The sequence below is a fragment of the Leiobunum rupestre genome, chromosome 1, assembly GCF_980474605.1.
Source record: "Leiobunum rupestre chromosome 1, qqLeiRupe1.1.hap1, whole genome shotgun sequence".
NCBI classification, from domain to species: Eukaryota; Metazoa; Arthropoda; class Arachnida; order Opiliones; family Sclerosomatidae; genus Leiobunum; species Leiobunum rupestre.
The window spans coordinates 44783167-44855255 of NC_143384.1; the positions used below are offsets into that span (position 1 = coordinate 44783167).

Genomic DNA, 72089 nt, shown 5'->3' on the forward strand with positions numbered 1-72089 from the left:
TTTGATTCCTTTTGCCGATGCTTTTTTTACTTCATCTTTCAAAGAGGTTATTAGCGGAATAATTAAACTGACCGTGACCGATGAGTCGGCGCTGAAAATTGTAGTCGCTTCTGCCCTTATCTTTAGAATTAGCAAGGCTGATTCCAAAGTGTTTCAATTGTTGAGTTAAGACCAATGGTGGACTCTTTGCGCAGTTTTTCTTTTCCGTACATTCCACAAGCGCTAGAGATACTGCAACTTCATTTTTCTTCAGCCAAAGTAGTAGATTGTACGTACTGTTGAATCTCGTTACCCCGTCTAGTGGGGGCGAAGATTCTTCCATTTCGATGTCAACTTGATGCTTGTTTAGTGATCTTGCGCCGACTGTAGATGAGTGAAAGAAAGCACCAATTCGATGAGCGTTCTTAATTAAATGTTTTATCGTTATTTGAACAGCCAACGCCCCGTTTATCGAAAGTTGTAGTTTGTGAGCGGCACAACCTAGCCAGTGTACTCCCAAAAGTCTAGCAGTGCAAGGCATGGAGTTAGTCGTGTCTGTTGTAGCGTAAAAAACTTGAGATACGTGTATATTGTAGAAGTCAAGTTGTTTCCTTATAATATTTTCCGTTGCCGCCGAAGTATGGTCTGCGTCGCGAATTTCTAAGTTTGACACCGATAGGCACTTGGAATATAATAACCAATCCTGCTCGCGTATGTAATGACCAGTAATTATCAAATAGTTACTGCCGTTGTTGCTTTTCCAGTGATCGAACGTTATTGACATACGTGAAGTATCAACGTGACTCTTTACCGTTAACTGCAGTTTCTTTTCTAAGTCCATTCTCATGTCATCTAGTCTTCGAGACAGCGTTGCAGGATGTGGGGGAATGTATTGGCTGTTAGTTAGTTCGGCACACAATTGTCTAAAACCGGAACCAGCGACAGCTTCAAAGGGTCTACCGTCAGCAACGACGTAGGTCAGAACGGCTTTATCATATTTTTCCTTGTGTTCAAGTGGCAATGTCTTGGTTTTCTTTCTCCGTATTTCACTTGAAGTTGAAGGTAGATACAGTGACCGTTTTTCCGGACATTTTGCCAATGACGAAACGTCTTTTTTAGCCGATTCTTCTTTCGCTTTCCTGTACTGTTCTGTGTGTTTTCTTTGCAAATGGCTCCATAAATGAGATGTTGTCCCACTTGATTGAGACGATAACACCTGTTGACAAGACTTACAATGATGCTCATTACCACTTTGAACGAAATATATCTTCACTGTCGACATAATTACGAGCCATGGAGTTATAACCTTACAATTTCATTACGCGATTCACAATCTTTTTTTTGAGAGTCACATGGTATGGTGTTGGCTAGAGCCTTAGACACCAACCGATTCACAATCTCAATAGTAGCTTGCTAGAACGCTTTTACCTCAAATATGCAGCATTGAAAAAATAAGTTTAATTTTTAGCTGAGGTGTTTTTCATAAACCGGTAGGTTGCGACCTAAAAAAAATAAATTTTTATTTTGTGGGGTGCTAAAGACGCAGTTAAAAAGGAGACGTTGAAACAGTAAAAATTATACCATATGTAACATAATTTCTAATTAGTAACCCGGACACCTGAGTTAAAGGCTTTAAAAGTCGCTCGATGACTTAGGCCTAAGGTGGTGCCTTGGGTATTAGCCTAGCTGATTATTATTATTAATATTAAGTATGCCACTGTACCTTTATTCCATTTTAAAATCTTCACTAACGGTTTGTTTCACCACGAACCAGTAAAAAGGCGGAACTTCGTTAGATTTTAACCTTTTTATTCATCCTAGTAATTTTGGGAGTCACACTATTGGCTACTAACATATGTATTTAAGCCAATGGAAAACCTCTAATGCGAGAAGGAATTTTTGGTGTCGGAATTTTAGTCAGCCCAATGTCGCTTTATTGAAATTTATAAAATCGCTCGGTTTGTTCCGATGAAGTTAAATAATGAGTATAGTTTAGAAAAATAAAAGGTTGGGGAATTTGACCAATAAGTGATCGCTTTCCGAAAATGGAACAAGTCGTCGAAGTGGGATATTCCACCAGCGTTATTAAAACCCATATCAAGCCTAGAGGAGTTAGGCCTAGGCTCAAAAGAATCTGCAAAGACTCCATCCTTGTAAATGCGCCAGAAAAGCTCAACCTAAATTTCATCTATTTTTTCCAATAAATCTGCTTCTTTTATTTGACAATGCAAATTTATTTTAGAACGTGAGTCTCCGAGAACTTCATTAATTAGCAATTTAATTACATTAACAGAACTTAACACTATATTGTAGTTCATTTTAGCTCCTTGGTTGTTCAAACCGGTTTGTTTACTAAAACAATGGCTGTCGGTTTATCAGACGTAGAGCTAATTGGGCGACGGCATTATCGGCATTTAGAAATTCGATGAAGTCAAATATGACGTCAAATATGACATCAAATATGACGTCAAATATGACATCAAATATGACGTCAAATATGACATCAAATATGACGTCAAATATGACATCAAATATGACGTCAAATATGACATCAAATATGACGTCAAATATGACATCAAATATGACGTCAAATATGACATCAAATATGACGTCAAATATGACATCAAATATGACGTCAAATATGACATCAAATATGACGTCAAATATTACGTAGGGTATGGATGACACAATATCTGTGAAACAAACCGTTAGTGAAGAAATAGAGCTATAGTAAGTTGCAGACTAAGAAAGACAAAATATATAGTACAGTCGACGCAAGGATATCTCAGACCATTTCCGACCAGTCGACACCGCGCGAAATTTGAATTTGACCACTTTACGGTCAATTTCAAATTTCGTGATTTTCATCGTATTTTCGCGCCATCTAGGAACCGAAATTAGAATCTATTTTTTAATTTCATGTTGTCATGAGTTTAATTACTGAATACAGCCTAATTATTTTGCTAAAGAAGGTTCGATAATGGAAGCTCCAAATATTTTAAATAGCCCAAGAGGTTACTATAAAAAGCATGATAAAGGTTTAGTGTTAACAAATAAAGATAAAAACATAATTTTAAACATCTATAGCTCATTAAGACAACGTTACCCCCAAGAAAGCGTGGTAACTATTTTAAAAGAAACTGCCGATTTCACTGGTAAGACGCAGAAATAAATTTACAAAATTAAATAATTATACATACTATTTCAAATATAAGAATGATAGGAATGCCTTATCTTCTAAATTTGCTCCCCTACATTATGAAATTAAAAAATAAAGATTCCAATTTTGGTCGCTAGATGGCGCTAAATGACGACGAAAAAAGCAAAATTCGAATTGGACCGTAAAATGGCCAAATTCAAATTTCGCGCGGTGGAATGACCGGAAACGATCTGAGGTATCCTTGCGCCGATTGTACTATACATTTTGTCTTTCTTAGCCTGCAACCTAGGAGCAACAAACACAACACCCCACACAAGGAGAACGCAACTCGTCAAAAGTCGTGGATTTTCTTGTGTACAATTATTTTTGGTTAGACGCTTTAGCGCCTGCTGCCGTCGGAAGGGAAAAATTCGGAAATTGTCTTCCCCCCGCCCGTAAAACGTTCAGTGTAAACGCTCGTCCAATGAAATTTGTACACAAAACTGCCTTAGCGTGTTTAAGGCTAGCTGCGTTCTCCTTGTGTTTGTTGCTCCTAGCTGCAACTGACTATAGTAGCATACTTATGAGTAATTATGTTACACATGATTATACACTAGTATATTTTGTAAATCAAAAAATGACGAAACCACGTGTACAGGGTTGATTCCATTCAATTCGTCACTGATTTACTGGATGATTCGATTCGCGCTTCGACAGAGGTGCGCATTTTCCGAAATGCTTCGTTTTGAAAAAATTGCGCTCGCTGAATCTGAAGCGCATTATAACGTTTCATGGCAGTCGTTCGAGAGCGAGAACTGATTTACAACGGGGATTTCCGAACAAGAGCGACCGTCTCTATAGAACGAGCTTTGGAATAAAGGTTCGTTAAGCGAACGACTCAGGAAGGAGTTCTGGAATTATAGTTTGGGAAGCAAACTGGTCTCTAGAAGGAGTTTTGAGTAATAGTTCGTTAAGCGAACGTCTCTAGAACGAATTTTGGAAAAATAGTTCGATAAGCGAACCAATCTTTTGGCCGTGGGATCTCATTCAGTTCTAACCTAGACTTTTCATACGATTAGAGCGACCACCTTCTAAAACGTTCGAGAGCCGCTTTTTCAGGAGTTGTTCGGAATCCGCTTTTCTGCAGAATTGTTCGCTCTCATTTCTCGTCAGACAACGAAATTTTGAGCTAGTTTAAATTTCTTTAAATAAAATGCTATTCTCCAGACTTACTGTGGTGGGTATTTTCCGAAATATTTCGTTTTAAAAATCTCGCTCACTGAATCTGAAGCGCCTTCTAACGTTTTACGGCAGAGATAAGTGAGTGCGTCTACCGATAAGGGCCCCTGCGGGCGGGGAAAACGGGGGTAAGCATTCCCCCCATTTTGCGTACATTTTCGGTAGGTCAAAAGGTTAGCTGATTTACGATGTTATAACCCCTCATAAAACCTAGTTGGTAACCCCCCATTGTAGGTTAGATGATCTCCCTATTCCGCAGGTGGTGTGGACTGACACGATGTTATGCAAACAGCTATAAACCGTTAAATAAGCCCGTCAAAACCGGTGAATGTCAGGCCCCTGTCTTTCGAGTTGGTAATAAATAGTGCAATGGTTTTCCGCCGACAAACACTTTCAAACACTTTCGGGCCCCTAAGGGGTGTAAAAGGGTAAAATAGCGGGTGGTCATCGGTTAAAGTGTTTTGGAAAAAAAGAGCAGAGTGTCCCACTTTCAAACACTTTCGGGCCCCTAAGGGGTGTAAAAGGGTAAAATACCGGGTGGTCATCGGTAAAAGTGTTTTGAAAAAAAAAGAGCAGAGTGTATACAAATTATAAGGTTTTATTTATACATTCAACGTTACAGTACATTAAGCGGATGGAAAAAAACGCTTAAAGGTAAAATAATTATTTTTAATATATTTATGGTTTATAGATACCATAGTGAACAAATTGTAAAAGTTAAATACGCAAAACATATCTCGGTTGGCAACTGTTTTAAATGCTGTTACGTAATAGGGACGCGTAGCGTACAACGGTATCATACCTTTCATGTTTAACCGATAGAAATAAATTGTTGGGTGCACATGGTTCTTTATACAATATTTCGTAAATTTTACGATAATTATCGGTTATAACGTAACCCATTAATTCAAAGAGTTTTTGGTTCATTTTAAGGAGTTGAATGTGCGAATTAATGAAATATTTGAGTCTGTCCAATTCTCGAGTTTCAGGCGCTTTGATTACGACCGACGCTTCGGATATCGTACTTTGCAAGGTTAATTCTTTGTGGTCAGACATGGCGGCGGTCACTAGCGCATCAGATAGCGGGAACGGTGATCGAAAGGGCAGCCGTTGGGGATCATTTATTTGTTCCCAGTGGCCGTATAAATCATCCCAGGCGCGCGAAGACATCTCAAAGACCTGGTGTGAGACTTTATTGCATAGAGCTACAGATATATCGAGTTCAGACGTGAACCCCGTAGTAACGAAAAGCTTTGATAAAAAGAATACCGAGGGTTAACTTTCCGCTGAGTTGGGTCAAATTTAGACATTTTAGTAGGCCCTGGAACGTTATCTACACAGCTTCGTTTAGACATGATGCTCGAGAAACGGTTTGTAGTGTACTGCCGATGCATGACGGGGGTGAATGTGTTATATATAGCGATAATAATTTGATGACGTAATCAGGATGATGTAATGGGTTGACTCAATGACTCACGCGATTAGTCAAATTTTGCGGTGTTTTGTGTATAGCGACGGCCATATTGGTAAACCAAAGAGATAGAAATTCTACAAGTCCCATTAAAAGTAAAATCAACGCGATTAGTAATGCGTTTTTAGGATTGTTAGCAGGGGCGGCTCAAGGGCCGGGCAACCCGGGCAACTGCCCGGGGCACCGGTTTGAGAGGGGCGCCGAAATTGAGTTGTGCGCCTTTTTGGTTTATCAAGAATTGGATTTGTTTATAAAACTTTTAATGAAAGCATAAAATAATTTAAAAAATCTTTAGCTAATTATAAATACAAACAGTTTTCCCAACCAAAATGTCCAACGTCGTCGATGAACGTTTTTTTGCGACTATTTATTTTACAATAGCAAATAAACAATAAAATTACGGTGCATAGTTCTGACGGATAAAGCATTTTCCTGGTATTTTCATTATAAACCAGGGTATATAATATGAAGAAGAAAAAGTGGTTGGGTGATACTACAAGCATAGAAGGGTGTCAGAATTTTTAGCCCGGGGTACCTAGCAACAGGGGCCATACCACCGGAGGCCTATTATCATAGTGTCCTACGCCAGCGTCCCCCTAGCCCGGACAGGTGACAAATCCAGCATGGGTAGTAGCGAGGGGCTAGCCAGTAAGAATTTGCCTGTACACCAATTACGTAATCATTAATGAGTCAGAACGATTACCCAAATCATTAAAATTGTTACAGATGAGTAATTGAGTACGGGATAATTCCAATGAATACGCGTGATTACAGATGATTTCACGCTATTACAAATGATTACACGTGATTTCATAATGATTTCGGGTGATTACAGATAAGTGCGAAGATTACAAATGATTACGGGATTACAAATGAGTACAAAATATTACAGAATATGACGTAATCCAATTCTCACTTCGCACACAGCAGTGGGATTAAGAGTGGATGCTATAGCAATTCCAGCCGACACCCTACCTACGTAGGTAAAGAGTCCTACCCTTTGGAGAGAGCTTCTAAAGGGGAACGACTGGAATACAGCGGTCCACATAACCCGGCACAGCTGGCACCGGAGATCCCGGTGTGACTCCAAAAGGCCGGGAAACAGGACCACCGTGCCCTCATACGAAGGCCCACCGCCCCACAGCAGACTTCCCAATCCGCCGAGGTGGCCAGGTTGCACGGACCCTCTCCGTTAGCCTGAGCCGAAGCTCAGTATCCAGCACAAACCTGACCGAAGTCGGAGGTGGAGATAGGATCATTTGATCAGAGCTAACATTTCCCAGTGCGCCACCGCCCTTATGGGTTACAAGAGCCGGACCCTGACTCCCCGGTAAAGCCACCAGTTATTGCACACTCTAAACTATTTAGGGCCACAAAAATAGAAGGAAGCCCAAAAAAATACAGTACTTCAATGTACTTGCTTGCAATTTCGTTACGTTTATCCAGCTTGATGATAAATAAACTAGCAGGCCATCTCCAAGAATTCTATTTGTTTCTTAGGCTATTATGAACTTGCATTTAACATTCTAAAATGCATTTAAATCGTTTTCGATGGCTAGTTCCAAAGCAGTCTAGCGGTAGGATTTAAGGGGGAAGACTACAGTGGCCATTGTCTACTTCCGCGCTATTTCAAGCTGAACTCTTTCCATTTGGTAATCTAACTTATAAAATTAATATTTCAGTGTAGAACAGCCTCTTGTTTAGTGACTGAAATTATTTTGACCATTTTAAATAAAAAGTAATTAAGTTATTACGTTTTAATTCGGACCCCGGAACTAAACAAGTTGGGCAAGCGCCCAAACTACCCTTTAGTTAGGACCTTATATCTCGTTAACTATTAATATTAGAATTATCAAAATTATTTTAAGAACTAGAGGAAGGTTCAGCCTAATAAGAAAATGTAATTCAATTATGTAATTGTTAAAACAGAAACGTTCAGTTTGAACGAAAAAGAGGCTTTTACTGCATTCTTCGCCCTTAATCTGTCGTGTGTCCGTGGTTACAGTTAGTCACTTTTATTTTACACACACGCGCAGAAAGCCTTTTATTAGTTTCAGTTAGATAGATATTAATTATAGTCACGTTGAATTGAATTAAGATTATAAACAAGTTGACAAACCAAAATATACCTCTCCTCGGAAGAATTGTCCCTAGTGGTATTAATTTATCGAGATAACCCTTAAAGATATATCTCCGCAATTTAGAGTTATTTGTTAAAAATATTAACCCATTTCTATCCCGCCCGGTATAAAATTTTAATTATAATTAAAATAATTGAGACGAAACGACCAATTTTAATTTATTCAGAATATCATAAGTTAAGTAGTTACAACAGTAAGTTAGACGTACTATAACAATGCACAATTGAATTAAACCCTTTTACAGAACAAGTTTATCAGTTAAATATAATACGAAGCAAATTTTAATGAAAGAAATATCTACAGAGGCTTTTTGGAATTACTCGCTTACGAAATACCTGCCGCATCTTTAACGCTCATTTTATTTCAACACTCGCCCTTGATGAAGATACCGTAGATATCTGGTAGTGGACGACTCGTTCACTTCCTGTTGACGTTGTGACGCATACCACATGAAAAAGACCAATGCCGTCCAATTTCCAATATCATATAATGACTCGCACACCCAAGAAATCATTGACTGCGTTAGAAATCGTAGATATCCAAATATCCACACCAAATGTATTTACAAGAAGCAAAAACCTTACCATCAACAGCTCTTAAAGCAATTAACGTTAAATTATCTCCTTTGAATTAACAGAACTATATATAGGTCGTTAAGAAAGTGGACCACCCACAGGGTCTACCCTTTAACCCTCTAATCTCGGCTGACTGCGCTAAAACAAGATTTAACCTTTAAAAAATACCAGATTAGGCCTTCATAAATTAATTAATAAAAAAAGATTTTATTACCTATTATGCTTACGATGCCTGTCTTAATTTCAGTGAATCTAAGCAGCTATCGGTGGTTCTGTGGTAGAGCGCTCGACTGCCAAGCCGAATGGTCTGGGTTCGAAACCTGGGTGGCGCATTTGTTTTTAATCAATAGAGAAACGCTAAATTAGAATTTCTTCGATGCAATAATTTCAATTTCAATTCTATTTCAATTAAACCAAAATTTCGTACTCTATTAAATACGCTTCCGATAAAGCTGAAGGTCTAATTTTCAATAAGGCGTAACAAGTGTCGGTGGTTCTGTGGTAGAACGTCCGCCTGTCAATCAGGAGGTCTCGGGTTCAAATCCCGCCCGATGCGATCGCAAATTGATACTAAGACGAATACCGTGTACAACTGGTGGAAACCCTGCCATTGGACGTTGAGAGGTAGAATTACACTCAGCACTCGGTCCGTCCCAAAGTCATTAAGAAAAAGTTGGAGAGAAAACGCCCATATAAACACAACAGACTCAACATGCACAACCATCAGAACACAAACAAAACATATTCAACACTCACAACCTACGCATAAACATTACAAAAACGTAATACACCAAACCGTCACGACGATGACCGAAAAAACACCATCCAAACCAAACCGCAAATGCATCCGTTAACGCTCACCGTCACACGGTGGTTTTGCCAACCCTTTGAGAAACTGCGTAAGCAGTGATTACAATTTGCACCGAAAATGCGAACGCGTTCGCAGTCCTGACAGACCCACAGACAGACACGGTCGTTGTATAACCCCTCCTAGGGGACTTTGTCCCCTCGGAGAGGTAAAAAAGGAAATTAAGAGAAGCCGTTGAAGCAGAAAAGAAAGCGACAGCTTTAAAAAAGTTCATAAGTGTAGGCCTTAAAAAATCCCGCCAAATACTGTTTTAATTAAGTTGTTAAATCAATTAATGTAAGGAATAAAAGAATTAAGATTACTATGAGGAACCCATGAGTTTAAAATAGAAATATCCATTATTTATATCTTTAACTCACTGGTTCTTCGTAAACCTTATTCTTTTATTTCACATATATGAACCGTAATACTATTCACTGTATTCAGTATGGATTTTATAATTAATGTACTTTAGGTATACTAGTCTGGCCACCTTACCTACTGTTTCAAGCTCCATGTAAAATGACCATGTACCATAAAGAAGGTATTAAATATGTTTACACAAAGTATTTACAAAGTGATTTAAGGGATTATTTATTGTTATGGAAACGGTAAATTTATAACATGGACATGGTAATGTTTTTAGGGGGGGGGTAGTTTAATTTGGTCTCGAAATAAGAGGGGCGCCAAAACTCCCCCTTGCCCGGGTGTATAAAATTTCTTGAGCCGGCCCTGATTGTTAGCGATAAGCCGACTAACGGGAGAGGCGGGAATAGAACCTTCCATACCGGAAGTTATCTTTAAACTAAATTTATCAATAAACCAAAAAACGGATTTAAACGTTATATATTTTATAAAAATATAAATGACATACAAAGTATTAAAATAAACAAATAACTAAAATAAACAAATGACTAAAATATACAAAAAGAAATATTGACAAATAACTAATATATACAAAGGAATTATTTACAAATGAAAAATACAAACGAGAAATGAAAAAAATATATACAATAATTATATGTTGTCGACGAGTAGTTGTTGGAGCATGTCGTGGAACAGCCCCTCTGTGTTGTATACAGATTGGGACTGCTCCTCGCTGTCGGCGTACGCGAGACACGCTCCAACCTTCATCCGACACAACTCGCTTATCTCGAGAGAGAGTCTAAAAAAGGTGTGGAGGGTTGTATGACGTAAATTTAAATCGTATGAAATAAATTAAAATTACCTGTGGGCGAATGCCACGACTTCGAGACTGGGTTGGTGGTGTCGGGGGGCTGCTCCCATGAGGTTCCTTTTTAGCAACACGGCGTTTTTTGTAGAAAAAAATATATGCGTACGTTATAAGCGAGTCGCTAGGCGGGAATAACCGGAGCCTAGGGTCAATTTGGTCTAAGTCGACCGGCTCTAAAGGTATCACAGCCCGATATGGGATGTCTAATAATAGAATTATATAAAAAAGAGACAAGGTATAAGATAAAGCATTTTATTTTTATAACACCCTGTTACGAAAAATGTGGTCTAATAAAACCCGCAGGGTTTGGAGGTCGCTGTCGAGCTGAACCACCGACATCGCCAATGACGGGGAGGTCGTCACAGTCAGGAACGCCCGGGCCTCAAAGAGGGCCGAAACGTCTCTGATAAGACTAAACAAATATATAATTTAAAATACGGAATATATTTTTATCAATATTTAGGTATAAATTCAAGCTTACCCATCCCCGTCAATGACGAAACCGGGTCCGGCGGTGGGGATTACGTCGGCGGGTGGCTGGAATTGTTGTTCCGGATAACTTCCTCCTCCTTCACCTTCCGAAGAAGAGCGACTCCAGCTACCCGCTTCAGCAGCAGCCTCCAAACCCTGCGGGTTGAACAGGTATTCACCCTCTTGTATTAAGGCGAAGCTGAAAATATATATATTATTATTAAAAACCCCAGCCAAAATCGAAAAAAGGGTTTATTTGGGAAATATCAAAATAACATTTAGAGATCACCGAGCTAAAAAACTCACATGTCGACGTCCTCATCCGAGAACAGAGGCGATGGACTTCTGGATGTCATGATAGCAGAGTTGTGATGTCTTAGGGACCCGGTTCCAGGGTTTTTATACCAAAAGGACCCCCATTCACACTTTGAGGGGCACCCCCATACGTAGGGGCCATTTGGGATGTAAAAACAAAAATCTATGAGAATCCCTCGTAGTTTAAACTGAAATAGTTAAGAGGATCTATTCCACATAGTTTATGGGGGTCCATAAAATTCTACGCGCAACAACATTCCTTTATAACCATTTTTCGACAAAACGTTTGTCCCCAAAAATATCTAACACTTTGAAACGTCTTTTTTAAAAAGTTTTTGAGTATATAACTGTCACCTCTTTTACCATGACCATCCTTCTACGCTTAAAAACAGCTGTGAAAACAATCACTTTTTATAAACATTTCGGTGCGCAAAAAAGCACACTATTTTAACAATACCCGATTTGACGCGTCATGTTAAATTCAGGAGTCGCGCGTGGATCAAAGACAAACTTAATTTGCATCGTAAAAAAGGTTAGGGTTTACACAAAAAAAGAGCCCTAAACCATTTTCCCTTCAAAGAAAAAGACCGGTGGGGGCCTACATTGTTCAATTAAGACTCGAGCGGCGTGGGCCCAAAGGATTCCACCCTAAGGGCTTGGTGTCTAATAAAACAGCGGCTCGTAAAAAAATTGGGCCGCTCGGAGAACAAGAAGGGCACCGTCAAAAAGTTTTTTTCGTATATTCACTCAGCTTTGTCAAAATAGTCAAAAGATTTTTCGGCGGCTCTTTTGAAAAACAACTTTTGTCAGCGATAAAAGGATGAACCGCCACCATATTTATGGGGGGATGGGGCTATCATTAAAGTAGCCATTGATCACTATCCATCCTTAAATTTATAGGCTTTAAAAACATTGGGCCCATCTTTTAGAAAACAATCGAGTTTTATATAATAGAGTTTCGAATTAACGACGTGATATTATTTTTATACAGCCTCAAAAGATACGTATAAATAGAGTCCGATCGGTCAAAGAAACTTCCATAATCAGCGGAATTCTCAAGTTGGAAATCGTTTTCTTAGCGGCTAGAAAAAACGGATAGCGAGAGCTTATGTTGGTATCTAGACGATTTGGCGGTAAATAGACCCTGGTCCGTACCCCAACTGCTGCAATTGTATTACGGAATATGTTTATTTTTAAATTTAGAGCCGGGGTTTGCACCAAATAAGTTACCCGCAATCTTTAGCCGTCTGAGTTTTAAATTAATTTTGACGGTTATTGAAATTTTTGAAACTGTTCAAACTATATCCCACGTTCCAGAAGCGTGCCAAACGGTAGCCGAACTCCGATTATTTAATCAAGCATTACCGCCTCGGTTAGGCGAAATTATTGAAGCGAGATATAATAAGCGGGAAAAAGAATTACTCGAACTCGAGTGGGATGCTATGTTGGGTGCTGAATATGACGAACCTGTGTTGGACTACCTGAAGAGTAAGTTTTTTTCGCTCATACCGCGTATCAAAAATATATAAGAAATTAAAAATATATATTTATTTTTTATAGACACCCCTGAAATTGTCACGGTCGATGATGCTGGAGACCCCGAACCGCGTGAATCCGCCGAAATGGTGGACGACTATTTCAACGAACTACTTAACCAAAGCGGTTACGGGGAGGAGGAGGAGGGAAATTTCCCAATTGTAGGGTATATCTGATAATATAGCGGAAGGGCTTGCCAGGGTCACTGAAAGGGTATTACGTGATGCAAACCCCGCTGACATGGTACAACTGGTAATCCGTAGCTCGGCGCTGGGGGCAGCTCATCCCGATATTACCATTTCATTTAGGAGACGTGACCAATTGATATTGAGGCCCTTCTCGACGAGGTATCCGAAGCTATATACTCAGATGAGGAAGAAGCGTTTTTCCTGGCCCCCGTTAATTTAATTTTTTCCATTGTCCGGCTACCCCAAAGCGGGGGCCGTGCAAAACGGAAACGACTAGAGACATTTGCCATGTTTTCTAGAAATAGACAATCAATTGTCCGTATTGCGAACAGCGACTCAATCTGTCTCGCTAGAGCTCTTTGCGTCGGTGTGGCGCTGTGTAAATACCAGAACGAGCCCGAAAACAAAAGACTAAAAACGGTCTATGAAACTTTGTCGCATACCAAAGAAAACAATCTGGCTCAGCGAGCCGAGGCGCTCCTCCTATGCTCCAAATCGGGTGTCCGACCTAATAAAGAATGCGCGTCGCCAGAGTCAATTAGAAAATTTAGAACGTACCTCAAAGAATACGATATTTTAATCTATCAAATTAAAAACAGCTGGCCGACCTTGGTGTACGATTCTAGAGTACGAACCAGTACAGACAGAAAACGTATTGTTCTTTTGAACGAGGGGGCGCATTTCAATCTAGTTAAAAAGCTGGCTCCCTTATTCGGGAAAGAAAAGTTTTGTTCAAAGTGTCTCGAGGGGTACAGACAAGATAGATCCAACGCTTTTTCAGACTACTGTTTCGCGTGTTGCAGGGGCATAAAATGTACCGGAGATATAATAAAATGTACCGACTGTTAACGTAAGTTTACGGGGGCCGAGTGCTACGCGCATCATAAAATAAAATTAACCGGCGATAAATTATCATTGTGCCAAAATTTATTTCATTGCTCGGAATGTTCGATTCTAATCGATTGGACTAAACGCGACGGGCAGCTGCATTCTTGTAACGAACAGTATTGTACCGTTTGTCGTAAGTTTTCCCCCTCGGGACATCAATGTTACATCCAAGTAATAACAGACCCGCGACGCCCCTCACCACGTTTCGATTCCAACGGTCAGCCCACGCAAATGTGGATATTCTACGATTTTGAAACGGTCCAAACCAAACGGCACCCTGATAAGAAAAACTGTTATATTCAACAACCCATTTTGTGCGTGTCGGAAACTTATTGTAACGCGTGCGTGGATACCCCCTACGTAGCCTGTAGATTTTGCGGCGTTCGCCAAAGACAATTTCTGGGTTCAGATTCCGCGCGAAACTTTTTCGAATATTTAAGAACACTGGCTCGGATAAGAAGAGTGACCGCGCTGGGACATAATGCGAGTAACTACGACACGCAACTCCTATTGCAAGTTATAATGGAGAGTTCCGACTCGTTTGAGCCCGATCCGATAATAAATGGAACTCGTATCTTGCAACTGAAACTACACAATTTAACTCTATCGGATTCGTATAATTATATACCCATTCCTCTGTCGAAATTCGCGGATACGTTCGATCTGGGCCGCGAATAAACGAAAGATTTTTTCCCTGATTTTCTATTCAACGTAGTTGATAATAATTTTGACATTTACAAACCCGAGCAAACAAACTACGTCTCGGAGAACTCGCTGCCCCCCTTGGAAGCTTACGGTGCCCAATATTTCAGGGTGAAAGACCGCGAAAGTTTTAACAAATGGTACGCTCTCGAAAACGAAAAGAGTTCGGGATTTAACTACCTCGAAACGTTAAAACTCTATTGTTCTAGAGATACCCACATATTAGCTAAGGGCTGTTTAAAGTTTATGAAACTATTTCAAGACTTGTGCGAAGTTAATCCGTTTAGCGTGGGTGTGACTATCGCGTCAGTAGTTACGTGCTAAGGAAAAAATTTCTGGAGCCAGAAACGATTGGCCTAATACCGGCTAATTTGTATCGTTTATCCGAGCCTCAATCCACCGAGGCTTTAGAATGGCTGGTTTGGGAAGCGCATGTCCGGAATGTTACCATCGTATCAACGCTGAATGGGCGAGAACCGCGTGCTGGAAAAATTAAAATTGATGGTCTAATCGGTGAGAAAAACGCTCTACAATATCAAGGCTGTTGGTAAGTATTATTTTAAAAAGTTCGAAGAGACAAAATATAAACAGGTTTTTTTCACTAAAGGTTTCACGGATGTAGGACTTGCTTCGGTGACTCGGTAAATAGGAACCAGCCTTTTTACGCTAACGCGAGCGATACCCTTAATACACGATTTTCCAACACGATGAGGACAACCAATAAACTTAAAGAAATGGGTTATACCGTCATTCAACAATGGGGGTGCGAATGGGTGCTTGAAAAACAACAAAATCCTGCCATAAATGAATTTTTAAAAAATTAGAATTTTTCGGAAACTTTAACTGAGCGTTTAGATCCCCGAGCCGCTTTTTTCGGGGGCAGAGTATCAGCCCTACGAACGTACTGTAACGTTGAAGGGATCGACGATAAAATTTTCTACGTGGATATTTGCAGCCTGTACCCTTTTATAAACAAACGGTATTATATCGGAAAATATATATGACGAAAACAAATATTGTTTTTTTCCTTTTTATAGCGGCAAAGTCCCCGTTGGCCATCCGACAATTCTGCTCGGTACCGATATTCCAGCCATTGACGATTTTGAGGGATTATTGTTATGTAACGTGCTCCCGCCAACCAATTTATTCCATCCTATCCTTCCGTATCGGACCGTTAACAAGAAGTTAACATTTACTCTATGACGGACGTGCGCCGATTTACGGTACCAGGGTGACTGCGAGCATTCTGACGACGAAAGAATGCTTAAAGGCGTTTGGGTAATCGACGAATTAAGATGGGCAGTAAATCGCGGATACAAAATTAAAAAAAAATGAGGCCTGGTCGTACAAGGTGACGCAGTACGATCCTGCAACGGACAGCGGTGGCATTTTTCGAGACTACGTCGACTGTTTCCTAAAAACCAAGGTGGAGGCGAGCGGATGGCCGTCAGAATGTCAGACACCCGAAGCCCGGGCCGAATACATTGCGGCTTTCGAGCGTCATGAAGGGGTCAAATTGGACCCCACCAAAGTATCGAAAAACGAAGGACTTCGCGCCATCTCTAAACTAATGCTGAATTCCATGTGGGGGTCTGTATGGATTTTATTAGCCCCGTGGTGGCTTATAAGTAGGGATGCACCGATATGGGTACAGCCGATATATCGGCCGATTTTATCGGCCTAGGATAGCCGATATATCGGCCGATATTAACAAAGTTACCTATCACAATATTATGCTTTTTTGTTTACTCTCGTAACCACCTGTTAAAAAATGATATGATCTATGGCTTTTGGAGTCGAAAAACCACCTATGATTCCTGACCGTTTTGGACGCGAATAATTATTTCCTACAACAGCGATCAACTGGCCTTTTTAAAAGGAAATGTAAGGTTGTGGCAATAAATGTTTTCCATTAATTAGTTAGTTGAGTATCGCCTTTTTTTAAAGTTTTTCCTGAAAATATTTTTCTAATACCAGAAGTATCGGCTAATATCGGCCTCGCTTAAGCCGATATTGGCCGATACCGATATTTGTAAAATTACCCGATATATCGGCCGATATATCGGTTACCGATATATCGGTGCATCCCTACTTATAAGTCATATTAGGTAGCGTGATAGATATTAAAACGAGCTTTTTTTTCGAAAACTCGGTCAGCGATCCATTGTGACCAAAACTGAAATCGTTCGCGAACCCAAAGTGTTCTTTGAACTGCTATCAAATCCGGAAATCAACGTAAAATCAGTTTTGACAGTCAACGATACGACTCTTCTAGTGAAATCAGCCCCCATCAAGGAAGCGGAAATCCCTCTAAAACATACAAATTGCGTGATTGCCGCTTATACAACCTGTCAAGCGAGATTAGTCTTATTAAAATATCTAGAAATAGTCGGAGAGAACGCGTTATATTTGGACACTGACGCCATCCAGTACGTCTCGAAGCACCCCCTTATAGCTACGGGACATTATTTGGGCGATATGGTGAGCGAGTTATCAGTTTATGGGAAAAATTCGTTTATTTACGAAGCCGCGTATGGCGGGCCGAAATATTACTCGTTTTGGGTGAAAAATCCGGATACGGGCGAAAAATTTAACGTTACTAAAGTGAAAGGATTTCGAATTAATGTCGGTAATCAGCATATCATTAACGGCGAAATTTTAAAAACTATGCTAGGGGTGACTGAAGCAGAAACTGAAATACCGGAGGCGTTTGCCGTGCCTCTGCCCAAACAAATACGTCGACTTCCGGATCATACACTCGTTAGCGTCGACTTGAAAAAAGCGTATCGACCCGTAATGGACAAAGTTCGTTTTTTATCAAACTACCTAACAGTTCCATTCGGATATAAAATACGCGCTTAAAAAACCTTCGCTCTTATATAACGTTATATTTCATAAGGGTTTACCAGATCCTGACTTATTTGACGGCTCGAAACGTATACTGGCCGTTTTAGACGATTTAATGGGAGCGGGCCAAAAGGGAGAAGTTGCCCAATTGTTCACCAAAGTCTCGCATCATTGTTATGTTAGCTTTATCTTAGGGATGCACCGATATGGGTACAGCCGATATATCGGCCGGCCAAAAGCCATAGATCATATCATTTTTTAACAGGTGGTTACGAGAGTAAACAAAAAAGCATAATATTGTGATAGGTAACTTTGTTAATATCGGCCGATATTAACAAAGTTACCTATCACAATATTATGCTTTTTTGTTTACTCTCGTAACCACCTGTTAAAAAATGATATGATCTATGGCTTTTGGAGTCGAAAAACAACTTATGATTCCTGACCGTTTTGGACGCGAATAATTATTTCCTACAACAGCGATCAACTGGCCTTTTTAAAAGGAAATGTAAGGTTGTGGCAATAAATGTTTTCCATTAATTAGTTAGTTGAGTATCGCCTTTTTTTAAAGTTTTTCCTGAAAATATTTTTCTAATACCAGAAGTATCGGCTAATATCGGCCTCGCTTAAGCCGATATTGGCCGATACCGATATTTGTAAAATTACCCGATATATCGGTGCATCCCTACTTTTTCTACATAAGTCAAAATTTATTTCCTCAGGGTCGCGGGTGTCGCGAAATTTCCCTCAATGCGCACTACATACTTTTAACGAAAAATGTACGGGACAAAACACAGATTAATTGCTTAGCGCGTCAAATGGCCCCTGATAATTCCAACTTTGTTATCGAAGCGATTTCTGACGCGACTAAGGAACAAAACTCTTACGTATTGATCGATCTTCAGAAAGATTGCCCCGACCCACATCGGATCAGAACTAATATTTTCCCCGGCGAACAAGTCTCAGTATACATCCCGAAATAATAATAATTTTCCGAGGGTGGTTAGTTAATTACCACACCCACAGCGAGTCGAATTCATTCGATGTACAATGTCTCGACGAGTCAGGTCGCTAAAACAACTGCTCGAATCGATCGGCAAATTAAAGGGCGTTAAGAGACGTAATATTTTAATTAACGCCAATAAAGAGTTGATCGAAGCGATATCCGATTGCGTGTAAAATACGCTTGTAGGGAATATACGTCTAACCACGAGGCAAAAACTACGATTAAAAATACACCGTAAAACGTTACGCAAAATTGCCCAGAAAAAATTGCGCTGGCAAACTAAAAAACGAATATTATTAAATCAAAAAGGTGCCGGATTTTTCTGGTTTCTACTTCCCATTGTTTCGTCGCTTGTGGGAGCCCTAACAGGTTGAAAATAAAAAATGTTAAGATACTCGAAAAAGATGACTTTAGCGCCGATTACGGCTCCCCATCAACTCAAACCGGATATTGACACGGAAATGGCGGATATTTTAAAAAGCGAAGCGCTCGATGACATAACCAAGTGGAAGATATACGAAGAGATGCTACTGAAAAAGCACGCTCGAAATAAACCGATTGAAAATAACGATACGCCCAGTTTCGAAACATTAGTCAATCTGTTCCCGCTAGGATACAGAGCGAGCGCCCGAGCTATATTTAATCATTTGATTTCGGACAGCGGTCGACTGAGGTGGGACAGCCAGGGGCAGATTTTATTAGACCGTGAAATACAAACTGATTCTGATATTTTTGATTTAGTGTATTATCTAATAAGTCCCCACGCGCCGAGACCCCAGAGTTGGTCAAAATTTAATAACCTGGTGGCAAACTACGAAAAATCACCCCTCAAGCCTTCCCCACCACCACCACCCCATTACCGTCTACTTCGTTCGTAACAGCTTCCGCCCCCCCCCCAGGCCCCCATCTTTCGCTCGCATCCACCCAACGAAAGAAAACTTTGTCGTCAGCGGTCGGGCCTAATTCTTTCGCGACCCCTCGACAGTCACCGAAACTTTGGTCGCCTACTATTAAGAACCGTTTACGTAAAAAAAACGCCTAGTGCCAAAATTTTGAAATGGGAGAGTTACCGATAAACGTAACGACTAGACTCGAAAAAATATATTTCGATTCTCGTAATCCAGCTAGCTACGGGGGTGTTGAAAAATTATACGACGCTGTCAAAGAGCTCGGAATATCTAGGGAGAATGTTGAAACGTGTTTGCAAACTCACGACGCCTATACGTTACATAGACCAGTCATTCGAAAATTCCAAAGACGAAAGATTCGTGTAGGAAACGGACTAGACCTCTATCAGACTGATTTAGCGGATATGCGCTCTTAAGCGAGCGACAATTCCTTATACCCATTTATTCTTACTTGTATAGATTGCTTTTCGAGAGTGGCATTTGCCGTCCTCCTAAAACGTAAGACCGGCGCGGAGGTTGCCCGCGCCCTGAAAATAATTTTTAAAGAGCGGGGCAAGCCCCGCGCTATACAGTTCGACCGTGGGTTGGAGTACGTTAATTCGACTGTTTTAAAACTCCTAAAAGAGGAGGGCGTTAGACATTACCATTCCGAGAATAGCGATGTTAAAGCAGCGATGGTAGAGCGTTTTAATAGGACCCTGCAACAGCGCATGTATCGTTTTTTTACTCATAAAAACACGCGACGCTATCTCGACGAGCTGCCCAATTTAATTCATTCGTATAACGCCAGTTATCATACGGCAATTAATATGGCTCCCTTCGATGTAAACGACAAAAATATTCTTCAAGTTTATAGAAATATTTACAAACCAGGGCAGTCTCAGCCAGCCGCCCTCAAGCCCCGAAAATGCCGTATCAAAGTCGGCGATTACGTAAGGATTACCCGAACTGCCAGACCGTTTTTAAAAGGATACAGCGATCAAAATTGGAGCGCCGAAATATTTAAAGTTGTTTTCAAGAATACTAAAAGACCTCTTCAATTTAAGCTCGTTGATTTGGCTGACGAACCCATCACGGGGTATTTTTATTTCAAAGAAATTCAACGAGTTATAAAACCTGAAGAATATACAATTGACAAAGTATTAAAGAAGCGACGCTCAAAGGGTAAAGTCGAATATTTCGTTTCCTGGTTAGGGTATCCGGCTACATTCAATTCTTGGGTTTCTGCTAAATATGTCCGAAGCCTTTTACCTAACGATACCCAGTAATTCAAATCTCGAGATATTTCCGAATAATACGGTAGCCTGTTTCACGATAAAATTACCCGAACCTATCGAATTAAAGGGGGGGGGTGGGAAGTTGCGTTGGTGGAAATATTTTATCCCTTTTCCTTTTACAACGTGTTGCCCTATGATAATTACGTGTATTTCCGCGTTAATCCCGCCCAACATGGGGGACAGGCTGACCTTAAAATGGTCAATGTTGTAAATCTCGACCCCCACGATGAACCGGGCAGCCATTGGGTCGCGATTTACCTTGATAAATTAAAACGGGCTTGGTATTTTGACTCGTTGGCGCTACGGCCCATTTTGCCAGCCATTAAACTTTTTTTAAAACAAAATTCGAGAAAAATCACGCCCAACAAGCGGCGACTTAAATCGACAACGAGCGTCATTTGCGGACATTATTGCGTGATTTATATACGTCACCGATCAAAACGTAGAAGTCACCAAAGCTTCTTTAAGGGTTTTTCACGAAGAGACGTCAAAAATGATATAATGGCCACGAGAAAATTTAACAACCTGTTACGTCATCATAAACGGAGTATAAATTCCCGCCGCGCGACTATACTCCGTTTTATTCCTAACTAAACCCTCAGTATCGTGTCGGTGGCATGGCGTGAATGGCCGTTGTCGAATTTGACTTTCTACTAGGAAATTCCGCCTCGCGCTCGTGCGGAGAGGCCCCCCCCCCGACATTGTCGTGAAGGAGCTAGCTATATCAACAGTATCGACCCCCTCCCGCCGTTCAACCTTGGACTTTCGAACAACCCTATCCAGTGCAACAACTTCCGAACGCCATTAAAAGACAAAACGGCTGGGTGTCTAGGAACCTTCACGGTATTTGCTGGACCGCGGGGTATCTCCCCTATTATAAACTACCTGCCTTAGATAAGCTGTATCGAGTGCGGATATGATTTTTACAAAAGGAGACGGAAAGTGTAAATTTTTAGCCGATTATACTGAGACCACCATATACGATTTGGAAACTTTTTACTGTCCCCGAGCTGCGACTTTTGATACGCCCCCGCTAGTGAAATGTCTATTCCGACATCAAACTCTAAACACCCGACAACCGTGTTCTTTGGAACGAAGTCTACTTTTCGCCGACTGGATTACCCAGAACCGCGCTGAAATAGACAGTCAAATACGATGTCCATTTTAATTTTTTTTTGTATCACCATATAATATTTTTTTTGACTCGTAAAAGAAAAATTATTTTGTAATATATCATCTTATAAATTTTTTTTTGTAAAAATAAATATTTTTTATTATCTTATAAATCAGACTCGTTATTTCTCATTGCTCGCGTCATTTTTTTTAGATTACGTAATTAATAGTTCATTGTGTCCATTCATTGGAAAAATATTATAAACATATTTTAGAATTTTAAATATATTAAGTGTCAATTTACCAATGTAAAAATTACTTTATACGGTCACCTTTAAAAATAACAATGTATTCAATATAAAAGCGTTTATTCACATTTTCTTTACAACGGTTTTAATATTATGAATTTGATTAGTTTTACAATATTCTTGAAAATAAATCAGAGCAGCCATTTCCTTTTCAGTCGGCATTTTTAATTCGGCTGGTAGGTTAGATGTAGTTGGTTCGATTGATACCATTGTGGCACCGCGCTTTTTACATGCCCCAATAAGTTCGTTAAGATAATCGATAATTTTATCATCTGACATTTCCTCGTCCTCCGTGTAATGGAGAGATTCACTCGCATCACAATCACACGCCAGATCCGAATAAATGAGTCATTAAATGTTGTTTGAAACCTCTCACGGACCGGTATATTTCCGAGCATATCCAGCATTTCTTTGGTACCCTAAGCGGAGACATCTTCATCTTTCCCATAGCGGCTGGCTTATGAAAACCGCAACGCATCTACGTAATCTTTACGTTTCATGGTGTAGATTACGTCATCTTTAGTGAGTAATTTTTAAATTACGTCATTTTTATAGATTACGTCATTTTGGGGTTTAGACCCAGAAATGTTATTTCATAGCTCAAAGAGAATCGGGATGGCTAGTCACGAGGATCTCAACACCGTAACCGGTCGGCTAGAAACGTTCAAGCAATCGGACAACGTACACGTGAACAAGGAAGACTTGGCCCACGCCGGACTTTTCGCATAGTCGAATGCTACCTCTGCCACGGACAGTTAGGCAGTTGGGAAACCGGCGACGTACCCCAAGCGGAACACGACAAATTTTATCCCAACTGTCCGTCACCCGCCGCTTTGGAGGGCCAAGATATCCCGCCATCCGAAAAATAGATCTCCGGCGGACCCACAACCACCCCCGAGGGACACGGCGACGATATCGTAACTCTTACCGTCAAACGCCTCGAGGTAGAACATTTATTGAAAATGCTCGTAAAAACGCTAATTTCAGATGGTTCGTTTGAACCCTTTGAGTGAACTTCGGTATATACCCTACGAAGATCGACGTTATTATCATGATATAAATAAAATACATTTCCAAAGACGTATTTTCAATGTAAATCGTATTATACAGCCTGTACTCGAAAAATATATAAATAAAACCATTTAATTTGTATACACTCTGCTCTTTTTTTTCAAAACACTGTTACCGATGACTGCCCGCTATTTTACGCTACCCTTTACAACCCTTAGGGGCCCACATATATAAGATGGAAAATAATGGGCGGAAAAGTGTTTGTCGGCGGAAACCCTTTGAACTATTTATTACCAAATCGAAAGACAGGGGCCTGACATTCACCGGTTTTGAGGGGCTTATTTAACGGTTTATAGCTGTTTGCATAACATCGTGTCAGTCCACACCACCTGCGGAATAGGGAGATCGTCTAACCTATTGACCCAGGTTTTATGAGGGGTTATAACATCGTAAATCATCTAACCTCGTAAATCAGCTAACCTTTTGACATACCGTAAATGTACGCCAAATGGGGGGAATGCTTACCCCCACAGGGGCCTATTTCACCCCCGTTTCCCCCGCCCACAGGGGCCCCTATCGGTAGACGCAATCACTTATCTCTTACGGCAGCCGTTCGCGAGTGAGAGCGGAGTTACAACGGGGATTTCGAACATGAGCGAAAGTCTCTATTGAACGAGCTTTGGAATTTCAGTTTTTATTCGAACGTCTCTAGAAGGAGTTTTGGAATAATAGTTCGGGAAACAAACGTCTCTAGAATTTTCGTACGTATAGAGCGACTGATCACCTAGAATTTTCGAGAGCCGCTCGTTCACGAGTTGTTCGCAATCCGCTTTTCCGCATAATCGTTAGCTCTCATTTCTCGTCAGACAACCAAAATTTGAGCTAGTTTCAATTTGTTAAATAAAATAATTATCGCCAAGGTCAGTTATTAATAATTCTGTAAACCATTCGCTAAATGAAAGACGCTAAAATATAATTTATATCAGAGGTAGAAAAGATTTTTATATAAAAAAGAGAGGTCGCGTGATTACGTTAGATTCATCGTACTGTCAGTGCCGTAACTAGAACGGTGCCTGCGCGCGCGCTCTAAGATAAAACGCTTTTATACATGTATTTGTTCGTGTTAAATTATAACACGTTGGCAAGCCAAAATATACCTCTCCTCGGAAGAATTGTCGCTTGCGGTTTTAATTTCTCGAGATGATTCTTAAAGATAGATCTCCGCAATTCAGAGTTATTTACTAAAAACGTAATTCAGGTTCAATCCACCCGGTATAAACTTTTAATTATAATTAAAATAATTGAGACGAAATAACCGAGTATAATTTATTCAGAATATCATAAATTAAGTAGTTACAACAGTGAGTTAGATAGACGTACTAAAACAATGCACAATTGAATTTAACCCTATTTACGGTACAAGTTTATCAGTTAAATATAATACGAAGCCAATTTTAATGATAAAATATCTACAGAGGGTATTTGTATTTTTCTCGCTTACGAAATACTTGCCGTACACATCGAACTTCCGATACTCGTCATCAGTATTCGGTTCACCGCAATGCTCTCGTCTCCCATATTTGAAAAGCCAAATATAGTTATGAATTCCGCCTCGTCAAACAGGTAGGTTCGAACTCCAAGGCGTTAGACGGACTACAAAGCACAGGGCTCCTCCTGTGGTCCTGGAACTTCCTGATGGCCAGGAGTCAGGTAATCCTACTACCATCACTGGTCTCATGATCGAGCGACTTCTTCCTATCGGTCTTTCGCCCTGAGCTTCACCATGAAGCGGCCTTTCTCGGCGATTTCGCTCCGCCCAAAGCCTCCACCGAACCCCATCCGGTTGGGTCGACATACAGCTTAGTCTAGCTATCTTTGTCGCATGCACATTAAAATCGATAAATCTCCCGGTCCGGATGGAGTCCATCCTCGTCTCCTAAAAGAAGGTGCCTCAATTTTGGCTGGCCCTCTGCTCGTTATCTACGAGCAATAGTTGTCTATGGGTATTCTACCGTCTTTTTGGAAAAACGCTGACGTCATTCCTCTGAAAAAGTAGCCTAACAGTCGCAAAGTGGAAGACCTCCGCCCAAAAAGTCTCACGTGCATTCGCAAGAATCTGGAAACCTCTGTGAGAGACTCGGTTGTCGCTCACCTGGATAGCCGCGGTTTCTTCTCTGCCGCACAACATGGTTTTCTTCTCCGGCGGTCGTGTTTCACAAATCTCTTGGCAAGGTTCGACGAGGTCTATGACGCGTTGGATGACGGCCACGACTACAATTTAATTTACTTAGATTTTCAAACGTCTGCTTGGCAACCGGTCAACAGCGGGGTCCCCCAGGACTCAGTCTTGGGCCCTGTGCTATTTGTTATTTTCATCAATGTTCTGCCCATGGCTGTGAAACATTCGTCTCTTCAGTTGTTTGCCGAAGACAACAAAGTAGGAAGCCACATTCGTACTCAAGTGGATTGCCGCACACTTCAGGAGGATCTCACTGCCGTGGAGGCTTGGGCCAGCACCAATTCCTTGAGCTTCAGAGCTACTAAATCTACGGTCTTGCACCTCGGTAAAACTAATCCACGCTTTACCTACCACTCGGCCGGCCGGTGAAAAGTCGTGAAATCGTTGTTAAAGGTTGGCAAAACCACCGGCTGACGGTGAGCGTTAACGGGTAAAGTTGCGGTTGCGTAGGGTGCGGTTTGGTCGTTTTTTTCGTTAACGCTCGCTGTCGTTTCGGTTTCGGCTCAGTTGTAATGGGAATTTATTGCAATGTTTATGTGTAGTGTAGGAATGTTGAGTTTGTTTGTTATGGCGGTTGTGAGTGTTGAGTTTGTGTAATGGCGGTTGTGAGTGTTAAGTTTGTGTAATGGCGGTTGTGAGTGTTCAATTTGCATATGCGTCTTTGCTCTCCAACTTCTTCTTATTGATTTTTTGGGACGGACCGAGTGCTGAGGGTTACGTTAAATTTTGATTGTTGCGAGGTCGGATTAAAGTTTCGAAGAGTGAAAGCTATTGACAAGGGTTGAAGAAAATCATACCCGATGAGTGAATTCCAGATTTTAGGGAAAACCATTGGAAAAATGAAATTTCCTATACGAAAAACCTAGCGATACGTCTTTGCTTAAGAATCCTTTCGCCTTATCAATATTTATATGCTTGTCAATAAAATTATTATGACAAGATTCCTTTACTAAACTTGATTGGTGAAACTTGCCACAAATAAAGCTTTTTCCCAAATTCGGATTTATTTATCTAGCTTCTCGGAGAGCGAGCGAAAATAACACGTTCCCCCAATTGTCGCTCTATTTTAAAATTAACAGAAGTTTCGTTCATTTATCGAACTTCTCGGAGAGCGAGCGATAATAACACGTTCCCCAATTGTCGCTCTATTTAAAAATTCACAGAAGTTTCTTTCATTTATCGAACCTCTCGGAGAGCGAGCAAAAATAACACGTTCCCCAATTGTCGCTCTATTTTAAAATTCACAGAAGTTTCTTTCATTTATCGAACCTCTCGGAGAGCGAGCGAAAATAACACGTTCCCCAATTGTCGCGCTATTTAAAATTTCACAGAAGTTTCTTTCATTTATCGAACCTCTCGGAGAGCGAGCGAAAATAACACGTTCCCCAATTGTCGCTCTATTTTAAAATTCACAGAAGTTTCTTTCATTTATCGAACCTCTCGGAGAGCGAGCGAAAATAACACGTTCCCCAATTGTCGCTCTATTTAAAAATTCACAGAAGTTTCTTTCATTTATCGAACCTCTCGGAGAGCGAGCGAAAATAACACGTTCCCCAATTGTCGCTCTATTTAAAAATTCACAGATGTTTCTTTCATTTATCGAACCTCTTGGAGAGCGAGCGAAAATAACACGTTCCCCAATTGTCGCTCTATTTTAAAATTCACAGAAGTTTCTTTCATTTATCGAACCTCTTGGAGAGCGAGCGAAAATAACACGTTCCCCAATTGTCGCTCTATTTAAAAATTCACAGAAGTTTCTTTCATTTATCGAACCTCTCGGAGAGCGAGCGAAAATAACACTTTCCCCAATTGTCGCTCTATTTTAAAATTCACAGAAGTTTCTTTCATTTATCGAACCTCTCGGAGAGCGAGCGAAAATAACACGTTCCCCAATTGTCGCTCTATTTTAAAATTCACAGAAGTTTCTTTCATTTATCGAACCCCTCGGAGAGCGAGCGAAAATAACACGTTCCCCAATTGTCGCTCTATTTTAAAATTCACAGAAGTTTCTTTCATTTATCGAACCTCTCGGAGAGCGAGCGAAAATAACACGTTCCCCAATTGTCGCTCTATTTTAAAATTCACAGAAGTTTCTTTCATTTATCGAACCTCTCGGAGAGCGAGCGAAAATAACACGTTCCCCAATTGTCGCTCTATTTTAAAATTCACAGAAGTTTCTTTCATTTATCGAACCTCTCGGAGATCGAGCGAAAATAACAGGTTCCCCAATTGTCGCTCTATTTTAAAATTCACAGAAGTTTCTTTCATTTATCGAACCTCTCGGAGAGCGAGCGAAAATAACACGTTCCCCAATTGTCGCTCTATTTTAAAATTCACAGAAGTTTCTTTCATTTATCGAACCTCTCGGAGAGCGAGCGAAAATAACACGTTCCCCAATTGTCGCTCTATTTTAAAATTCACAGAAGTTTCTTTCATTTATCGAACCTCTCGGAGAGCGAGCGAAAATAACACGTTCCCCAATTGTCGCTCTATTTTAAAATTCACAGAAGTTTCTTTCATTTATCGAACCTCTCGGAGAGCGAGCGAAAATAACACGTTCCCCAATTGTCGCTCTATTTAAAAATTCACAGAAGTTTCTTTCATTTATCGAACCTCTCGGAGAGCGAGCGAAAATAACACGTTCCCCAATTGTCGCTCTATTTTAAAATTCACAGAAGTTTCTTTCATTTATCGAACCTCTCGGAGAGCGAGCGAAAATAACACGTTCCCCAATTGTCGCTCTATTTTAAAATTCACAGAAGTTTCTTTCATTTATCGAACCTCTCGGAGAGCGAGCGAAAATAACACGTTCCCCAATTGTCACTCTATTTAAAAATTCACAGAAGTTTCTTTCATTTATCGAACCTCTCGGAGAGCGAGCGAAAATAACACGTTCCCCAATTGTCGCTCTATTTAAAAATTCACAGAAGTTTCTTTCATTTATCGAACCTCTCGGAGAGCGAGCGAAAATAACACGTTCCCCAATTGTCGCTCTATTTAAAAATTCACAGAAGTTTCTTTCATTTATCGAACCTCTCGGAGAGCGAGCGAAAATAACACGTTCCCCAATTGTCGCTCTATTTAAAAATTCACAGAAGTTTCTTTCATTTATCGAACCTCTCGGAGAGCGAGCGAAAATAACACGTTCCCCAATTGTCGCTCTATTTAAAAATTCACAGAAGTTTCTTTCATTTATCGAACCTCTCGGAGAGCGAGCGAAAATAACACGTTCCCCAATTGTCGCTCTATTTAAAAATTCACAGAAGTTTCTTTCATTTATCGAACCTCTCGGAGAGCGAGCGAAAATAACACGTTCCCCAATTGTCGCTCTATTTTAAAATTCACAGAAGTTTCTTTCATTTATCGAACCTCTCGGAGAGCGAGCGAAAATAACACGTTCCCCAATTGTCGCTCTATTTAAAAATTCACAGAAGTTTCTTTCATTTATCGAACATCTCGGAGAGCGAGCGAAAATAACACGTTCCCCAATTGTCGCTCTATTTTAAAATTCACAGAAGTTTCTTTCATTTATCGAACTTCTCGGAGAGCGAGCGAAAATAAAACGTTCACCCAATTTTCCCTTTCTGCTAAGAACCTTTGTACCAAGGCTCGATTGAAAAAAACGTCTTTGCGGGAGAGATTTTGTCAAACTTTAGTGTCGCGGAATTCATGCTGAGAGAGATAAGGAGTACGTTTGGGTCCGAATTATTCATGCAGTTAACTTTGGGCGAACGAACAACAAAAAGTTCGGGAGAGGTGAACTAAATGTCAGTTTTGCCCAGCTCTGCTTTTAAAGTCATTAATTCAGGTGGCCGGTTTACAATGCGTAGGAGGGTGGTAGCAAAACCTGCATGCCACGCTAGCCAACAGTTAAATATTACTGTTAACCTCAACAAGTTTTTATGGAAGGGGAAACGAAAGAGCTCGGGGGAACACCCCTTAAACCAGTTGGGAGGGAACTTGCAAACTCAACTCAAAACGTTATCCTACAAAATTAAATGCAATCAACCCGTTAAAGGGTAAATCCATGTCAAATCACCCGATGGCTCCCACGGCACCAGTTTCGATTTCGTTTAAACTTTAACCACTTATTGTATAGACCTTTTGAGCAGGAAAGCCAAATTTTTAGCTCTGAAATCGAAGTACTTTTCAAGATACGATGTTTTTAAATAACCTTGCAAGTAGTCGAGTGTTTTGACAAGTACAATTTTGTCATTTATGAGCATTGATATCTAAAGATCGGTAAATATCACGTAGGTGTAATTTTTTATAACGATTTTACTGGTGGTAAAGATAACTAAGTAATCATTATGAGGTTCGAAAATAGGGTCGTTAATTTTATAAAAATCAGCGAATGTGCCATAAAAAATCGCAAAACAGGTAAACAGACCAACTTCGTCGGTCTTTAAGACAAAGAAATAATTTTTTTTTAAATTCATTAATTGACCTATATAGGTTGAAATTAAGCCGGGGAATCCAAAAAAAGGAACCAGAATTACTCGCGGAACTATACTTTTGGAGTTATAGGGGTTCAAATTTAACGTTTTTATCAAAATCGGGAAATCATGGTAGTGAATAGTCGCGGTTTTGGCAAAGTCGGATACTGAAAAACAAAATAATTTTGATACCATCTGAAAGTACAGATTTAATTATATAACATATGAAATTTTCATCTTGTGTTTCCAAGTCGTTCAAGGTCAAACGTTAAGGGCAAAACGAACCCGATTTTTAAAACTTAAAACTGAGCATTCTACGTCAAATCAACCAGGACCATACCACTCAAGTCACCGAATTTGATTAATTTTTTTGGGCAGGTGTAGTTATGGGTAAAACTAACCCCTGTACAGCAAAAGTGCCGAAATAAGTTTATTTGGAAGTTATATGATAAAATAACTGTTTTGCGATTTTCCGAAAATCCGTTGCACCCAAAGAATTGTGTTGCCCTGGGAAAATCTCTAAAATGGCGCCCTTTTTGCTTTAAAAATACCTAAAATGTAACTTTGTTCCTTGATCAAAATTTCGCCAATAAATTTCTGGCGCCCCTTAATGAGTGTCGCCCGTGATGGATGTCCCCTGCCCTCCCCCTGCCCTCCCCCGAACTTCGGTTCTTAAAGAGATAAAAACGTGATCAATGACTTATTTTAAAGGTAATGAATCCTTTTACACATTCTATTATTTAATATTATAATCTATAATATTAATATAATTAAAATTTAAAACCTTTGAAAAAATTTCAATTTGATCTACAAAATAGCTATATTTAGTCAAAAAAATATTTTTTGGCCTCTATCGACTTACTTCATCATAATACATTCTCTGTTAAATCATTTTCATGGAGGGAGTAACTTTTGACAAAGTTACAACCACATTACGGTACGCAGGAAGAGTACATTTTGGAGGTTTAAATGCCAATTTTACGAAATATTTCGTTAAGGACTTGCGGCTGGTCCCATTCGATTCGGCACTAAACAATACGTTGACCCTGGCCAAAATCTTGATATAACCTTCCAATTGTTATTGAAATTTCCAAAAAAAACACACATTTTAGATGTACTTTTTGTCCGAAACTATTAGTCCTATAGCGACCCGCGGTTAAAACAAACTACTGAAACGATACCACACTCGACCCAATTCCTAAATTTGTTTTTTCTTTTTATAAAAAAACAAGTAGTTCAGTGCAAATTCGTTATTAACTCAGAAACGGTTGGTAGCACTCGACTCAACGTGAAAACTACCATCCAGTACGACACCAAACACGGTCCAATTCGTTGGTCGCAAATTTTGGGGGAAACTGCCCCACTTGCCAACTCTGTCCCCTCTCAAATTATGTTGTCTATACCGGACTTATCAGATCCTCAAAAAGGAGCTTATAAATAAACCCCTCTCTGACTGTTGAAAAATGCCGCCAGATTTAAGAATAGAAAATTATCAGCTTTGGTAGTATGAAGGGAAACCATAGACCAGTTATATGTCCAGTCGCAGCAGCACAAACTCTACAATCAGCTTTAATGACCTGTTATTTAAAGGACTATTAGACACCAAAAATGGAATTTTTAGGCCATATTGCTAGTTGGTACCAATTTTGATGTTGAGCTACCCTCTTTTACCATTTTATCATATGTAACATAATTACTCATAAGTGTGCCACAAAGAACGTCTTCTCAATGAGACCTTGATCACAGGATATGACGTGATTGACGTCACTTTCCAATTGATGACGGCTTTTACGTCATCAAACCAGGTCTGGCGGGGAGGGAAGGAAGTTCGTGATTTCTTTGGTGGCTGTGAACCAAGGTCTCATTGAAATGTTTAATACAGAGATGTTATATAGAGGCATACTTCTGAGTAATTATGTTACATAGGCCCGTACTAACCGTGCAGTAACACTTTGATAGTAATTCCAAAAGTAATAAAATAATAACATTTCAATTTTTTTATCTCATGAAGTAAATAAAAATAAAACCCGAAGGAAAAATAAATTAAAGTATGAAAACTTCTAAAATCTAAAATTGCTTAGAGGGGGGGGGGGGGTACGGTTATTTGGTTGTAGCTTCCTTAAACGTTAATTCCCCAAGAAAATGTTTTAACAGAGAATGTATTATGTCGAAATTAGTCGATAGAGGGCAAAAATTAATTTTCCTAAATTTATCTATTTTGGGGATCCGCGAATAACTTACCTCCAAGTTTCAAATTCCCAAATTTTTTAACCTTTTATTTAAAAAAATTTATAATATGGTGTGTTAAGGATTTCATTACCTATAAAATAAGTCATCGGTCACATTTTTATCTCTCTTAGAACTGAAGTTATAGCTATTAATTCTTTGGGTGCAACGGATTTTCATAAAATCGCAAAACAGTTATTTTATCATATAACTTCCACAGGGCCGCAGTAAGGGGGGGGGCGAAAGGGCGACGGCCCCGGGCGCATCAAGCGGAGGGGCGGCGATCATAGGATCTTTAATGATGGTGTAGGCGCTAAAAACCCGGCAATGCAGAACTTGCAGAAGCAACTCAATTTATTTGATCTTCTAATTTTTTTTGTAGCTAACGGGACTAAAATGAATCGACTCACTCAAGTACTAAAGTACACGATTCTTAAAAAATAGCTGTTGTCCAGAACTTTTTTCTTGTACGTCGTGAACCCTGTTGTATGTGAAATCTTCCAACGGTTTTTTGGGGAATTTCCATTCCCGCTATATTGTAACTTGCTAGGGTCCTATATTGAATGGATGCTTTCTACACGGGACTCGGTGGCGGCATAACGGGGTAAAACCTTAATCCTGATTGAAAGGTAGAGAAAAGTATTGGTCAGCGTCGCCGAGGGTCAGTGAGAGAGGGGAAAACCCATATGTGCAGTGGCGGCGGAACGGGGGGGACCGGGGTACTTGGTCCCCTCCCAAAAAATCGGGTGGGGACTAGGGTATATGTTGTCCCCCCCCCCCCAAAAAAAGGCTTTTTTATTGAACTTCATTCTCGAGTAAACATTCGAAATGACTAAATAACTACAAAACACATGCGCGTAAATTGTAGTGCGAGCAGAGCAGCCAGCCACTTATCAAGAAATGATATAAATCGGCTGAATTTTCTGTTTATTTCATTTTGTATTCAGAAATTTAGTGTAGTTTAGTCTCTAAACTAATTTAATTATTTATTCGTATCACCAGTTCTTCTTCATTTAAGAATATTATTTGTTTTAACGAATACCACAACGGCTTGTCTAACCACGGCCGTCTCGAGATCTGCTTCGCGCTCATAGCGGCCCAGGCGATCGTACGAAAATCGCGTATGGGAAATTAGTTCAAAAACTTCTCACATCGTTTTCTGGCGCTAGTCTAGCCCCCCCTTGAGAAAATTCGCAGCCATGTTATCGAATGGGAGGAACTGCGCGGAACTTTGGAATTTCAATTATTATCGCGTAATGTGTAATTTTTTGTAAAATATTTTTTTAGTAATATTTAAGTTAATTAATAATAAAAAAGTTAAACACCTCTTGAGATTTTTTAACGCAAAGTAAAGTTTTGAAAAACGTTATTAAAATTTGGTCATTCTGGAGCCAGAAGTCGCCGTCGACGTTTTCTGTATATAAATGTAAACATAAACACGTGGTTCTCCTTACAGCTGTATTTTTGCTATATAGTTACTTCCAGAGGCCTTTGTTTTGTATTAATGTTTAAAAATTTATTTTAATTAAAGTAGTGAAATAAATGAATTTTAATTAACTAACTGACCCTTGGAAGATCACTATGAATGAAAATAGTGATGGAAACTTGGAAGGTACTTAAATCTGATAAATATAATAAACCTATGTGAATTTCCCACTGAATGATACACAACTAAAAATTTAGAAAACTAAAATTTACAACTTGAGTACTTTTCAAGAAAGAGGCTTATGCACAAGTTCTTTCACTTTCTCAAATTTTGCGGACAGAGTTTTGGTAATATTTGTGATAATTGGAAGTACGACCTTTCAACAAATTAAATCAGCAATTTCATTCGGTGATTATTATTCAAGTCACATTGGGTGTAAGGGCATAGAGCAATTTTTGGCCACAAGTGGATTTCAATGTTTTTTTAAAATGGCAGATGAACCCGGAGATAGGGTACAGCTCTCTCTATGAATGTTGTTACTATAGCCATTAACATGATAAAGCTTTGCTGCGGATACCTAAGGTTTCCTCTGTCGGACAATTTTATCAATCCAACTAATGGTGAGTCAGAATTAGGCTGTGATACATTTTCAAGGCACAATTCGCAAAAATGTTTTTCCTCTAGGATTTGTACTACATAACCAGCCAAGTATGCGATACTTGCTAGCCGTAAGGTGCATCTCTGTGTATCTGGGTACTCATAACTTCAGATGGTAACGTAACTTCATTGCCGTTAAAAATAGTTGAAAATCCATCGAGTCTAGTATCAATCATGGCTGATAGATCTGTGAAGCTGTCTTGGGGAACGTTAGATGTTTTAGGTTTTGTTAATGATATAGTGCCTCTCTTAAGGTAGGATTCCAAACTGAATATAGTTTATCTTGCATCAAGCATGTCATTCCCTCCAGCCATTTTCCTGAGAATGCTGAAAAACATTTCAATAGCATTGCTCGTTAAATTTCTTGTCAAGACAAACTGGAAACCAGATTTAAGGAGGTATGACACGCAAGATATTGTAGACAATGAAGTTATTCTAATAGATATTATAGATTCATATGTTTCCTTTGTCAATATTTTCTTTAATTTGCGGATCTTTAGACCTTGATAGTAATCACTTTCCTTAAAATGTCCCACTACAAACAAATCTTGCGTGATGCGTAAGCTTCATTGACCCCAAAATCTTTTCTAGATATGTTCTTAGTCCATAATTTGCATAAACTTTCATCAACTGGAAACTGATGAAATTATACATTGATTTTCTTCTTAGATTCACAGAATGGAACACAACAAATTTTTGTGGTGGGCATTTTTGCAAATTAAAAATAGGCAATATTTTAAAACTTAAGTTTGAGAAATGTGAACTTAATTTAAAGAATAATAAAGGTATTTATTAAATAATATGAATAATATTGTGGTTATTTATTTAAAATTCTGATAAAAAATGCGAATACTGGTTTGAAAATTGTGAAAAACAAAAGAAACTTTGGTTAGGCTTAGCAATTAACTAATAAAACTCAATATAAGCATATTACTTTAATTAAATAAATGTTTTAAATGAAAACTTATTAGATAAAGATCAAATCATAAGATGTATATCCCAAACTTTCCAGAAGTTTTTGAAAAACAATGCAAAAAGGATTAACTTGTTGAATTTACCGCCATAGAAAACTATTAAATATCCCGCTAATTTTTTACATTTAAGGGGGGGGCTCAGACAGCGCTCCTAGTGTTAAAAGAAGGTATTCGCGGAAATACATAGGAGAGGAAATCTTTGCCTGGGCCGCTATGAGCGCGAAGCAGATCTCGAGACGGCCGTGGTCTAACTATCTTAGGCTAGTATTCTGCAACCGAGTTTTCAGTTACTTCTCCGACGGCGACTGGATCAGTGGAGTAAAAATCTATTGATTTTTTTTTTATCATTGTATTTAAAAACGGGATTTTTTAACAATAGGCACTTTTGTTTTTTTTGTGTTTTTTTTTGTTTGCTTTTTGTCAAAGATTACAGTAATGCAAAAAGTTTTAACCGCAAGTTATTATTTAAAAAGATATGATCAATGTAAAATTGCTACTTGCTAGCAATTTTTACAACGGAAAATACGACATATTTCGAGATTTCTGTATGTGTTGGATGAGGTAGGACTGTTGACGAGGACGATTCTTTAAATTACTAGATTTTAATACTTTTTGGATAAAGTAGAACGGATGACGAAAAAGAAAAAGGCTGAAATACAAAACAGTACTAACTTTTAAGGGTTGGGGATTTTTCCGGTATTTCAACGCATTTTAGCCTTTTTTTAACCATACTATGTCATATTATATGTCGTCTGTATGATGTTGACTTATACAATGTCGAATGTATTCTAAGAATTGGCGCCTGACGGCGCCGCGCACTCGCTTCGCTCCAGCGCTGGGGGCGCGCGGCGCCTCCCCAACCCCATACTAAAAAAAGCTATGGGCCATCTATAACGCAACCTAGAGGACAGCACCAAGCCTGACGCATCAAGTATCGTCAACCCGATATTAATCCAACCTAATAATATAAATAACCTAACCCATTATCCCCGCCAAAACCCCTAAAATGCATTGAAATACGGCAAAAATACCTGAAATAAAAAAGAAAGTTAGTATGTTTTGCATTTCCACATTTTCTTTTTCGTCATCAGCGCCACGTTATCCACAACGCACTAAAATATAGGAATTTAAAGAATCGTCCTAGGGAAAATTCACTGCAAAAGGCCAATGTTTAAAAATGCATATCTTTGTTAATATTCATTTTCGCCAAAATAAAATGAAAATTAAAGTAATCTTGCCCTCTATCCAAAAAAAAATATAAAAAATCGGGTGGGGGGCAGCTATTCTACACTTAACCCAAAATTGCTGGGAAATAACAATTTTATATTTATCATATCTTTCTAAATAATAAATTGCGGTTAAAACTTTTCGCATTACTGTAATCCTTGACAAATAATAAACAAAAAACAATAACAAAACCCAAAAAGCCGTAAACACATTTTCGGTTTGCACACGTTTTAAAAATTTAGTAATATCTTGTCGTTAAATCTAATTCGTCATCAGTCCTACCTCATCCAACAAGTACAAAAACTCGAAATATGTCGTAATTTCCTAGGTAAAAATTGCTGGCAAGTCACAATTTTAAATATATCATAACTTTCTAAATAATAAATTGCGGTTAAAACTTTTTGCATTATTGTAATCCTTGACATATAATACATCTAAAAAAATAAACAAAACCCAAAAAAAACAAAAGTACCTATTGTTAAAAATAGCCTTAAAAACCATAATTAAAAATAAAAATGAACGGTAAAAGAACAATGAAGGACTATTTTAACAATTTTGGTGATAAAGAAAAAAAATAAAGAGGGTGAAATCTGATGATTCAGATTCATCAGCTGTCGAAAAGCACAAAGTCGAAGAAGTTCCAAATGGTAAATTTTATATTTGATCATTTTACTTTGCACAATACTGAAATGGTAAAATTCTACACCGTGTTAAATGAAAATTAATATCTTTAATCTTTAACACGGTAAACCTAAACTCCTAAGGTAGTAAAAAATGTAAAGTTTAAAATAAACAATACTAGGCGACCCGAGTCATAGTCACCGGCGCTCACCGATTCCGATTTCTCCAGACCTTATAAAATTATAATTATAATCAATACATTAGTAACATTACTGCCTTAAGAAACTAGCTATTTTTTAATCTTTTAGGCCCCATAACCTTTTCAGTGCATCTGAACTACATATATTGAAAATAAATTTGAATATCACAAATTTTTCTTACTATAATTTTGTAAGCACTACTTTTTCAAAATATAATTTTGTAAGCACTACTTTAACTTTAAATATAACTTGACATTTCAGAACTTTAACACTATTTCGTAATATAACTTATACCTTTTCAATGAATCAATTCATATAGTTAATTGTGTACTTCTAAAACCTTTAATTTTATTAGCTATATTACAAGAGTTCGATACGATAACTTTGACTAAATCCAATGAAATTACTGAAACTGGCTTAGAGCATCGCACCGTTCGCACGGTTCGCACCAACCTTTCAAGCGCCACTGCAATTAGTAACTTTAATCAATTGCATTCAAAGGATTCTGACGCACTAATACAGAATTATTTACTCCCTGTTTCTGCGAACCATCCTCATCACTTAACTATACCTGCTAAAGAGTGCAAGGGGAAGTCTTTGAGATTTCAAGAAAAATGGTTTAGGGAGTATTCTTGGCTTCATTTTGACGAAAATAAACGTAGTGTCTTGTGCTTCTTGTGCATATTTGCATTTCAAAAAAAACTACTTCTGCAAAAACATGATAAATGCCTAAAGGAATCGGATCTCGTAAACAGAAATGGAATAAAAAATTGGAAAAAAGCCGTCGAAAAGTTTTCGTCACACGCAAAAAGTGCTTTACACCTCGACGCTGTTCTCAAAATACAAGGATACAAAAACATTACTCCAGTGGCCACTCAGCTATCGAAGTAGTTAGATCTTCAGCAGAGAGCGGCACGGGTATCTTTAAGAGCACTTTTAGGTTCGGTACAATATTTAGCACGAAGAAAAAAAAGGAAATTTGCCTCAAATAAACCTCTTACGGAGTAAAGATATTCCTGAACTGAACGAGTGGCTTAAAAGAAAAAAAACATTATACATCACACGATATTCAAAACGAAATGGTTCAGCTAATGGCCCTCAAGGTTTTGAGAGAAGTTGTTTCTGAGATTAAAGAGTGCAAATATTATAGCCTTATCGTGGACGAGACTTGCGACATCAGTGGGCATGAGCAGGTTGCAATTTGCGTGCGCATCGTTAAAGATCTCGAGCCTTTGGAGTTGTTTCTCGGTTTATATGAAATGTCTTCCACTTCCGGAAACACGTTATACAACATCATAAAGGACGCATTAGCCAGATTTAATTTGCCTATATCAAACCTGCGTGGACAATGTTACGATGGTGCTAGTAACATGTCCGGAATTCGGAAAGGAGTTAAAACACTATTAGAGGCCGATCAACCGCTGGCGTTTTATTTACACTGTAGTAATCACAGTCTAAATTTAGCACTCGAAGATACTGTCAAACGTAAACATGGAATTCCCTTAATGAGAGATGCACTGCAATATGTTAACGACGTAGGAGTACTTATAAAAGCCTCACCTAAAAGGAGAAATAGGTTCCTAGACATCGTGAGAGAGCAGTTAGAAGAATGCGAATCTGGTGATATTGGATTGTCTAAACGTACAACTCCACGACCTCTTTGTCCAACGAGATGGACTGTTCGGGTAACTTCTCTGAAAGGAGTGCTGGACAACTACTCAGCTATTTTATCTTTTCTTGAAGAACTAGCGTCTTCCAATGATGATATATCAACTAAAGCCCGCGGTCTTTATGAAAACTTGGTTTAAGCATCTGTTTACTTCGGAATTTTGACGTGTTTTACTATTTTCATAAGAAGTGAAAAATTAGCAATACTTCTACAAAACCCTAGTATATCAGTTAGCAAGGCCAAAGAATGTGTAAATATAACTCTCCGAGAATTTGAAAATATTCGAAGTGAAGAATATTTTGAAAGTGAGTGGGCCAAACTCGAAAGGTCCATAACGGATTTTGACCTTATTGAGCCTTCTTTACCCCGAGTTACAAAGATTCCGCGACGTCTAGAACACACTAACACACCAACCTAAGGACACATATTTAAAACTCCCAAGGATATGTTACGAGCAACGTTTTTCGAGGGTATTGACAAAGTTAGTGGTGAAATTAAAAGTCGATTCACGCAGCCTGGTTTTGAAAAATACTGTCTCCTTGAGAGTGTTTTGCTAACGACACCATCAGAATGGACTCCGAAAATGATTGCTACTATTGAAGAAAGGTCCGTTAATCCTGAAACACTTAATTTAGAGTTGAAAATGCTATCTCGCCTTGTGAAACCAACGAATCTATCAGTAGTAGTTGAAAAGCTTAAGTCTATGGAAAAGGAAACTCGTTTACTTTTCACAACTACAGAAGAGCTCGTAAACCTCCTTCAAGTCATGCCCGCGACCTCTGCAACAGCGGAGCGATCTTTTTCTCTTTTAAAACGCGTCAAGTCCTATTTAAGGAGTACAATGTCTCAGCCAAGATTAAATCATTTATGCATATTAAATGCGTATCAAGAAAAATTAGACGAGATTTATTTAGATGAGATTGTTAAAGACTTCATAAACAGTGAGAGCAGAGTCCAATTATTTGGGAAACCATAAAAATATGTTCGTGTCATAGAAACATTGTATATGTCGAGCGCATAATAATAAAATGTTAATTAACATTATGATTGAAATAATTATTAAAAACCAAATTGTAATTATTTACAAAACAAACAAACAAAAAAAAATGCGTCTGTAGTAGTATTGTCCAAGAATACAAATACGAATTTTGCCTTTCCGAGTGCGACGGCTACCAACGTAGATTAAATAACCGTAACGTGGAAATTTTCGTCCGACTGCGTCGACGTTTTAGCCGATCGACGATCATATTCAGTCTTTTGATTAACGGAAACGGATATTAAAGCAACTGTCGGCTCTATCATTGCCACCTGTATAATGATAAGGCCCTTGTTATTAGAGATGGCTATGAATATAGACGATTCTTCGAAAACACGACTTTACTGGAGAGCGTGGTGCCATCTATTAACGGCAAAGGAAGCCCAAATTAAAATTAGCGACACGATAACGTCGTCATAAAACTATTTATAATTATTACAATTAGACAAATTATACTCTACTTAGTGGACTTTAACCCAAATTATACATCCCATATAAAATATATTGTAAAAAATTAATATAATTTAAGTTATTGTCAAATTTAAAAACTAGACAATCAACGTGAGGGTTACTTTTATGTCCCTCCTTTTGGGTCAAAATGTAGATTAACCACCTTGTTTTGATGTCGACGCTAGCGACATCTGTTGAAAAAAGAGCCACTTCACGTCGAGCCGACACTTGCTTTAAATACCGGTAGAAATCACTCATTTGACTATGTCTTTTAAAATTGTAAGTTCTTTTTCTTTTCTGTATTTTTAATTACTTAACTGATTTAACATATTATATTACATATAGTTGAGAAAGCTAAATTAAACCGTTTAAAATCGATAATCTTATATAAAATCGAAAGTAAAACTAAAACTGTCGTTTTCCTCAAACATCCCATATTTTCTCTGATGTAGTAGGGTGCACGACCACACTAATATACCATTTATATATAACCCATTTTAATTCCAACTAAATCTAAGTTTCTACGTAGTCTTATGTTGGGAAAATAAAATTTTAAAACCTGTATATTTATTCTCTTTACCGAAAATTTAAACACGTTCAAACTATCTTAATTCTGTTAAAATTACCTTTATCACATGTTCATTGTGCACTTTGTTTAAAACCCAACGCAATCAAAGACCGATTAACGTATTTACACTAAAAATACATATTTTGAAAAATCTCACGTGATATTACAGGGGAGGGAGGGGGTCGAGTCAAATCTCACGACATCTCACCAAGGGAGGAGGGGGGGTCGAAAAATCGACAAAAAAACGCCCCACGTAATTAATGGACGTCCCCTTACCATTTGGAAATATATATATCGCGGGTTTGTCCCCCCCCCCCCAAAATGAACCTTCCGCCGCCACTGCATATGTGCCGCTTGTAAGAACCTTGGGGAAAACCAGGGTTGACCAAGCTTTCTTGTACGGAAGCGTTGCCTTTTATAAGCAGTTGGAAAGTAAATTCGTGGCTACCACTAGAGTAACAAATTTAGGCTCTAATAATGGAGAGCTTTAGAAACATAGTCCAATAAAATAATAGTAGTGAAATTTCCTTCTCGTCAATTTAGAAAATTAAGTTTAGTCTTATAATTAGTCCGATACCACAAGTTCCAGAAAGGCGTAAACAAAACGCAAGAGCTCAGTAGGAGACTCAACATTGTATTCAAATAATTATTTTCACTTCGATTGTGCGGAATTTTCAAAGGCTATCTGGCAACTCTGATATTGGATAAGTTGGAGTCTGCTAGGCCCACGGAATCCAGTTAGAGTTTTGATGTTTTTCGGTTAAAATACTTCAAAGACATTGACAAATAAAGGTCAAAGGAAATTATGTCTAACAAAAAGTCTGGTGGGGACTTTAGGAGACAGAGATTAAAAAGATAAGAAGAAACTAAGAAGCTGGCCCAAACTTGGCGAAAATGGTTACAAAAAGACAAAGATAATGTACCATCAACTAGTAAATCTACATCTGGTTCCATGGAGGATGATCATTTACCTGACGATGAGCAGAAGTTGCCGCAGTTTCGCGAAAATAATGAGCAGTTGATAGGCGATACTATTCAAGTGTAAGAGGTAAGGGATATCCAATAGACCGATTCAAATTGCTTATTAGTTTATCTTTAAAATTAGTACTTACTACTAACTAGACTAAATTGAATATAATTCAAAAAATAACGTCTTATACTGTACTGTAATAAGTAACTATAATCTAGACAGTGATTCTAGTCAGGAAACAATTTTTTAAATAGTATTGTTTAAACTCAAAAAATGATTAGTTTTTACGTTATGTATCGGGCGTTATTAGAATTAAAGGTAAAAATTGATTAAGACTTATCTACTTGGACATTCATTCCATGACAAAACGCCTGCCACAGAACACCCGACCCCTTTCGATTTTGCCCAAATTTTGTATACAGGGTTTTTTGGGCCTAGGAAAACGATTTTGACAGTTTCATAACGATCGGTTCAGCCGTTTACGAGATACAGCATACGCGTTTTTTCAAAAGTACGCCTTGACCCCCTAAATGTTTTCTACTATATCTTAAGACATAATTATCGCAAAATCACATGTAATACCTCATTTTAAAGACAATGCGCACCCTAATATGAATATTTAATCAGAGTTGTCATTTGACGTAAATGTCATTAAAATCTGGGCCTTTAAATAATTTGACCTTTGACCTTGCCCAGACACCTCAGTCGTAGGTCAACGATTTTAGCATTTTTAAAATTCCCACTATCGAATACATAATAATCACTCAAAATCTCAAAGTAATATTTGTAGTTTTCGAGATATTAATTTTTGAAATTTACCCCTCAAATTAATGAAAATGCTATTTTATACACGAAACTAGTTGACCTACTAAATAAATTAAAAATATTATTATTTTGGTAATTTTGAGTTTAGAATATCAAATACACTAATTCTTAAATTGAGTTGAGTTATTTACATATTATTTTTAGTTTTGCATGTTATCTGTAGACAGAAGACATCACTAAATTGCTTGTCCTTAGTATAGTCTGGCGTTCAATATTATTGTAGCGTATCTTACTGCACCCTAAAATGGAAATGTGCTAGATATCTCAAGAAAACCCAATATTGCTCTTAGTCATATCGATTACGTTTTTAATAACGTAAAAATGTTTTAATATCTTTTTAATATATAATAGTTATAATTGAGTAGTTAAATATATTAACAGCGATAATTGAGTAGCGAAATAGAATTTATTTAACTGTATATTCTCGAACAAAGCCCTGAAATGGATCGAAATTGTTCGTTTTGGAGAGACAGTAGTAAATGTCATTTGCAAACACTTTCGAAAACAGTTGGTATCAACAACCATCTGTCCGAGGATGACAAATTAGTTCTTAGCAGCCGAACAGCTATACCTATGTCCAAAATAAGAAACATATGTCGTCACCATGAAGAACTTTTTATGAAAAGGTATTCAACGAGTCAAAAGAAGTGTATGAATCCTTTTGGGACTCACGACGCTGAAAGAAAGAGTGGACTAAAAACTATTTCATTGGATTTGTTCAAAATTAAAGTTACGAGGAATTGAAGTTATTGCTGGAAATAAGTTGTGCATCCAGTGTTTTATGTCTGCTGGAAAAAAGTAAAGGATGAACTCCAAATAGAGTTGGACGTTTCAGAAGTTCACACTGCACAAGAATCACAAGAAAGCGATTCTTTTTCATTTAGTCAACCTTGTTCATCGGGAGATGCGACGCAAGACGACAAAGCTATAGCTTTAGTGGCAGTTAACGAAACTCTAATAAACTTGGGAGAATCTCCTGTTAAAAGAAGTAAGAAATATATTCAATTTGAAAGAATTTATGTATGTATACATATATAAATACATATATTTTTTAACTTTTGTACAGAAGGTTTGTCATCTCGCCAAAAAACAATTCTAAGCAGGACTAAGTTAAACGCTGTGAACAATTCATTGAAACGCAAATTAGAAGAGTCAATGGAAATTTCTCTTGATGAAACAGACGATAATATGGTTACGGACGATGTTTTTAGAAAGCTCGAAGAACATCGATTATATGAGAATATTTTGAACGAACTGAGAGAGAAATTCAATAACTCCAAGACATCATACGGCGAAAAGCTTCAGATCCTGACCTTGTCACCATTTGGAATACAACGCACAATGGAGGAATTTGGAGCACCAGAATACATGGTCAAACGAAGCAGGAATCTTAAATCTAGTCAAGGAATTCTTTCGCTACCAGAGAAACAATCGAAGGGATTAATATTGACCAAAGACGTTAAATCAAAGGTCGTTGAATTTTACGAAAATGACGATAACAGTCGTATGACACCTGGACAAAAGGAGTTTGTGTCAGTTAGAAACCACGAGACAGGTCAAAAAGAACATCATCAAAAGAGGCTTGTACTGCTGAACCTGAGAGAGCTCTATAACAAATTCAAGGAAGAGCATGATTTGACGTTAGGATTTTCGTCATTTTGTTATCTACGACCACCTTGGTGTGTATTAGCAGGTTCGTCAGGTACACATTCAGTGTGTGTCTGCACCTATCACCAAAATGTCAAGCTAATGATATCAGCTCTACCGTCTCCTTGTCCTTTAAAATGTGATATCGATTTCATGGCGCTCACCGTGTGTGACACTCAAAACAGGAATTGTATGATGAGGGTGTGCAAGGACTGTCCTGGGAAAAATGGTCTACTTGAAAATGAATATTTAACGAACCTTTTAGAAGATTTTGAAAATATAAAGTTCATGCAATGGGTGACAACTGACAGCACAAAGCTCATGACCTTGAGCGAGAGTGTTGAAAACTTTTTCGACTCTTTGGCCATTAAACTACTTGAACTAACGCGTCATCATTACACATCTAAGTCGCAATCTAATTATCTTAAAAACCTCAAAAAAACTCTAAAACCTGGTGACGTAATTGTTCTCGGTGATTTTGCGGAGAACTATTCCTTCGTAATTCAAGACGAAGCACAAGGGTTCCATTGGGACAATTCTCAAGCGACAGTGCATCCCTTCGTAATCTACTTCAGGGTAGTCGAAAACGGAGAACTTAACCACTTAAATTTTTGTATTATCAGTGATACCAGAACACATACAACCAATACTGTTCACAGTTTTTTAACTTATCTAATTCCAAATATAAAAGCACATGTTCCTAATGTTAGAAAGCTAATTTATTTTACGGATGGATGTGCTGGACAGTATAAAAACAAATACAACTTTTCTAATCTCTGTTGCCACAAACAAGATTTTGGTTTGGACGCTGAATGGCATTTTTTTGCCACATCTCATGGCAAGGGACCTTGTGACGGAATTGGCGGAACAGTGAAGCGTAAAACAGCAAGAGTCAGTCTTCAGCGACCAGTGACTGGACAGATTTTGACTCCAACAGATATGTTTAATTTCTGCCTATCAAACTTCGAAAATATCAAGTTCATCTATGTTAAAAACGAAGAAATTGAGCGACAAAAGGAACTTTTAAAAGAAAGGTTTTCTAAAGCCATAACAGTAAAAGGAACTCGAGGGTTTCATAAATTCGTTCCGAAATCGTTAAATGAAATCATGGTTTCTCCGTTATCTAATGACGATTCGCTAACCACAGTTAAGGTTTCGACTTTAGAATTGTCAGATACTCGAAATCAAGAGGCTGAAAACTTTAAAGTGGGAAATTTGGTAGCCAGCGTCTACAAAGGCCAACTTTACGTTGGATTAATTGAGGAAGTATCAGAAGAGTTTGGAGACTTCTTTGTAAACTTTTTGCGTCCCCCTGGTTTTTCGGACAAATACACATGGCCCAGAAGGATCGATAGCAGTTGGGTGTCAAGTGAAAATGTTCTATGTGCAATTGAAATTCTTGTAGGTTTACCAAATTCGAAAGGCTATCAAATCAAAGAACACGATAAAAATAAAATTACCAAAGCCTTTTCCATGTATAAAGAAGTTTAAGCTGTTTTGTGTAAATAAAAAATTAATTGGTGTGTAAACTATAAAAATAAATGGTTTTGGTATTTCATTTTGTGTGTGGTGGGGTAAATTTCAAAAATTAATATCTCGAAAACTACAAATATTACTTTGAGATTTTGAGTGATTATTATGTATTCGATAGTGGGAATTTTAAAAATGCTAAAATCGTTGACCTACGACTGAGGTGTCTGGGCAAGGTCAAAGGTCAAATTATTTAAAGGCCCAGATTTTAATGACATTTACGTCAAATGACAACTCTGATTAAATATTCATATTAGGGTGCGCATTGTCTTTAAAATGAGGTATTACATGTGATTTTGCGATAATTATGTCTTAAGATATAGTAGAAAACATTTAGGGGGTCAAGGCGTACTTTTGAAAAAACGCGTATGCTGTATCTCGTAAACGGCTGAACCGATCGTTATGAAACTGTCAAAATCGTTTTCCTAGGCCCAAAAAACCTTGTATACAAAATTTTGGCGAAATCGAAAGGGGTCGGGTGTTAAAATTAAAAAAAACTAGGTCGTTTTGTCATGGAATGACCCTGGAAGTAAAGCAGGCTATACGAAAACGACGTAATAATATGATCTTAAAGCTGGACCATACTAAAGAAAATGAAAATATCGAAGTTTCGAAGAGACGTAATTAAGATTTTTATTTTATTTTTATAAATTAGAGGTTGGAATTTAATGCATTTCAATACATTTATTTTTAAATATTTAAAAATAGTTTAAAAGCTATTTTAAACGAAAATACTTAAGTTTTAAAATGTTTAATTATAATCATGTCTATCGGTCTATTAGAACAGGAGGTTGAGAAACACGAGTTAAGCGACAGTCAGGTATCACGGAATATGGAAAATAGCCATTTAATTCAGGATAGCGAGGATTCCGAGGTAAGGTCGTGCGCAGTTGGCGTCCTTGGGGATACTCAAAGGATTAGAAGATCTATAGAACAAATTAATTTTTGTGAACCTGTGACTTGGCCAAGACCATTTTCGCCACAATTCATGAAATTAGTAGTTGAACACGGACCTATACAAGATATAAATGCGAATTTTCAGGATTCTACAAAGGAAGACGGAAGACATTTCAGTAGCAGTTGGTTTTACAAAATTTTGCCGAATGGTGAAAAGGTCAATAGAGAGTGGCTATTGTATAGCCGTTCCAAGAAAGCTGTGTTTTGCTTCCCGTGCTTATTATTTAGTACCAAGAAAAATTCATCAAACATAACTAGGCCTAATCTATCTAGAGGATTTTCAAATTGGCAGAAACTAAATCCAAAAATTTCTAGTCACGAGAACAACGTGGAACACAGAACAGCCTTTTTTAATTGGAAAATTTTTCATAAACAATTGAAACATGGACAAGTAATTGACTCTGCGTTGGAAAGAGAAATTGAGAAGGAGAAAAATAAATGGAGGAATGTTCTAAGAGTAATAATTAACGTGACATTGTTTTGCGCAAGTAATAATTTAGCTTTTCGTAGTTCTTCTAATGCTATAGGAAGTTTAAATGCCGGTATTTTTCTTAATACGGTAGAACTAATAGGAAACTATGATAGTGAAATCGCAAAACACATTTCTTATTTTTCTTGGCAAATTCAAAACGAAGTTATTAACTTGATCGGTTCTCAAGTTAGAAACGAAATTATTCAGGAAATAAAGAGAGCAAAATATTACTCAATTTCATTTGACTGTACCCCTGATCAATCACACAAGGAACAAATGACAGAAATAATCAGATACGTAAATATATCTGTAGAATTTTAATTAGCGGGATCCTACCAGACCGCGGAGAGCTTTTCTTTCTAGCTCGCTATAGACTGACTATATAGTTTTAAAGTTTATTGGGAACTCTAAAGCTCTCACACACCATACTATAATTACGCTACGCTTTCGTACTATACTAAAATGATTACGATTTTCTATATTAAAAAATGATATTACTTTATTTAAAGAAAAATACGATGGCTGGTTTCTTTCAGCCCTATTTTAAGGTTGGGACTTTTTGTGTGTCCTCTACAAGTTTTGCAAGCTATCTCATTTATTTCGCTAGAAATCTAGCCTTTATACGCAAAAATTTGAACGGGAGGGAATTAGTGGTCAGGTGACCCATAATCCCAACCGTCGTTTCGAAGTACCTTGAAAGGCAGCAGCGTCGAAGTGGCACCACGACTCTTTACTCCCGCTGTGTTTTCCGAAGCTTCCTTTCTACACAATACATCCATTAGTTTCCTCGAATCTCGAGGAGTGGGGTTTTTACACAAAAATAACAAGAAATATATACAATACAGAGTGGGAATTCCGTCCGAAATTTGGTTTACATTTTATCCTTTTATATATTTTTTTGGTTACACTTAATTTTATTTATACTAAATTTTAATTTTAACTTATCTTAAATCATACACTTAAATCTTATAAATAATCTATATTTTCTACAATATCAGAGGACGGAAAATGTACAATCGAGGAAAGATTTCTTGATTTTATAGAATCAAAAGACAAACAGGATTGGGTCTAGCGCATGAAGTATTATCAAAAATTGAAAAGGATGGATTAGATATTAACAACTGTAGGGCGCAATGTTACGATAATGGTGCTAATATGGCTGGTAGGTATAAAGGTGTGCAGGCGTGAATATTAGAAAAAAACGAGTTTGCTACATTTGTGCCTTATTCTGCCCATTCACTTAACCTTGCTGGTGTGCACGCTGCTAGTGTCTCACCACGCATGATCACGTTTTTTGGTATCGTACAAAATTTATATGTATTTTTTTCTGGGTCCACTAATCGGTGGGATATCTTAATGAAATACCTGAAAATATCCCTAACAGCAAATAGTAATACTAGGTGGTCAGTTAATGCTCTATTTATTGGATTGCCGAACGTAATTAAGGCATTAAATAAGATACTCGAAGAAAACAAGAATCCCGAAAGCGTTACAGCTGCTCGTACACTGAGAGGAAAATCTGTAGTTTTTACAGAAATTTTTTACAGTTTCTAACTGTGCTGAATTTTCACAGAATATTTCTGTAAATTAGTAAAAACAGAAAAGTCGGTTAGGCAGAAATGCAACTTACGTTTGTAAATTTTACAAAGGGGTTTGTTTTTTTTACTCTTAATAGTTAAAATTATTGAAGTTCTGTAGTTTCTATAGAGGATTTCTACAGTATCTGACAAAGCTGAAATTTTACAGAGTATTCCTGTAAATTAGTAATAACTGAAAAGTTGGTTAGGCAGAAATGCAACATACATTTGTAAATATCTTAATAATTATTCTAGAAGGCGTTTTAGCGTGTGTATAATAACGGTGAAAATATTTGAATAACAGTCGATTTCAAATATTTTCACCGTTCTTGTTATAAATTATAGAATTATTTTCATCAAATGTGATACACGACTTTCTTTGGAAAATATCATGGAGTACCTCAAGCAACGGATTGCTATCGCCACCCAACGCGGAAACGCGGCTTCGGTGCTGAACACGTTCCCTCCCGAGGCCTCCCTCGAGGACTTTCTATCATCTCTTAGGGGCAGTGGCGTCGCCAGGGTTGCCATTTGGGGGGCATTATGGGCCAAATATTTCTTGTATAATATACAAGTTAGATATGGTAAAATGGCGAATATATATTTTTCCTTTTAGTTATGACCAATATACATGTTCTACACTGCAAATCTTTATGACATATAAAGAGCGCCTAAAAACATTGATGAACACATAAAATGCCTTCATATGTCTTATGAACCTATGTCTTGCCCTCTTGTTGAGATAGCTAACAGCGGTTTTCAAAAAGTAACGGTTAGGTCGTGGTCAAGGTTCATAAATACGCTAATAAAGGTTGCCTACTTAGCGGGGTTTTCATTTTCCCGTCGTCTGCTCTTCGGTCTTCTACGCCAGCTATGACGTCAGTGGGAAGCCTAAAGACCTGATGCAACCTTTACTGTGTGTCGACATTGCTTTCTTAAATGTTTTTTAAAGCATCGTTTTTAATTAAAATTACCTTTACATATGCTGATAAATAAACTGAATAGTCTGTTATATGATTTGCACTATTTAAAGTACAAATGCTCTGAAGTTTTCATTATTTAAAGGTGGCTAAAAGAGGAAGGTCTATTTTTGTTTTTGGGAAAAACTCAGTATTAATAATTCAATTCAATGTAAAACGAGCAATATCTCATTTATCAAAGTATTTAAATTATAATTGTTTATTAAACTTAAATAAAATATTTCCGTTTTAAGAATATAAAAGGAAAATTTATTCACAAAGTTATTAGAAATCACTTAATTATATAAATATTACAAATAACTATTGATCAAACTTCAATTTCAGTAGAGTTGTAACTACTAATTATATGTAGTTCAATATAAAGATTGAGATCAAAAGAATTACTAAATACTTTTTTTCTCGAGAGTCCAGGTGGGGGCTAGGGTCAGAAGACCGAAGAGCCCGAGAGTTAAGATATAAATAGGAAACCACATGGGTGGTTAAATTAAATTACAAAAAGTGACATTTGACAATTTTTTCTTGAAGACATCCAGAGTGCCCGCGCACACAATGTCATCTGGGAAGTAGTTCCAGGGAATAATAACCCGAGGAAAAAAGGATAATTTTAACGAGTCACATTTAAAGTGCCGGAGTCATAGCTTACGACTGTTGCCTCTCGTTCTGAAGGTAGAGACCAAATATGAAAAATAAGATTGCATCGGATAATGGAGGAGCTTGTAGAGGGTAACCAGATCAACTATCTGTTACTGGAGACTAATTAAGGGAAGTTAGTCTACCTGAACGAGAAAAATTCTTAAGCACGAATTTTGAGCTAAAGAGCTGCCTAAGTACACACTTTTACCATTATTATCTTTATTATATCTGAAATAGAGATTCACAGTAATATTTTAACATGCTTTTGTTTTAAAAATCTTGATTAAATTTTCTAATCCGTTTACTGGCTTAATTTACTTTATTCAATCGAGTCAATCACTTAATGATTAACTATTCCTAATTTCTTCAGCTCCTCGAATCGTGAAATCGTCACTGTTTTGGCCTAGGCTTACTACCGGCTAAGATCTTTAAACCAAATAAAAATATATATTGAATTTATTTAAATGAAATTTTTGGGTTACTTACTTTAGTTTACATAATTTAGTGATCATAAAATGGTCTTAATGGATAATAATTTCATTTAATTACTAAAATATGTCAAAGATACGGCGATAAGACAATACTACAGCATTGATTTCAATGCGGAAATCTAAGCTTCTGGCTTCCCATTGACGTCACCATCCCGGCATCGGCTGCTTATGCAGCTAGCCAATGACAATTTATTTCGCTCAGTAGGTCCCCTTGGGTCGTGGTAATATCGGACTTTGCCAGAAATTGCCATGCAGATAAAGTTATCATCACAACCAATAAGTAAGTAGAATTTCATAATAATTAAGTAATACTTAAGTAAATAATGATGTCATTAAAGTTGAGTAAATATATGCATTGTATTTTTCATATAAACAAATGGCCTAGGCTTAACTAAATACGGGAAAAGTTTAAAAAAATAGCACACCTAAAGGCTGGTTTTCATTAGGGCAAAAACGCCACGACGGTGAACGTCGAGTCGTCGACGCGAAAAATTCCCGTTAGGCCTAATGCAAAATTTTTGCGTCGACTCTGACCATGGGCGAATTAAAGTAGGACATGACTGCTGCAAGCTTGTGCGTATAAACGGGTACGTCTCTTTAAAAACACGGTCAAAGGGGGATGAAATAGTGTGGGGGAATGAGATTTAGAACAAATTCTGACGCATTTTCCGGTTGACTTTAGAGCCATCTGTCGGCAGTCCTTGAAAGTTTGAAACTTTTTTGAATTTTATTTTTGATAACGGCGTTTGAAAAAGACGGTTAGGACATGGGCGAAATAAAGTCCATGGTTAGGATTCAGTAGTTTTCGTTAATGATTCGCCAATGGTTAACGATTCGCCTTTAATATGGTTACCTGTAAACATTGCGCATTTCCAAAATGCAATAGCGATAGTCGATATTTTAACAAACCTCACATGAAAGGCGTTACTTTTGTAGCTTTCCCTAAGTTGAAAACTAAACCTTTGTTATGTAAACAATGGGCGGACTGGTTGGCGGAATTTAAACCAGGTTTTAATGTCAATTGTGTTAAGTACCAAACTTACATTTGCTCCAAACACTTTAATTCGCCCATGCTCTGACCTAGTATAGTGAAAACCAGCCTTAATAGTATTTTCACCCTCACTTACAAACAACCTTACCCAATACCGACTAAATATAATTAGGGCAATAATAAGGTTGGTTAAATAATTTTGGATACAATAGTTTTATTTCTGTGTGAAAAATTTGCATGAATTAAAGTAATCGCGTTGAACAGAGGTTCAGTGTTTTCAAGTTGCTTTTAAATATAGTTGAAAATAGACATTGTTAATCTGTGTTCACTCATTGATTATGGTAGGGGATGGAAAATTTTCATTTAGGTAGTTTTTTCAAATTTGAATTTGAAATTTTGATACCTTGCACCATTTATTTAAAAGCTCAAGCAATTTTTTTCAAATGTGGATAAACCCTCGTTAAAAACAACTTTCCCCAAGTCTGACAGGCTCTGTAGGTTAAAAATAAAGTGTTAAAAAGTTTTTTGGTTTAATAATTGTATTACTGGATGAAAAATTTTCATTGATTAAAGGTATCTTGGTGAGCTTCAGTGTTTTCAGAATTATATGTATATAAGGGGAGTTGGCTATAAATACAGTTGAAAATAGGCATTCTTAATCTGTGTTTAACCCATTGATTATGGTAGGAGATAGAAAATTTTCATTTGCAACTTTTTGAAATTTGAGTTTTAAATTTTGATACTCTGCACCAGATATTATCATTTATTTAAAACTTAAATTTGAAAAAGTGGTCTAAATGAAAATTTTCCATTTTTTACCATAACCAATTGGTGAACACAGTCTAACAATGCCTATTTTCAACTATATTTAAAAGCAACTTCCCTTACATTTAATTCTCAAAACACTGATGCTCCGTTCAACACGATACCTTTTAATAAATGCAAATTTTTACCCAGAAATATATCTATTGAAGCCAAAAATATTTAGCCACTTCATTTTTAACCTACACAGCCTGTCAGACTTGGGGACAGTTGTTTTTAGTGAGGGTTCAATCACATTTGAAAAAAAATTCTTGAGCTTTTAAATAAATGGTATAGGGTGCAGGGTATCAAAATTTCAAACTCAAATTTAAAAAAACTACCTAAATGAAAATTTCCCATCTCCTACCATAATCAATAAGTGAACACAGACTGATAATGATTATTTTTAAATATATTTAAAGGCAATTTCCATTACGTTTAATTCTGAAGACACTAAAGATTGTTCAACGCATAACCATTAATTTATGCAAATTTTTCACACCGAAGCAGAATCATTGAACTCAAAAACAATTTCACCATTTTCATTTGAACCTACACAGCGATTCAGACTTGGGGAAGGTTGTTTTTAGTGAGGGTTCAATCACATTTGAAAAAAAAATGGCTTCAGCTTTTAAATAAGTGATAGAGGGTGCAGAGTATAAACATCTCAACAAAGCTCAAGTTACTTTTTTTTTCAATTGTAATTGAAAACGAGGGGTTCACCACTTTTGAAATCAGGTGTACAAATCAGCAGTGAAATCACTTCAAATCAATAGCTTTCATAACGTTAAATCAAAAGCGAAATCTGAAATCAGGTGTACAAAATTTTGCAACAGTGAATAACCCCTTGATTGAACCCTCATTAAAATCAACCTTCTCCAAGTCTGACAGGCTGTGTAGGTTAAAAAATAAAGTGGTAACATATTTTTCGTGAAAAGTTTGCATTTAAGTTATTGTGTTGAACGTGCATAGTCATTGTTTCCAGAATTAATTAATGAAAAGGAAGTTATTATTAAATATATTTGAAATTAGGCATTTTTAATCTGTGTTCACCCATTGATTTTGGTAGGAGATGGAAAAGTTTCATTTAGACAACTTTTTGAAATTTGAGTTTAAAATTTGATACTCTGCACCATATATTATCATTTATTTAAAAAAGTGGTCTAAATGGAAATTTTCCATTTCTTACCATAATCAATGGGTGAATACAGACTAAAAATGCCTATTTTCAACTCTATTAAATGGCAACTTCCCTTGCATTGAATTCTGAAAACGTGAAAAGGAGATGGAAAATTTTCATTGAAGCTTTCTACTATGTGATAACCTTTATATAAGCAAATTTTACCCCAGAATCCCATTTATTGAAACCACAACACTTTTTTTTTGCCTTTAAATATAGTTCTTTATTAGTCTGTGATCACCTATTTTGTAAGGCAGTAAGGCACCATTTACAAAAAAATAATTAGGATTTTTTTTATTTTGAAATTTTAGTAGTTATTTAAATCTTTTCTCTATTTTTGCAATTGCATCTATTCATAACTGTTGGAAGACAAAAAAACCCGCCATAAACCCTAGTGCTTAAGGTTCATTTATTAAAATTATTTTATTGTTTAGCTGCAGTACACTCAAAGAAGACATTGAAGAGTTTCAATTATAAAACATTTTGGCATTATTTATTAAAATCAAGATTTAAGACTATTAAACTGGTAGAATTTGAGTAATGTTATATGAACTACAAAATTTTAAAAAGCCAGACAAGTTAAATTTTGTTGAAATGTGGACAGCATTGTAATTTAACCACTGTGAAAATTGTGAATTATTTCTAGTAAATTTTGTTAACTTAATCGGTTTTAATTCTATATAGCTCTACCATGTCTGTGAAATAAATTAGTTCATTTAATAATTTACTTTTATATATTTATATACTGTACAATTAACAACTTGTTTACTGTAATTAACACAGATTCAGTGTTTACAATAAAAAAAGTTTTGTAACATTTACAAATTCTATGTAATTTATACTGTTGCATGTCTGCAACCTTTACACCTTTTCTGTAATTTTTACATAAGTTAATTTTTTAGATAGACAAAGATGTGGTAATATTTACCATTTTTTTCTGTAATTTTTACATAAGTTAATTTTTTAGATAGACAAAGATGTGGTAATATTTACATCATTTTCTGTAATTTTTACAAAAGCAAATCTGTTAAATAAACTAAGGTGTTGTAAAATTGACTTCGTTTTTTCTGTAATTTTTACAGAATCAAATCTGTACAATAAACGAAGTTGTTGTTAAAGTTACAACTTCGCATTGGTAATTTTAACAGATGTTGCTCTGCAGAAAAAACAAAACGTTTGTAAAATTTACTACACATGTTCTGTGAAAAGTACTATTAGCTTTTACTGTAAAAAATACAACCCTTTTACTGTTATCCTAAAAAAACAAAATAAATGGTAAAATTTACAGAAATATTCTGGCATGAAGTGCTTCCAGAAATTTTCTGTAATTTTAACAGAACTTTTTTCTCTCAGTGTAGTTTTATAATACAGATTGATTATGAATTTGTTTGCTGTCTTACAATTTGGAATTCAATATTAGATAAAATAGACAGAGTAAACATTGCTTTACAACGAAAAAACATGCAAGTCGCCACCGGAAGCCGTTTATTGAAAGGACTAGGAGATCATATTTAAAAATTTAGAAATAATCTTGAAGAATTTTACGAGAAGGCTAATATATAGTCAGCGAATTCAAAGAAAAGCGAAAGAGAAAAGTGAAACGAATGGCGTCTGAATTAGCAGAAGATGAAGGCAGTAAAATGTCAGAAAAAAAATTTTCAAAACAACTGTAAAGAAGTACTCGACCTTATATATAGTTATTTGGATTGGAGGTTTCAGAAACTATTCAAGCTTTCTGATAATTTCAAATTTATTTCTGGTCACTCTATCACCAGCTTGACAGATGCAGACTTAGAAAAACGTAGCACAAATTTAGCTAAAATATATCACAGTGATTTGAATGCCACTGAACTTGTTTCAGAAGTACCAAGCGCAAAGTATATGCTTCCATCAATAAGTACAACTTTTAATAAATTGTCACATTTCGATATTGTTCAATTAATTAACGATTTCGGTTTAGTCGGTAGCTATCCTAACATGGAGATAGCATATAGAATTTTTTTAACGATTCCCGTAACCTCCGCTTCTTGCGAGAGATCTTTCAGTAAATTAAAGCTCATTAAAAATTATTTACGATCTTCGATGAGTCAGGAACGGCTTACCATTTTGGCTCTAATTTCAATTGAAATAGAAATAGCAAAAACTTTGAAATACGAAGAATTAATTGATCAATTTGCTCAGTTAAAGGCCAGAAAGGTAAAGTTTTAAGTTTTTGTAAACGTATTTAACGGAATATTATATTATAGGCCTATTATAAAAAATGGATAACTTCATGTAAATATTTGGACAAATAAAAATTAAATGTAATCCGTTTTCATAATATTTTAAATTGGGGAAGACTGGCTAGCGTATCCAGAAAGTGATTGGAAGGGGTTTTAAGAATAGTTAAAAATGTAGATCGTAGGAAGGTACACAACCCCCCCCCCCCCCCAAAGAAAATTTGCCTATAGCAGGGGGCGCAAATTTTGGTTCTTGCCTCGGGCGCTAAATTGTCTTACTGCGGCCCTGAACTTCCAAATAAACTTATTTCGGCACTTTTGCTGTACAGGGGTTAGTTTTACCCAAACTACACCTGCCCAAAAAAATTTAATCAAATTCGGTGACTTGAGTGGTATGGTCCTGGTTTATTTGACGTGGAGTGCTCAGTTTTAAGTTTTAAAAATCGGGTTCGTTTTGCCCTTAACGTTTGACCTTGAACGACTTGGAAACACAAGATGAAAATTTCATATGTTATATAATGAAATCTGCACTATTTTGTGTTTCAGTATCCGACATTGCCAAAACCGCGACTATTCACTACCATGATTTCCCGATTTTGATAAAAACGTTAAATTTGAACCCCTATAACTCCAAAAGTGTAGTTCCGCGAGTAATTCTGGTTCCTTTTTTGTATTCCCCGGCTTAATTTCAATCTATATAGGTCGATTAATGAATTTAAAAAAAATTATTTCGATGTCTTAAAGACCGACGAAGTTGGTCTGTTTACCTGTTTTGCGATTTTTATGGCACATTCGCTGATTTTTATAAAATTAACGACCCTATTTTCGAACCTCATAATTATTACTTAGTTATCTTTACCACCAGTAAAATCGTTATAAAAAATTACACCTACGTGATATTTACCGATCTTTAGATATCAATGCTCAAAAATGACAAAATTGTACTTGTCAAAACACTCTACTACTTGCAAGGTTATTTAAAAAAATCGTATCTTCAAAAATACTTCGATTTCAGAGCTTAAAATTTGGCTTTCCTGCTCAAAAGGTCTATACAATAAGTGGTTAAAGTTTAAACGAAATCGAAACTGGTGCCGTGGGAACTTTTCTGGAAATCGGGTGATTTGACATGGATTAACCCCATTCAAATCAACTAAATCAGTTATACTTTCAACCCGTGACTATCATATTGAACAAGTTGGCAAGCTTGCCAAAATATACCTCTCCTCGGAAGGATCGTCCGTAGTGGTATTAATTTCTCGAGATGACCCTTAAAGATATATCTCCGCAATTCAGAGATATTTACTAAAAACGTAATCCCGGTTCCATCCAGCCCGGTTTAAAATTTCAAATAAATGAGACGAAACAACCGATTTTAATTTATTCAAAATATTATAAATTAAGTAGTTACAACAGTGAGTTAGACGTACTAAAACAATGCACAATTGAATTTAACCCTTTTTACAGTTCCAGTTTATCAGTTGAATATAATACGAACCAAATTTTAATGAAAGAAATATCTACAGATGGTATTTGTATTTTTCTCGCTTACGAAATACTTGCCGCATCTTTATCACTCATTTTATTTCAACACTCGTAGACTTCCAGTTGACGTTGTGACACATACCGCATGAAAAAGACCAATACCATCCAATTTCCAATATCATATAATGACTCGCACACCCAGGAAATCATTGACTGCGTTAGAAATCGTAGATATCCAAATATCAACACCAAATGTATTTACAAGAAGCAAAAACCTTACCATCAACAAAGCACAGAGAGCCACTTGACTAACCGACAGGAGGTCTCGGGTTCAAATCCCGCCTGATGCGATCGCAAATTGATACTGAGACGAATACCGTAAACAATTGGTGGAAACCCTGCCATTTCGACGTTGAGACGTTTATCGTAACCCTCAGCACTCGGTCCGTCCCAAAAGTCAATAAGAAGTTAGAGAGAAAACGCCCATACATACAAAATGCAAACACAACACACTGAACACCCACAACCGCCATAACACAAACTCAACAATCCCACATTATGCATAAACATTACAATAACATAATTTCCATTGAAACTGAGTTGAAACCGTCACGACGGTGCGCGTTAACGAAAAAACAACCATACCAAACCGCACCAACCGTTAACGCTCACCGTCACACGGTGGTTTTGCCAACCTTTAAACTTTATAAACGATTTTTTGACTTTGCTCCGGTAACGCGTTCGCAGCCCACAGACACACACACACACACACACACACACACACACACGGACAGATATGACGATTGTATAACCCCTCCTGGGAGAGGTAAAAACTACTTACCTCTCGTAAAATTTATGATGTAAATTATCTACTCTCTAATGATAACATTTATACGTAACCTGTAGGTTTTTGTAAATATACAAATTGTCCTAATTTCACTATATAACGATTGTGAACCCAAATGGTTGTTTCAAACCACCACATGATTTACAGTATATTTGAGCAAAACACGCAATTTACTTCCAACAAAGACATACACTTACATTAAGAACCCAGAGCTGGCAGTGTCTGCAACCGACAAAAATATTTTATTTGAGGTGAACTAAAAACACCCTTAACATGATTTTGGATTCCAATTCTAAAACATTAAACAATTCTCACGTACTCTATAATTACAATTATACCTCTTTTAGGATTTACAAAAAAGACAACTGAAAAATATTTTCTTTGAGTTATATATTTTTCATTTATTACGCACTTTTATATAAATATTCGGTTAAGAAAAACGGTTAACCCAATAATGTTTTTAACACCTTAATTGCCGTTGAATTTACTGATTTAAACCAAGGACAGTAGATACAGGGACGAGAAAGTGTATTGGCGGCCTCCGTTGGAATATATCACCTAAAATGACCTAAACGCAAGGAGAGTTAGTTGTAAACAAACAAAATGGCGGTCACCTAATTTTAGCGGTTCTTGACGAGGCTTAAGTGTTCAAAACCAGGGCCGGCGTTAGGGGGAGGGGGGTAAGCGGGGCAAAAGTACCCCGGGTCAGGGCCTCTGAAAGGGGCCCGCGAAACGGGTGCCTAACTAAAATTTTATGATATTTCCAAAAAAAAACGAATTTTTGAGTTAAAATTACCTGGGGCCCAAAAATCCTAGCGCCAGCACTGTTCAAAACAAATGGGCATTTTTTAATTTACGCTCGTAGTTTTATTTTTAATTTAACATCAAAATGGTAAAAACTAACTACAATAATACTGTCCATGGTGAACCACGTCTTAACAATGGCCGCGGTTTGTTTACATCTAACTCCCCTTGAATATGAAGACGTTTAAAATCGAAATTTTTTTCCTGCTTTCTCGTCCCTGTATCTACTGTCCTTGTTTAAACTTTAATGATTTTACAACATCTTCTGTGAAAAGCATTTCTTGGTACTGTGGCTGGATATTTATGTTATTTATGTCGACATGAATAATTTAGTGGTGAAATAACTACCACCTGCATCCCTAGACTTGAACATTATTAGAGACCACACTGATCTCTCTCTAGCCTGGTCTCCGGGTCCCCTTACTTTTGACCCGTTCCGGGTCCTAGGCCTACTCATACTATTGGTTAAAACGATACTGCATGTAGTAAACAATAATTTTAAATTGATACTAGTTATTGAATGGGAATGGCAACTTTTAATTCAATTCCTTCAACCGCAGAACACGTTGGCCTACCACCAGGATATTTGCGTGGCGGGAAGTAAACTTCAAGGAAAACCGGCAGAAGAAATCTTAGGCCTTTAAAGAATTTTAAGTGAATTGATGTATTTCAAATATTTCAACTTTTTTTTATATCGTAAGCTTTTGCAAAATGACAAAAACACGCAAAAATATTTCTACTACGATGGTCATCGACTTAAAAACTGAAGCTACTCTCGCAGCCTCTGCTTCGAATCGATTCACTGAGTCTTTTAATGCAAAAACCATCATCGCAAAAATATTTCTTAAGATTCATTGAAGAGTGTAAGCAGATTCAGCCTTGTAGAGTTCGACCAAGGACCAATTTTAAACGGTAGAAAACGAAGAGGTAAGATTTGCATAAATCGCCCCAGTTACGCAAATTGCGGCCATTGGTGAAGAGTGGGAAATTAAATGCCTGGAATTTTTATATTAAACGATGGCAGGAACCAAAAATCGCACACTAGAAATATGCATTCAACGTTTATTCCATTTACGACGAGAAATATAATTTCAATGAACATTTTTCGGTTGAGTTGTTCGATAATATCATCGTTTATGCGTATGAGTAATAAAAAATCCAGATATTTAATTTGACGTCGTTCGCCAATGAGATATTGAAATTGACCATAATTTACGCTTCAATGAACCTTAAAAAGATGAATGTTTCCGAGGGTGAAATGAGCCTACACCAAGAAGAGACTCGTGAGCTCTCCTGCCAGAGCGACCAAAGGACGAAACATCGCTCCCTCGTAGAAATATATGCATTTTGGAACTGAGGTAGCAGGGTATAGATAATTTATGTTTTTACATTTATTTTTCAAAGTGTATAATATAGAGATAGCGGTAAAAGGATTTAAAAATTCGGTCTTCTATGCGTAAATGGGTTCTAGCAATTTAGCGCGTGCTTCCTGAAATAAAAAAATGCAAGAGCCTTTTACGCTAAAATATTAAAGAGTGCGTGGAACATTTTAACAAGTTGAACAGGCCATTAATTAAAATTCGACGAGTCGACCTTTTTATAAAGATCTAACCTTCAAAACTGAACTGAACTCGTACGTATCTCGTGACGAAAGCGATACATTCAACAAGTTCTGCAAGCGTAATCTTCTTCTAATATATAAAGATTAGTGTTTGTTTGTCCGCTATAGGAATCTACAGTTTTCAACATCTATAGGGATCTACAGTTTTCAACATAACTTAGATCGACCACATTTGGTATACTATCTCATGGTACCGTGACTGTGGTTTTCGACGGTTACGGTCGGCAAAACAACTTTAATGAATTGAATTAAGTTAATAATTAGTTATATATGCTATATACAACGTATAATTGGTTAATATTGTCTTTAACCATTTGGTTATATTGGGTACGGTGCCATTCGTGGAAACAGTTATTTCAACGTTCTATGTTCGTTTTGAATGTGTCGGAGTTTGGTTATACAAATAGGGATAGTTGCCCGGGAAATACCGGGCACCACAACTACGTGGCTAATCAACTTTAATTAATTGAATTATTTTAATAATTAGTTATATCCGCTGTATTCAAGATACTACACTTTGATCTTAGCTCAAATTTAATAGGTTGTTTTTGAGGGTTTGTATAACGATACAACGAGCTTATTACGAAAACAATGCAGTGTTTACTCTTTTTTTCCAGTTCACTGTTGCAACGATTATTTGATATATTATCCACTGAACCTTTTTAAAGCGAGTATGAACTTTATAATTTCTGGTGGATCAACGAATTCCACTTTTCTACTACCAGGATTATCAGAAGCTTGTGGAGATTGGCGCCAGTTACTTTAAAAAAGAACTCGCGAGCGAGGTTTAGCAGAAGATTTTTGGATCTAATTCATACTCCCTTTAAAGAATTTTTGTTTCTATGAGACTATACTCAATTATTAAATGAGAATAGGCATCAATTAGATATAAGTTTATAATATATATTCTATAAGTATGTAATTTAAAGGAAATAATTAATATGCTTTGTGTGACGTAGAATTGACGTTATAACCAAAATTATAAGTACTTGTAAGAGGCATTATCACGCAGCGGTCCTTTCACCAGTAGTGTAGCCAGGATTTGGTTTCGAGGAGGGCACACAATTAAAAAAAGTAAAAAAAAAATACAAAAATTATACATACAACCATACGTTTCTGGGGGGGGCACGTGCCCCCTGTGCCCCCCCCCCGGGCTACCGCACTGCCCTACACCCGGACACGGCTATGACGAATAGCCAAACTTTTAGGCCTTATGAGTTTTCTGTAGTGCACTTAATAGTTGGTTTAGCTTGTTCCGGAGTAATATGGCTACTCGTCAAGTGTCAAGTGTAATAATAATAATAATAATCAGCTAGGCTAATTTTCAAGGCACCACCTTAGGCCCAAGTCATCTAGCGACTTATAATGCCCTAAACAGGTGGCCGTGTTACAATGCGTAGGATAGTAAATCCGATTTTGTCGTCTGTTAGCCCGAATTTATCTGCTAAAAAGGCCACAGGCAGCCATTTTGGAATAACTTTTTCCTCCGACTCGAACTATAAACCACCACAGAATCGCAGTAAAATGGCGTCATTGCGTTACTCATCTTCAGCTTGGTTTCCACCAACGCGCGTAAGAGCGCGTCATAATGTTAATTTTTGTCGCACGTAAGAACATTTGCACGTTTCAAAGCTGAGTGTCGTTTTTTGACGCGCGCTGGTGGAAACCAAGCTTAACTCTACTACAAAATCCAGGAACAAGCGAAAAGAAACCACGTAATATGTGTGATCATTAAGTAATTAAATTTAAATTTCTAACTCAACGTGGGCCAAATAAAGTCATAGGCACGACAAATATCCCACGGGCCCATGTTGACCGAAATATAATGTTGTATTTTTTTGTTAATTTTTAAGTACAATCCATTTTCATTTCGTATTGAACTAAGGAGAGCGCTATTTTAACGAAACAAAAAGCAATTTCTTAACTCCGAGAATGTCCGTTGGGGTGAAGCAACTTGTGCAAAACGTGCTTCCACTTTGGTTTCTATAAAATTGCGGTGACGCCTCCTCAGAAAGAAAACTTCGATCCGATCCATTATACAAAGTGACTCGTCGGCGCCTGACTTTCCTTCCAAAAACTTTCAAGTTTCCCTAAAACGGACCATTATTGATCACCGAAAGCCCGAAATGCAAAGAAAACCAAAGTTGCTTTACGATCTATTTCTGTTTTATAAATTGCATTCATTTACAGTCTCGCACGAGCTCTGCCAAATTTCTCGCAATATACGTCGTACGCCATCTATCGCCTCACTAGAAATCTATATTCCACTCTTTTACAAGGAGCAATGAAGAAATGTTTTAACTAAAATAAGTCGATTCTAGATAAAAAAGCTCTTTAGGAAAGATTTAAAATAAAGTACTAAGCACACTATAATATATTTTGACCTTGACCTTGTTTATATCTCTCATATCATACAAGGTTACTGCTTATTTGGTAAAAACGACATTTCTAAGGTGCCAATCAGCAACAAAGGCACTCGATTTCCACTTTAGCAACTTGTTTCCAATTCTTTTAAAGTGTATGCCTTTGAAATAAGTGTCACTATATGATAAAAAAAACCTAAAAAGAACGAAGGTTTTTCGCTGCTCTATGGATAAAGAAGGTTATGTGATTCTAAAAAAGATCGACGGTCACATGATTTGATTACTTTCTGTCGTACGGTTACAGTATGTGATCGCGCACTTCTTTAATAATAATAATAATAATCAGCTAGGCTAATACCCAAGGCACCACCTTAGGCCTAAGTCATCTAGCGACTTTTGAAGCTATTAATTCAGGTGGCCGGGTTACAATGCCTAGGAGGGTGGTGGCAAGCCCTGCATGCCACGTGAGCCAAGAGCTCCCTACACTAACTATTACCGTTAACCTCTACAAGTTTTTATGGAAGGGGAAACCGAAGATCTCGGGGGAAAACCCCTTAAACCAATGGGGAAAGAACTAGCAAACTCAACGCGGAAGGAGTTGTTCCGAGTTTCCACCCGGCTCCTCTTGCTGCGAGGCGAAAGTGCTAACCACTCCGCCACCCCAACGCGTGCAAATCGAGCGACCCATAATCTACTAATAATATATCAATAAGCTATATTCGTTCGTAACTTTTACAAATATAAAGTAAAATATTTTAATTTTTTAATTTTTTTTATGTCACCCATTTACCCGTAGCAAATCACGACAAAAAATTTAGAAGAAGCCCAAATTTTGCCCAATTGGCAACCCTGCGTGATAGAAATTTGACGTCGAAGGATGTCGCGTGAGCAAATCGGTGAAGGGGGAAAAGGAGCAAAATAGTCATTGGTGGTCAGCGCATTTTAACGTTAGAGTGCCGTTCGTCTGTTGTATCTTCCTTGCCCGGAGGTCAAGTTCGATAATGAAGTAGGGGTCGACCCGAGAGGTAACCTACAGCAATCTGAGCCAAGTTTCAGCCTAGAGGACGCCTTTGCGACTAGTACGAGGTGCTGCCCGAAACCCTCAATTCATTTCCCCAATTCTCCTCATAAATCTTCCGGAGAGGTTACCCTACGGCGCTCTGAGCCAACTTTCTGCCTCATATGCCTCGGTCACGAATAAAACCTAGATTATGTACTGTGTCGTTATGTGATCAAAAACAACTAAAGATAGTCCGAGGGGGTAACCACTTCGTGTAGTAGGTGTACACTTCTATTTGTATTAAGAATAAATACTACAAATTACTTTGTAATACAGCGTAGTATTGTAATATGGTGAATTGTTGTGTAATACCTTGTAATACCGTGTAATACTGTGTAATATCACGTTATATCAAGTAATATCAAGTAAGATTGCGCGTAGTAAGTGTACTACGTTGTCTATTAAGATGTAGTATTATATAGTACAGTGCATTATTGCATAATATTTTAAACTCATGTATTACCAAATGATTTTGTGTAATACCCTAGTAATATTGGAAATATAGAGGACAATACTTTTCAAATTCGATTTAGGAAAGACAGAGGGAACATAGGAGGGAACGAGTGGAACTCTGAGGCAAGGGTGAAGGTGAAATTCCATGCGAAAGTGAAGAGGGAGCGGTGCGGGGGGACGACGACGTTTACTCGCATAGCCCGAGCGGGAAAATCACCGATGGTCGAGCCGATGGTATGACGTTGTTTATGCCTCGGTTTACGCCCACAACAAGTTCCGACAACAACTGAGACAACAACCCACCATCCCCCATTTTATGGAAAAATTAGAAATGGGAATGGGTTAGTTCCCTACGGTAGTTCACTGCGACGGTTCCGAGGGGTCGGACATTAGTACAAAATCCCGTACACTTCTCAAGAAATCTCCGACGAAATCGCGAAATCCCTGACGAAATCGCAAAATCTCTGACCAAATTTCAAAATCTCTGACGAAATCGCGAAATCTTTGACGAAATCGCGAAATCTTAGACGAAATCGCGAAATCTCAGACGAAATCGCGAAATCTTTGACGAAATCGCGAAATCTTTGAAGAAATCGAAATCCCGTACGCTTTTTTTTGGGAATGTCCGACCCCTCGGACGGTTCGCTCGCGTTAATTCCTCGGTTAGCAAGGTTTGTAGAGACAGTAGTACTAAGTGCTCGGTTAGCGCTTTTTCCGAGGCTTTTTCTCGTTGTTTTTCTTCAAAGAAACTGAGAGCGTAAGTCGAGCGAAGGTATCATCGTATCGTCCGATCGCAGCAATATGTGCTGTAAACTCAGTAAGTTATAATTAATGTTATTTGATGCGTCATTTGATAGGTATTAGTTATCTCTATCTATCTATGCGAGTGCTGAGCCGCGGATTTTAATCAAAGGGGTATTTCTCTCCCCGATTGGGAATTTCGGCGTATAGGTTGCTATGATTGCTTTTTCAATTCGATATTCCAATAAATCATATTTTAAATAACCCTAGTGGTAAAATTAGGTCCTAAGAGGAGGAGGCTACTATTTTGGCTGTGCCATCTTGTGCTACAATAACATTATTTATTTCTGGTATTACCAAGAATGTAATTATTTAAATTAGGAAGAATTATTATGTCGCTAAAATCGGCGGGCACGTTGAACGCCTTACCTCCCGTCGCGTGGGGTAGGCGGGGTGGGGGGCAAAATAAACGTCACCATCGTTTGATTCCATTGCGTCGAGCACGGCCAACTTTGATCTTTCGCGCTACAGCGGCCAACCCATTCGTCGAAATTCCGTGAGCAAAAAAATTCCCCCTCTAAACTGTACTATAACCTGTAGGAGTTCAGCGCCACACTCGTTTTTATATTGGCTTCAATGCAAAAACTATTCTAAAAATAATATTCCGCTAGGGGCGCTCAAACCATACACAAATCTTTTACTCAAAGGTTAACATAGAAACTTCAACGAATTGGTTGGCCGCTGTAGCGCGAACAGCGCGTAATCAAAATTGGCCGTGCGTCGAGTGACGTAAATATTACCCACCAATGAAATACCAGGTCTTTTGGATATATTTTAAGTGGAGGAGCGTGCTGGGGGGACCAACGGGTGGATTGAGAGAAACGCTAAAAAACGTCTCGACATAGACATTATCCTTATAGGTATAAATAAATACATTCTTGGTATCACTATGTAATAATATTAAAAACTTCTAGGACTGCGTAATACCGTTAAATTCCTTGCAGAAATTGTAGTATAGTGTAATACTGTACAGTAGCTGTAATACTGTGTAGTAGTTGTGTTTCCGCGTAGTACCGTGTAATACAATGTGTAATATATGGCAGTACGGTGTAATAATTGGTAATACAATGAATATTCAGTAATACGTGTAGTACAAGTAATATTTATGTAGTACCAAGTAATCTGTAGTCCGGTGTACACTTAAAAACCTAGTGGTTACCCCCTCGAGATAGTCAAAGATTATTGTATTAGTATAGTTTTAGACCTAGGCTTATAAAATCTTTTTTAGCTTATGTTTCAGTTTCACGCTCTTTTTCAGGTTAGTTATCATCTTCGTGCGTTTGTTCAGTTCATTTTTGGCAATCTGATTTCAAAACAAATGTGCAGGACGGGATTAGAATGTTAAAACCAGGAAGTGTTCCAACTGTATTTCCATGGAATCCAAATTTATTTGTAAGCGAACTAAATCAAGAACATGACAAGAATCAAGTTAATATTAAAACTAACAGCCAAAATGAAAATAATAAATCATTAACACATGGAGATATCAGAGATATTGTTCCATGTAACTCTAAGATGATGACAACATCAGATGTTCAAACAATTTTTGAAGAAGTTGTTGACAAGTCTGAAGACATTGAGATGTCTGCATCTTTGAATGATTCCAATATTAAATCAGACATGGAATGTTCTCTGCATCAAGATTTAGTTCAATCACCGGTTACATCTATTAAGTGTGGTGATATGAATTCTACACTCCTTTCTTCAAAAGCTTTTCGCTCTTTTTCTGCTAGTAGCCCATTGTCTCGGGGTAATTTTTCATCCAGTTGCTTGCCATGTCAATGCATATTTGCGAGACCGCCATTCCAGATACGTGCAGTTGTATCTGATCTATTCATAAACATGCGACTAATGAGAATGAAAAGCTAAAGAAGAAAATTAAAATTCTAGAAGAGAAGCTAGATAACGAATGTCAAATTACGGCTGATTTAAGGAGCGAAATAAAAAAGCAAATGACTGAAAGAGAAAGCCTTCAAACACTTAATATTCAAATTTCTGTAACTAATAGGGAGCTGTCAATTAAAGACAACGATGATAAAGTTTCTTTTTACACTGGATTTTCAAACTATAAAAAATTCCTCGCAATTGAGCCAGGTCAAAACGGGGAAAATATCAAATTATGGTATCCCAAAAAAAAACATTGAAACCACGGGATTCGGATGACCAAGGAAATTGAAACCTATTTACCAATTCTTTATGGTACTGATGAGAGTAAGACTGGGGGTTTTTGTAGAAGATCTAGCTAACAGATTTGGAATTTCAAATAGTACCGTAAGCAGAATTACTATTTCGTGGATCAGTTTCATGTATTTGCGATTAGGCCAAATGAGCATGACCTTCAGGCTAACTTGTTTATTTCACGCCTCGGAAAGCAGACGTTGCGTACAAAAAATGTTAACAGGTTTCGCTGATAGCATTCCACTCTATGTGAGTGGGTTATTCTACGGTCCTAATCTAATTTAGTTACCCCCTAAGGGAAGGCAACGAAATGAAAGCTTAAGCTCGTGACGCAGATAAAAATATTTTAACTTTTGATTTTTTTATTGTTTTATTTTTTGGAAACACCTACACAGCTTTCTTACTAAAATAAAGTAATATAAAAATGTATAACACTTATAATTTCTAAATAGTCATCGTATCTAATAACTTTGAAAATAAAATAACATAAGGGTTAATCTAAAATCACCTAGATCAGTTTCCGAAATATATATTATCAACATAGTAGCAGAAAACAAACACGCAATTCTGCCCGGAAACTCGAATAAAAAGTGACAGAAATTATCATTTCCTAAAACGTCTGTTATATCTACTAAGATTTCCAGAAACAAACGAAACTATTTAACCCGTTACTAGTTTAATAAGAGGAAACACGAGCAGAATGTAATCAGCGTTTTCTTAGGAAGAGAATACCCGAGTGTGCCCGTTAAGCCAAAAGATCTATTTTATAAAAGCGGGTCAGGGAAAAGTGGGAAACAGAACAGTAAAACAACGAAATAGAAAATGGTTGAATAACGATCGTTTTGTTTCGGTAACGCGGCAGTATTCTACCAAGGATACATTTATATTTAGGCTTTGCAGATAATATATTAGTAATATTCACCTCGTCATTCCCAGAAGAAAAACCACTCCCCTCTGCTTTTCCCCGTGGAAAATCCCCCCCCCCCTATTTCCGGTAAGGTGTGTCAGGCTCTCTGCCCGTGTAGGCGGAAATATCTTCCGGAAATCTTGAAAACAGAGGCTATAGCCTATAAGTGCGTCTTCATATTCTCCGTTAACTTGAAACAGGAATGCTTATCCTGGCGTATCGCGTATGGTAAGATCACTCTGACGGCTTTGGCCCTGCCTACGAGAGAAAATATCCCCTCCACACGTTCTCCCCTCTCACGCTGTTGTTAGTTAAGTTAACATAGTGACGTCAGAAAAACCGTCAGCCACATCGAGACGAAAATCTGGAGTGATAAGCATTCCAAGTAGAGGTATGGATTCCTGCTTGAATATATTCTTGGATCTATGAAATAATGCTGGCTGCGTTTTGAGCTTACAAACGGGACCACTCTTTGCTCTTACAAAGGCATTGGCATATAAATAGACATTTAAAGCGTGAGTGGGAATTGAAAGTGGTTATTATTATTCCTGGTGGGAAGATCTCATCGTGGTCGGACTTAAAAGCCCGAGGCAACAAAAATTGAATAATTCATACTTTTAAACAATCGTAGAGATTATCTAGGCCCAAGCGCAAAATGCATGCGTAAATGAGATATTTGATAAAATTCGACTGAATGCGTCGGGAAATTGAACGATAAATATTTGAATCTGAGTTTTCAGCCTTGTAAAGGGAGTTTATTATAAATCGAAGAATCGTTTGATAAAATGCGAGTAACGTAACTAGGTTCATTGTGGAATGATGATGATTTCCTTAATAAGAATATGGCATTTTATACTACAATAGGTGAAAACTACTCGCCAGTCCGGGACAGCTCAAAGTACTGTTCATGATTGAGCTCTGACGTCAGCAAAATTTCCCGGACAGTTCAGGACTAGATCATGAATAGTCTTAACTGAAATTAAATTAAAAAATGGCGGCCGTAATGGGTATGTTACATAATTTAATAAATTCGGATATATCAAGCTCAGAATCGTCCTCTGATGATGAAATGGAAGCAATAGAAGGTGTTTTAAGAACGGCACGTAATTTTCGAAGGAGTATAATGAATTATGATTGTTAATCGGTATCATGATATTGAATTTAAGAGTACGTTTAGAGTTAGGCCTATCATTTACGCAGAGCTTCCCAGGAAATTTGGTAGCTCTGAACATAACCGGCTTATGCTCTGGACATTTTCCAGGGATGCCTCTAAAAGGTATTAATTTCATTACTTTATATTGTAATGGTTTAATTAAAATTATAACATTATTATAGGGGTGGAAGGCTTGTATTGTCACCAGAGAAACATCTATTAGTATTCCTCTGGTTTGTTGGACATCGGAATGTATCATTCCATGAAACTTCAGACAGATTGAACATTACATATGTGTGCAAGTATAACTCATAACAAACCTTGAGCAAAGGAAAAAAAATAAAACTAATATAACCGTAAATTCGTTTTACTAAATTGAAATTGACAATTTTTATAGAAAATAAAGAAGATTGGCCATTGATCTATCAACCAATTATGTGTTAATTTGTTATTTTGTTTTATGGTTGGTCTGTATTTGTAGACCTTTAAATATAGCGATAAAGTAAACTGAAAATCCATTGGGAGGCAAACCTATTTTATTTGCCTTATTTACAAGACACAGGTTTATCCAGTTGTAGAAAACATGTAGGGGGATGTTCTAATTGTTCCCAAACCTTCGTTGGGATTTCACAATGCTTATTATACGCAGTCAAGAATCAATCGGAATGAACTATTGTTATCTGAGAATACGGCTGAGACTGCAAGGTGCGCACTGTCTCTCCCCCTTAGCCACGAAAACAAAATGAAATAATCGATTTTAGTTTAAGGATAAAGAATAAAAAACTATTAAGAAAACCCAATGGGCGCCCATATTTTTGGGCGCACCATGTATGTAAATAACATCGGATAACTTCCATAGCGACAAATGTTAGCTGAGACCAGGGAGCACTAAACCGCTGGAGAGGTCCTGTTGGGTACACTCTTAAAACAAAAGGTGTATTTTCTTGTCCCATATTTAACACCTTAACAGGTTTATAAAGGATGTTATTCTACACATTAAAAAGCAGTTTTCCTGCTAGGGTGTTTATTTACACTGTTTGGGATGCTTAGGTCCTCCGTTTTGGTTACTTTTTTATACAGTTTGTGGTATAAACCTATTCCCTTCAGGGTACAAGACTACTCCTTTTAGGGTACCAAACGACTCCCTTCAGGGTGCTACAATACTCCCTTTAAAGTGTTAAAATACTCCTTTTAGGGTACTAAACTACTGCCTTAAGGGAGCTACACCCTTACGAGGTGTTACATCACTCAATTTACGGGTTAATATAACACCCTTTATACACCTTTTCAAGTTTTTAATTTGGGACAATAAAAATCCCTTTAGATCGTTTAAATTAACATTAAAGAGTGTTTTTTTACAGATATTACACCCTTAATATACCATTAAAACACCCTTTGTTTTAAGAGTGTAGAATTGCTGTGAAACCGACGATAGGAAGTTACCTCTTGCATCCCCAAATTCTCTTCCCCCGTTTTCCTGGTATAGGGACGGAAATCCTAAATGCGCATGCTTGTAACGTCATCATTGTAGTTCCGTTAAAAGGGTAAAGGGTTAATCCATTTTTGACACTTTTCTAGATATCTTTTCGCTTTAGGAAAAATACCACTCACGAAACGTTCACCATCGTATCTAGAATTACTTTCACATTCCTTAAAACAGCATTTTCTATGAAAAACCATTTTTAAACTTGCCACCGTCAGGGAGCACACCGTTTAAAAAGATTTCCGTAAGCCTCGCTGGTCTTGAATATTCTGCGGCACATGCGCAGTTTCCACCTACGTCCCCTAAAACAAAGAGGGGGAAAAGAATTTGGGGGGAATTATAGAACTATCCCAGCCGGTAGCTTCTACCCAACAGGACCTCTCCAGGGGTTTAGTGCTCCCTGCTGAGACTAGATTCTACGCGGAGCAAGATGCGGATGAATTTTCAGTCATTTAGAATTGGGTTCTCGCCAGTACCTGCTTTTGAGTAAATACTGCTCGGACAGACCCGAACGATCCGAAAACCTGTTCTCGAGAGCGACTAGCCTGCACCCGATCTGCGTCGGGACAGTCCTAACGGTTCTGGACTGGCGAATAGTTTTCACCTAATCATTAGCAAAATTTTAAAGGTGTAAAATTTGCTAGAATAAGGGCAATAATATCCATACATATTTGAGGAATGTCGATTATGTCTGCCAACTGTTAGTTAACTAGTTTAAAACAGGGTTGCCATGTATTTAA

The 72089-nt window shown here is 37.5% G+C and overlaps 2 protein-coding genes across 2 annotated transcripts; both read left to right on the plus strand.

Annotated features, from left to right (window-relative positions):
- The first annotated feature begins 25381 nt into the window (after window positions 1-25381).
- LOC149963058 (uncharacterized) lies at window positions 25382-25803 on the plus strand. The gene is made up of 2 exons (XM_090164515.1): window positions 25382-25427; window positions 25487-25803. The coding sequence occupies exons 1-2, from the start codon at window positions 25382-25384 to the stop codon at window positions 25801-25803; spliced, it is 363 nt and encodes a 120-aa protein (XP_090020641.1).
- A 12477-nt stretch (window positions 25804-38280) lies between these two features.
- Window positions 38281-39009, plus strand: LOC149963059 (zinc finger MYM-type protein 1-like). The gene has a single exon (XM_090164516.1). The coding sequence runs from the start codon at window positions 38281-38283 to the stop codon at window positions 39007-39009; it is 729 nt and encodes a 242-aa protein (XP_090020642.1).
- The last annotated feature ends 33080 nt before the right edge of the window (window positions 39010-72089 follow it).

Bases quoted from the DNA above. Each gene is read 5' to 3' on its own strand.
- LOC149963058 (XM_090164515.1), top strand. From the start codon at position 25,382: ATGGTTTTCTTCTCCGGCGGTCGTGTTTCACAAATCTCTTGGCAAG. The intron at 25,428-25,486 runs GTTCGACGAGGT...TAATTTACTTAG, and splicing joins TTCACAAATCTCTTGGCAAG to ATTTTCAAACGTCTGCTTGG.
- LOC149963059 (XM_090164516.1), top strand. From the start codon at position 38,281: ATGGTTCAGCTAATGGCCCTCAAGGTTTTGAGAGAAGTTGTTTCTGAG.